The 72,089-nt window shown below is 43.4% G+C and overlaps 2 protein-coding genes across 2 annotated transcripts; one reads left to right on the top strand and one right to left on the bottom strand.

Moving 5' to 3' along the window:
- Window positions 1-4,496: 4,496 nt before the first annotated feature.
- On the bottom strand, window positions 4,497-28,783 carry GPR19 (G protein-coupled receptor 19). Its single transcript, XM_032253674.1, has 2 exons — window positions 28,511-28,783; window positions 4,497-5,907 (listed from the first exon to the last, which is right to left on the bottom strand). The coding sequence occupies exon 2, from the start codon at window positions 5,883-5,885 to the stop codon at window positions 4,638-4,640; it is 1,248 nt and encodes a 415-aa protein (XP_032109565.1). The 5' UTR covers window positions 5,886-5,907; window positions 28,511-28,783; the 3' UTR covers window positions 4,497-4,637.
- A 33,544-nt stretch (window positions 28,784-62,327) lies between these two features.
- CDKN1B (cyclin dependent kinase inhibitor 1B) lies at window positions 62,328-67,618 on the top strand. The gene is made up of 3 exons (XM_032253676.1): window positions 62,328-63,529; window positions 64,044-64,173; window positions 66,290-67,618. The coding sequence occupies exons 1-2, from the start codon at window positions 63,055-63,057 to the stop codon at window positions 64,163-64,165; spliced, it is 597 nt and encodes a 198-aa protein (XP_032109567.1). The 5' UTR covers window positions 62,328-63,054; the 3' UTR covers window positions 64,166-64,173; window positions 66,290-67,618.
- Window positions 67,619-72,089: the final 4,471 nt, after the last annotated feature.

Consider the following 72,089-nt stretch of genomic DNA (forward strand, 5'->3'; position numbering starts at 1 on the left):
TGAATCTTGGAGGCAGAGGTTGCAGTGAGCCGAGGTGAGTGCGGGAGTGGATCTGAGCTGCAACCTCAGCTGGGACTACAGGCCCACGCACCACACCTGACTAATTGTAGAGATGAGGGGTCTCACTATGTTGCCCAGGCTGGTCCCAAATTCCTGGGCTCAAGTGATCTGCCTGCCTGGCCTCCCAAAGTGCTGAGTAATAAATAAAATTAATGTATTAAAAAAAATAAATGAATCATGCCACAGCAAGCGAAATGGCAAAACTGAAATAAAGTTGAACTGGTGGGTAGGAGACATTGTCGGTTAGCCCTAACTTCATGTCTCTTGGTCTTAACTCCACTTCTAACCAATGAAGGGGTTGGGCTAGGTCTCCTAACATCCCTTCTGCTCTAAAAGTGTCTAATTCTTTGCTTCTTTTACATATGGTTTTTAGAGGAGCATAACCTGGAGGCGGATCCTGGTCAGGTCTCCCCAGCTGAGCTTGGTTATGTGGTTTCAAAGTGAACTTGTGCAAATGGCAGCAAGGATGGAAGAGTGGAAGAGGGCTGTGCCCACAGGGAGAGGTGAAATTGCCAGCAGTCTCTGGCAAACGACTCTACTCCTCACATGCTTGGTGGAGATGGGCCTCCACCACGGATAAAATTGTCCTTCCTGAGGGAGAAGTCTGGCCCAGGGTATCAGCTCTGGCCATGGGGGCTAAGCTTGTGATGAAAGGCTCACAGGCAAACGCATCTGAGCTGGATGTAGTTTTTGACTTAGGAGCAGGCTGGGCATTAATGCATTCAATGAAGCTGAGAAGGGAGAATTCAAATTCCACTCAAAGGATGCATCCCTGTCCCTTCCCTCCCCACTGATGGTTTATGAGAACCTGGCACCAGGTGGAAGAACTGCCTCCTCTGTGGAGGCTGCTTCCCCCTGTTGCCTTTCTTGGACTCCTGTTTGGAGGCCACATGAATCCGGATTTGTGGTGCACCTCATTGTGCACCTGGTAGTCATTTGCTTATTCTCTCCAATAGCCTGTCTCCCTGTGGCTTAATTCTGGTTCTTGTGGAGTAAATGTGAGGTGTGCTGAATGCTGTTCTTATGTTGCGGGACTTAAGCAAATTTTCATCAGTCTGTGCCTTATGTGAAGCCTCCTCCAAATTCAGGATCAAGAGAGACGCCAGGAATGCTGAATATCAAGCTAAACAGAAAAGCCGTGGATTACCAACGTGCTGAGAGAACATAGCTGAATACAGGTAATACAGGTCATGCGACTCTGGAGCTCTCTTAATTGTGACTTAATACTCTTAACTTGTCATTATTTGGGAGATTAAAAATACTTTCTGGCCTGCATGGTGGCTCACACTTGTAATCCCAGCACTTTGGGAGGCCAAGGTGGATGGATCACTTGAGGCCAGGAGTTCAAGACCAGCTTGACCAACAAGGCCAAACCCTGTCTCTACTAAAAATACAAAAAATTAGCCAGGTGTGGACCTGTAGTCCCAGCTACTTAGGAGGCTATGGCACGAGAATCACTTGAACCTGGGAGATGGAGGTTGCACTGAGCTGAGATTGTGCCACTGCACCCCAGCTTGGGTGATGGAGAGAAATTGTCTCAAAAAGAAAAACAAACAAAAAAAAAACAAATTCTCTACACAAGAGCTTACATGAGGTTGTCTCACCGAATATCCACCTAATATGGTAAAAGACAGCATGGAACTTAGAAATCACCTAGTGAGATCTAGAAATATATAAAAAACAAATTGGAAACAAATTAAACTTTTCACACTCTAATTCTAAAAAGTCATATTTCATTGAAAAAGACAATAAAACTATGGCAGGGTCTCTTCAAGTCTGAACCATAAAATTCAAGGGCTAAGTGTGGTAAACATCTGGCACATTTTGTTGTTTTAGAGCCATTTACTGATGAGATAAGAATGTGAGGAGGAGGGGAAAGGGAGAAAGAAAAATAGATTATTTCTGTCTTTGGAATTTGTGATTGAAGAAAGCATCTCAATTTAAAAACATCAGCTCTGTAAATGTTTTGTAGATTAAATGTTTTGTTATTCTTTGCCCCAAATATCAAATGTAATTTTGTCTCATTCCCCCGTGTCTGAGACGTAGGAGGGTACAGGTTTCCCTCCTTATCTCAGGCATTCTGCAGCGCTAGCCCAAGAACCTGTCTATAGCCAAGGAACAGGTGAGGGCCAGCTCATTACATTTCACCTAGACTCTTTTTTTTTTTTTTAACCACCACTTGTCAGCAGGAATCACATAGACTCTTTTTAAGAATCACCAGTGAATCTTAAATTCAGCTGATTTTTTAAAATTGAAAATAAAAAAGTCTCACCCCTGTAATCCCAGCACTTTGGATTAGCTTGGCGTGGTGGCAGGTGCCTATAATTTCAGCTACTCAGGAGGCTGAGGCAGGAGAAGCAATTGAACTCAGGAGGCAGAGGAGGTTGCAGTGAGCCAAGATCACACTGTTGCACTCTAGCCTGGGAAATAGAGTGAGACTCCATCTCGGAAAATAAAAAAGGAAAAAGAATGGCCAAATTCTCTTAGAACTTTGACTTCCACCAAGGCTGTGGTCAGGAGGCCCTTCAAGGCCTGGATGGGCTTGGCCCCTCATGTTCTCTAGGGAGACATTGAAATGTCAAGGAAAGAGCGACAGACAGACATGCGGTTAGAGGCCCCGAGTTTGAATACCAGCTCTGTCACATTCCAACTTGGGCAGGTCACATAACTTTTGAGTTCCAGTTTGCTCATCTATAAAAGGGATGATAATAAATACGTCACAGAATTGTTGAGAGGATAAAGGAGATAATGCGTGTAAAATTGCTGAACAACTGGAGTTATTATTTGTAGCTCTTGTTAACTAGGGCATGAAAATGCATACCAGTCTTGTCTGTAAACCCTTTGTTTAAATAAAAACATTTTTTAAATGTGCTGTCTGGTCATCGATTTGAAATAATGGAGATCTGGGAACCAGAGGAAAAAAAAATCCCTAGTTATCACAGAAGAGTTTCAGCTTGGCCAGGGTATGTGCCCTGGAGAGGAGAGATGAGGGAGAACAGGCTGTGGCCAGGGAAATGGCCTCATGAGTTTCTAGGAGAAAGAGGAAGGCAGTCCCTGCCCTTGCTGTCCTGCTGTATAGGGGTAGGGCTGGGCAGCTGAAAGTCTCTGCTTGAATTGCAGAGTACAGAAAATGCCATCTGTCATTTCTGTCTTTGGCATTTTTTAGACATGCTAGCAACAGTACCTGCTCATTTACTTGTATATAACTCAAAAATGGGAGGTCAATGTTCTAGACACAGCCTAGATGGGACACAAATGTGAGGAAAACATTGCATTGACTTTGCATTTTTCAGGGCTTCATCAGCCGCTCAGATGAAGGAAGGATAAAAACAAGAGAAAGAGCAAGAGAAATTAGGCAGCGCTGTATGCTTTTTCCCCCTAAAAATTCTTATTAAAATCCAACCACAGAAGACGTCCCAGCAAGTTCCAGTATATGGCATGCTTTCCACAGCAGATCTGGCTAGTGGTTACTTGGAGGAAGGTAATGTGACAAACTATACAATATTAAACTCATACTAAATGTTGCTTAGTGAAGGAAACAGACATCTCTGAGATAGGTGACATGGGATTTCATTTGTAACTGAAGCCCTAGTTACAAAAATTCAATAAGGAGAAAAAGAAAACAAAATAGGCTGGGCACGGTGGCTCGCACCTGTAATCTCAGTACTTCGAGAGGCTGAGGCAGGCAGATCATGAGGTCAGGAGTTCGAGACCAGTCTGACCAACATGGTGAAACCCCATCTCTACTAAAAATACAAAAATTAGCTGTGTGGTGGCGCGTGCCTATAATCCCAGCTACTCAGGAGGCTGAGGCAGGAGAAACGCTTGAACCCGGGAGGTGGAGGTTGCAGTGAGCCAAGAATATGCCACTGCACTCTAGCCTGAGTGACAAAGCGAGACTCTGTCTCAAAAAGAACAAAGCCAAACCAAAAACCAAAAGACTAGATTGAATTAATCAAAGACTGTGTGTATGGCTTAGGTTTATGTTTTTGAACCTAACAGTAAATAAGTGGTAAGAAAGCATTTTCTTTTTTTTTTTTGAGACAGAGTTTCTCTCTTGTTACCCAGGCTGGAGTGCAATGGCGCGATCTCGGCTCACTGCAACCTCCGCCTCCCGGGTTCAAGCAATTCTCCTGCCTCAGCCTCCTGAGTAGCTGGGATTACAGGCATGCGCCACCATGCCCAGCTAATTTTTGTATTTTTAGTAGAGACGGGGTTTCACCTTGTTGACCAGGATGATCTCGATCAATTGACCTCGTGATCCACCCGCCTCGGCCTCCCAAAGTGCTGGGATTACAGGCGTGAGCCACCGCGCCCGTCCCATTTTCTTTTTTATGTGTGTAACTAATATATTAATAGTAAAATAACTTGGCTATAGTTCAAAGCAAACGCTTTTCCTAAAACATGAAGCAAGTAAAATAAAACCCACAAAAACGATAATAAACAAGTGAATGCATTTTGCAAAATAAAACATTTCCCTTGGAAAGTTGAGGAAAACAAATATGTAAATAGCTTCTGTTTTTATAGTGAAAGCTTTTTAATCTCTGGTGCATAACAACTGAAAGAATTCTGAGAAATTAGACAAAAGTGTTTGGTGGATTTGAGTTAATGGGCCAAGCAAGCTTTTTTTCCTTGGCTTCTCTGTCAAATGAATCATAGATTGAGTCTTTGGTAATAGTTTTGGCCATGGAAGGGATTTCTGAAATGCCAACGTAGTTTTTTTTGGCCATCCTTGAACTGGTTGTGATGGTATAGGCATTGCTTCGGTAACATTTCATAGAGGACATGCAAAAAGTCTCTTTCATCCCTCTCCTAAAATTGGCATTATAAATGGAATACAGAGTAGGTTTAGAGGCTGAAGAACTAAAGGATATCCATGTGATCGCTGTGAAGACAAGGGAACTTTTCTTATGGTCTTGTTCATGGGGATGCCAGAGCTGAGCCACATGAAAAGGCAGCCAGGAGAGCAAAAACAACAGATTTAAAATGAGGAACATCTTGATGGTTTTCACTTTTGTCCGTGGGACAATGTTCATTGTCCTCCTCACTGTTCGGCCATCTGTGCCTATTCTCCAAATATATTTTATGACCTTTTGATAAAATAAAATTATGAGGGCAGATGGAATCACAAAGGCCACCAAGAAGTGGATGACAGTATAGGCAGTGCCTTCCCAAGAGGAAGGGAGGAAGTAGTTACAATGGCTGTCCCAGCTGGAGCCATAGAAAAAGAGCACAGGGGTCACAAAGGCTGCATCAAAGATCCACGATGCTGCGATCATTTTCTTGGCTTTTTCTCTGGACACCTTGAAGCTCAGAGGATAGACGATGGTGTAGAACCGGTCTATGCAGATGGAGAGGAGAACATAGATCTGGACACCTGGAGTGAGATACTGAAAATATCGCACAACCTTGCACATGGCACTACCAAGCGTCCACCTTCCAGTGGTGAACTGGAGCAGGACGAAAGGCATGCTGGCAACGCTGATGAGAAGGTCAGCACATGCCATGGAGACCACAAAGTAGTTGGTGGTAGACTGAGTCCTCCTACTCCTATGGATGACCAAACAAACCAGGGAATTGCCGAAGATAGAAAACAACCACAGAGTCCCAAAGAAGATGCTGGCTGTGGTCACTTCTCCGGGTTTCAGTCCATAGTGAAGGTCTGTTCGGTTGCTCATCCAGCTGTGCTCCTCACTTAATCCCATCAGGTATTGGCTTGGCAGAGGTGTGGCTGTTCCAGTGCAGCTGCGGTTTTGGAGGGGCACCAGAAGTGTAGAAATAACCAAAGGTGGCTTGCTGTTATCCATTCTGTGAGCAAAAACCATATTCACTTTTTTTCTCTTAATTCTGGATGGGGAAAAGAAGAATGAGGCCACCTGTTAAAATGGTGTCATACAGATTGGTTGTGTTGACTAAGGCTAACGATCTTATTTAACATGTAGATTGGTTGTCATTTGTCTATGAGGAGGACTTGTGCCTTGGCAGGAAAACATAACTACTATCCAGAAAAAGTTCTGGCCCCCATTTTGTTTTCATTTTAGGAGCTGTTTCAGTAGATCCCAGCCCAGGCTCCCTCTGGTCTCACCTTCTCTTGACCCTTAGCCATACCAAGCCCCACTCCTACACATATCCTTGTTCCCTTCACTCATCAGGGATCACAGAGTGTTAGGGAGCTCATATCTGGCTCATGGTAAGGGTGTTACCACCAACTGAAGATCTGCTGGAATTCTGGGCAAGTATGTGAGAAGTTCCTAAATGTCAGGAGGCTTCCAGAGAGGAAAGTGTGGGCAGATGGAAACACACAGATTTTGACTATGGACGTAGCTAACAGCAGTGTGTGACTGTAGACTGGCTAGCTATTGGGAAGGGTGCTGTCCTTACTTAGTGTAGATTTTCCATTACAGAAGAATATGGTAACACATGGCGCAAGCAACACTGATACATGAGTCAGAAACAGCTCCTAATTTAATGACATCTGAAAATAGCTTGCTTTATCCACAAGATGATACAGTTCATCACTAATAGCTTGCCACCTACCAGTGACATATAGTTTGATGCTATTCTGTTGTTATTGTTTCATAAATAATATACTGACTGAAGAACATACAAGGTGTCCTCTAAGAAATATAACTAGGTTATAAGAGACCTTATGGCAGTGAAGTGATTTAAAAAAAAAAAAAAAAGTAACTGTTAGCTAAGCACAGTGGTACACACCTGTAAGTCCCAGCTACTCAGAAGGCTGAGGCAGGAGGATCACTTGGTTTGAGAAGTTTGAATCCAGCCTGGGCAACATAGCAAGACCCAATCTCTAAAAATAAGTAAATAAATAAATAAATAACAGTTAAAATTACTAAGCACTTTTTAAAAAGCTTATCATTCTTAGATATAAAAGAATATTTTAAAGTTTAGCCTTTATTTTATTCTTTTTGTATTATTCAGTGAGGAAAAAATGTTACACTTTTTAAATAGGCAAAAAGATTAAATAGTTGTGGGTCATTCAATTAAAACTGAGGTGATTTTGCTCACAGATTATGAAGGTTTAATTTGGTTGGAATCCAGGAAACAAAAAGAGAAACAATAGCAATTTAATCCATAATAACTATAACAATTATGGTTATTAAGGTAAGAGATAAGGATAAACATTAATATTTACGAAAATTTGCCCACTAAAAGTAAAAGCCCTTTGGGGTTACAGCTGCCATTTTGCTAAGCTTCCATCTGGCCTGTGGCACAAGGGGGTGTGGCTCCAGCAACAGGCTTTTCTAGTAGTTACTATTTCTCTCTTGGTGGGCTCCTGTGTTTGCACCTCACAAAGGAACATTTCTCAAGTGACAGTCAGGATTAAAGAATAGTTCATGGCCGGGCGCGGTGGCTAACACTTGTAATCCCAGCACTTTGGGAGGCTGAGGCGGGTGGATCACGAGGTCAGTAGTTTGAGACCAGCCTGACCAACACAGTGAAAGCCCGTCTCTACTAAAAATACAAAAATTAGCTGGGCGTGGTGGCGGGCGCCTGTCCCAGCTACCGGGGAGGCTGAGGCAGGAGAATCACTTGAACCTGGGAGGTGGAGGTTGCAGTGAGCTGAGATCGCACCACTGCACTCCAGCCTGGGCTACAGAGCTAGACTCCGTTTCAAAAAAAAAAAAAAAAAGAATAGTTCATAATGAAAGAACAGTTCTTAATGACTAATTTTTTCTTTTTCTTTTCTTTTTTTTTTTTTTTTTTTCTTGAGACACAATCTCGCTCTGTCGCCCAGGCTACAGTGCAGTGGCATGATCTCGGCTCAGTGCAACTTCCACCTCCCAGGTTCAAGAGATTCTTGTGTCTCAGCCTCCTGAGTAGCTAGGATTATAAGTGTGCGCCACCATGCCTGGTTAATTTTTGTATTTTTAGTAGAGGTAGGGTTTCACCATTTTGCCCAGGCTGGTCTCAAACTCCTGACCTCAAGTGATTTGCCCACCTTGGCCTCCCAAAGTGCTGGGATTACAGGCGTGAGCAACCACGCTGGGCCCTCATTTTTTCTTTGAAGGATTTTTGTACTAATTTGTGGTAGAGAAAGAAATGTTAATATATATCATCTTCACCAAAAAGCTACATTCAATACAAGTCTGGTGCTCAAGGCAATATCAATGCCCATTCTGTATTATCTTTAGGCTTTTTTGTCCATGGGGCAACCTTACTTAAGGGAGCTTAAGTAAGATAATTCAAGTTAAAAAAAATTAAAAAAAATTTTTTTTTTGCTACCACACAGAAACCTGAAATAATTAAACTTTTTGACTACTAAAATATCTTTAAGCATGCTGGAAAAATGATAGCCAATGGTAAGAATAGCAACCATACTTTCTGTATAAGAAATCAGGATATAAGATCTAAAATTAGCACTGTTCTAAAAACTCTGGACTGCATGACCCTCATACATACAAGATTGAAGTCATCTTTTCACCTTCATATGTGTAAAAACTATGAAAAATTTTAAAAACCTTTTGTTTTTAAGACTTAAAGTTTAAAAATAAACTAAAACAGACAATTTCCCCAGACAATAAACTGTTCTACCTTTTCTGGGATGCCTGTGGCCTGAATAAAACAGGAGTCGCACAGGCACTTTTCATTAGTTAATGGACATACTTGAAAACCTGTGAACTTCTTGTGTTTCTTCCTTCCTCTAACGACAAAACTCTGCAAATGAAGCTCAGGCTCACTGCTTTAACTGAAGCCCGGGGAAGCCCCCTTCCATCATTTCCTCCAGTTGCTTTACACCCATGAGTCTGTCTGCCCATTGCCCCAGCCCGACCACTTGGAAACAGAGGACCCCAATGCTCCGAAACAGGATGAGGGAGCCCGAGGCGTTCCTGAGTCTAGGTTTCCTCTGCTGATGGCATGACTTCTCACTCCACCTAAAACTGCTACAGTTCTGTTTATTCATTCCGTAAATCAAGAAACCAGGAGCTAAGTAAGAGAAAAATAGGGACCCAGTTTGGCCTGGGTAAGGGGAAGAAAAGGAAAGGTTTCACAAGAGAGGTAAAGTTTGAGCTGGGATCCTAGAGAATGAATAGGACTTCTTCAGGAAGACAAGTGAATAAAACATTCCAGGGGAGATAGCATGTAGATTGAATTTTGGGGTCATTTTTCAGGTTGATCTTTTTTGGGGCCCTTTTCCCCTCAGAAACATAGTTTCCTTCAGACCATACCTCCCAGAGTACATAGTTTCTAAATGCCCTACAATCAAACTGACCTCAATGTTTCCCATGGTTACAATGAGAGGTTATATTTTCTGCATTCATGGGCAGAAATGCGGTCAGACAGTGGATAAGAACATTCGCATATCCAGAATGGTTGCAGTACCCTTGTTCATACAGCATTTTCCAAGTTTATTTTGCTCTAGGTTAGCAATACAGTACATTTGAGTCTCCCAGGGAGCTTTAAAAAATATTGATGCCTGGGTTCCGGCTTCAGGGATTTTAATTTAATTGCCCTGGAGTGCAGCCTGGGTATCAGATGTTTCAAAGTTCCCCAGGTGATCCTGATGTGTAGTCAAGATTAATAATCTCTGCTTTAGAAATACTTCCATCTGGCCAGGTGTGGTGGCTTGTGCCTGTAATCCCAGCACTTTGGGAGGCTGAGGCGGGCAGATCAGGAGGTCAAGAGATCAAGACCATCCTGGCTAACATGGTGAAACCCCATCTCTACTAAAAATACAAAAATTAGCTGGGTGTGGTGGTGCATGCCTGTAGTCCCAGCTACCGGGGAGGCTGAGGCAGGAGAATCACTTGAACCCAGGAGGTGGTGGTTTCGGTGAGCCAAGATTGCACCATTGCACTCCAGCCTGGCAACAGAGTGAGCCCTAGTCTCAATAAATAAATAAATAAATACTTCCATGTTTCTGTCTTCTCCACTGAACTATGGACTCCAGCAGGGAAAGGTGATGTTGCTCTTTTTCTCCATGCTCTACAGCTTCCACTGGAGTTCTTTACATTAATCATTGCTTATTAGATGTTTACTAAATTGGATCTATAAGGACAGAGAACTGAAATAAATGGCTCTTACTCTATGCGCCTCTGCTAGGAGAATTAAATGCAGTTAGAAAACTACTGTATAAGGCTGGGCACGGTGGCTCAAGCCTGTAATCCCAGCACTTTGGGAGGCCGAGGCGGGTGGATCACGAGAGGTCAAGAGATCGAGACCATCCTGGTCAACACGGTGAAACCCCGTCTCTACTAAAAATACAAAACATTAGCTGGGCATGGTGGCGCGTGCCTGTAATCCCAGCTACTCAGGAGGCTGAGGCAGGAGAATTGCCTGAACCCGGGAGGCGGAGGTTGCGGTGAGCTGAGATCACGCCATTGCACTCCAGCCTGGGTAACGAGAGCGAAACTCCGTCTCAAAAAAAAAAAAAAAAAAAAAAAAAAAAGAAAACTACTGTATATTCTCAGAGAGCTGAAACACTGGGGACCACGGTGTTAGGGAAAACATGACTCCTGATAAAAGCAGGGCAGGTGAAACTGCAGCTACCCAGGTCGACTGCTATATGAAACAGACATCTCATCTAAGGGAAAGCGAAGGTAATTTAGGTTTCTTCAGGCAGGTTCTTGCACTTTCCTCCCAGAAAAAAGGTCTACCATATTATAACTAAATTCTAGGGTCCCAAAGTAAAGTTTTAGAAAGGCCTCCCCTGCTTATCTTCAAGGGGGTGTTTCTGAAATATAAGATCTGGTTAATTAGTAATTCTGTTCAGAGCCATCCATATGCTGTAATTTTAGGAGTGACAAGAAAGGCTTCTTCACCGCTTTTCTGTTCAATCTATTTCTTCCCAGCCAGTTCTGAGACTACCATTTAACATACTCCTTTGGTTGAGGTATTGAAGGCCCTTATTTACCTCTGTCTATATATGATCTAAAAGAGGAATCATTCATTTATCCCATTATCTATTTCTCATCCATCCAGGCTTTAAGATTGATACACGAATGGGGAAAATGGTAGATGGGTTGTCATAGTGCAGAACTGGGGGCTAGGCATAGTGGCTCACGCCTGTAACCCTAGCACTTTGGAAGGCCCAGGTGGGTGGATCACCTGAGGTCAGGAGTTCAAGACCAGCCTGGCCAACATGGCAAAACCTCATCTCTACTAAAAATACAAAAATTAGCCGGGTGTGGTGGTACACACCTGTAGTCCCAGCTACTCAGGAGGCTGAAGCAGGAGAATCACTTGAACCTCAGAGTCGGAGGTTGCAGTGAGCCGAGATCATGCCACTGCACTCCAGCCTGGGCGAGAGTGAGACTCTGCATCTTGGGGAAAAAAAAAGAACTGGGGACTGGTTGGGCAGACCATGTAATGATAGGATCCTGGGGCATTTGGGAGGAGATGTGCCCTATCACTTTGCTTTGTAATTTTTATTTTGCATGTTTGTCTCCCTCATTAGGTTATGAGTTCCTTGAGGATAGGGACTATATCTTTACCTCTATATCCCTGGGGCACATAGCTGTTGAAAAAGGTTTAATGAGGCCGGGTGCGGTGATCCCAGCACTATGGGAAGCCAAGGCAGGTGGATCACGAGGTCAGGAGTTCAAGACCAGCCTGGCCAAGATGGTGAAACCCCGTCTCTACTAAAAATACAAAAATTAGCCAGGCACAGTGGTGGGTGCCTGTAATCCCAGCTACTTGGGAGGCTGAGGCAGGTGGATCACGAGGTCAAGAGATGGAGACCATCCTGGCCAACATGGTGAAACCCCGTCTCTAAGAAAAATACAAAAATCAGCTGGGCATGGTGATGCATGCCTGTAGTCCCAGCTACTCAGGAGGCTGAGGCAGGAGAATCTCTTGAACCTGGGAGGCGGAGGTTGCAGTGAGCTGAGATCACGCCACTGCACACCAGTATGGCAACAGAGTGAGACTCTGTCTCAAAGAAAAAAAAAAAGTCATCCAATATTTGTATAAGTCATGATTCTAACTTTTTGAAAATCATACTTTGTTGGATGGAATGGATAGATGAATGAATTTTTAAGTCTTCTAGATTTAAAAATACCCTAACAACTAATGTTTTCTCCTCTTGAGATTATAAAGATTCGCAAACATTCTCACAAGGTAGCAAGACCATTTTTATTTCTTGAGATTTGTTTAAAAATTTAATGTCAAACAAGAATTTTTATCATGTTGATTTTTTACATGATTTGGTTGAGAAAAAAACACAATGGAAACATTTTCTGTAGAAGGGAAAGTATCTGCTGGACCCACATGGATACATATGACTATTTACTAATGAGCAGTAAGATTACAATCATGACAGTAGTTACAGCATTAATACTACCAAGAGTTAGTACTTATTTTTGTGCTTAATATGTACCATGTACTTTATATGTGTAACCCTTCAAAGTAGGTAAAATTACTGACCCTGTTTTACAAATGAAAAAAAGCTGAAGTTCTCCCTCAAAGTCATAGAGTTGGAAAGTGGTCACTCCAAAGCCCTTGCTCCTAACTACCATCAGGGCTTCCTGACCAGTGAGAGACCACAAAGGGTTGGATCTGGATTTAAAGAGTCAAATTGGCTGGACATGGGTAAGTCCTTCTTGGCTCTTCATTCAAACAGAGGAATGCAAAGTTATTCCCCATAGCCTCTTGCCTACCCACAGATACATCTGTTCAATATGCTAGCTCAGAAATATGTGACATAGTGAAAGTTTAAAAAAATGATCACTCCTACAATGTACTGCATGGAAGTTTAGCATCAGAAGTGAAGCAGACATGCTGGCCTGGAGAAATAGCCTTTCTTCCGAACAAAGAATGTGAGAGTATTGGAATATCAACCTAACAACGTAATTAACTGTTGTCCTTTAAACAGAATGAAAGCAGAATTCTAGACTTCAGTTTGAATTGAAGTGAGGAAAAAGTCTGATCAATTGTATTATCCCAGAGGGAGGGAGGGTGGGGTGGGATAACGTGGGGAGAAATGTCAGGTATAGGTGATGTGGGGATGGAGGCAGCAAATCACCTTGCCATGAATGCACCTATGCAACAATCTTGCATGATCTGCACATGTAGCCCAGAATCTAAAGTACAATAAAAATGTTTAATTGTTTAAATTCAGAAAATACCATGGTATAGAGATTTTATCTTAAACCTGTCGTTGTGTGGGCTTGATTTGCCTACATGTGAAAATGAAAAATGCCTGTAACAGTAGTGGGCTGAGACTGACTTGTGGAGGGACCCCTGAGCCAATTGTATATACATTTCTTCCCAACTCCAGGCTCAAAGCCATCATGTTGGTATCATGAATCAGTCACAGTAGGAGTATTTATACCAGAGAAACTGACAAACACCAAAAATTGAAGTTTGTTTTGTTTTGTTTTGTTTTTTCCTCTGCAAAGCCAGTTTTTAAACATTTATTTGCACACCACTTCTAGTAGGGCAGGGCTTACGGGGCAGCCTATCCCAAGTCCTGAACTTACATTGCTGAACTTACAAATGGCTCAGGAGGCCACACAAGCTCTTCTGAAGCTTCCTAAGTGGCTATCTTGATGTGTGGCCCTGACTCTGGGTGTGTGTGTGTGTGTGTGTGTGTGTGTGTGTTATAGAGGTAAGGTTTTGCTATGTTGCCCTGGTGTGTGTATATTTGTGTGTGTGTATATTTGTGTGCATGTGTGTGTGTGTGTGTATGTGTTTTATAGAGATGAGGTATTGCTATGTTGCCCAGGCTGGTCTTGAACTCCTGGGCTCAAGCAATCCTCCTGCCTTGGCCTCACAAAGTGCTGGGATTATAGGCATGAACCACCATGCCCAGCTAAGATAAGACTCTGGTATGAACAAAGTGCTTTATAAAACTATATAAGGCAGCTGGGCGTGGTGGCTCATGCCTGTAATCCCAGTACTTTGAGAGGCCGAGGCAGGTGGATCACAAGGTCAGGAGATCGAGACCAGCCTGGCCAACATGGTGAAACCCTGTCTGTACTAAAAAAAATACAAACATTAGCTAAGTATAGTGGCACGTGCCTGTAGTCCCAGCTACTCAGGAGGCTGAGGCAGGAGAATCACTTGAACCTAGGAGGTGGAGGCTGCAGTGAGCCGAGATTGCACCAATGCACTCCAGCCTGGCGACAGAATGAGATCCCGGCTCAAAATAAATAAATAAATAAATAAATAAGTACATAAGGCTAGGTAGCCACCAGCATGACTGTGGTGGGGTAACAGGAAAACCAGAGAAGGTGAGACACGTTCTTACAATGTCAACTCGGATGAGGTTGCTAGATAAAATACAGGATGCCCAGCTAAATGCGAATTTCAGGTAAATAACAATTTTTTAGTAAAAATATGTCCCATGCAATATTTTACTGGTGTCCTGTATTTTTATTTGTTAAATCTGGCAAACCTACACCAAGAATGTAATCTTCTGCTAAAAAAAACTATGTTTTAAATCTCACAGTGTAGGCATACTGCAAAGTAGATATGTAGGTAGGCTTTGAAGTCAGTTGCATCCTATTCCTGTCACTCACTCGCTAGCTAGGTGACCTTGGGCAAGTTACCTAACCCTCTTGATCTCCAGTTTTCTTATCTGTAAAACGAGGATAATCAGTTCCTATCTCATTTGATTATTATAATTAGATGATATACACAGGACTTAGATGAGTTAATACATGTGCATCTGCCTGGTATGAGGAAAACAACAGGTGTTATTTTTAGATATAGTTCTATAAAACACCTATTTCTGTGTCTGGCACATACAAACTGCTTCAAAAATTAATTAGTCTTTTAAGTCATAGGACAAAGAAATTTTAGTAACCATATCACACATCACATACTACAGTGATAATACTAACATTGGTCACATAATTTAGCTTTGTCAAGTATAAATGGCTTTTGTGAAGGGGGCTAGGTACCTAATCATCATTTACAACAATGTTTTTAAGGAGAAAATCATTGAGGCCCAAATAAATAAACACATTTTCTCCAAACTGGGGATGATTTTATGTGACATCTTGGCCAGATCAAACTTTTTAAGAAATCCTACATCAAAATACATGATACAACTGGATTGAATATGCCTTTTTCAAAAGCCCATAGAATCCATTCTGCTTAAATGATTTCCATTAGAGGCTGAGTATGGTGGCTCATGCCTGTAATCCCAGCACTTTGGGAGGCAGGCAGATCACCTGAGGTCAGGTGTTCAAGACCAGACTGGCCAACATGGTGAAACCCCATCTCTACTAAAAATGCAAAACAAACAAAAAAAATTAGCTGGGCGTGGAGGCTGGCGCCTGTAATCCCAGCTACTAGGGAGGCTGAGGCAGGAGAATCACTTGAACCTGGGAGGTGGAGGTTGCAGTGAGCTGAGATTGCACCACTGCACTCCAACCCAGATGACAGAACAAGACTCCGTCTCAAAAAATAAAAATAAAAAAGCCGGGCGCAGTGGCTCACACCTGTAATCCCAGCACTTTGGGAGGCCGAGGCGGGCAGGTTACGAGGTCAGGAGTTTGAGACCAGCCTGACCAACATAGTGAAACCCCGTCTCTACTAAAAATATAAAAAATTAGCTGGGCATGGTGGCGTGGGCCTGTAATCCCAGCTACTCAGGAGGCTGAGGCAGGAGGATAGATTGAACCCAGTAGGCAGAGGTTGCAGTGAACCGAGATCACTCCACTGCACTCTAGCCCGGGCGACAGAGTGAGACTCCATCTCAAAAACAAACAAACAAAAAAACACAATTTTCATTAGATATTTTGACTACTTGCAAAAGAACCTCAGAACCTCATGCTGCCAGTGAAAACAGAGCTTCTGTCCTCCACCTGAGACTCCTGGTGCCACAAGCTTACAGGCCTGGAATTTTCTCTACTAGTCTTTTTTCCTTTCCTCATATATATATGTATGTGTGTATATATATATATATTCCTCCATAATAATTCAACCCTTCAAACTGTTTCCTAACTGGGATCCAGCAGTTTCTCAAGATCAGACTGGGAATATTTTCTTTTTCTTTGGAAACTGGATATGCTTTCAAGGGAACATGATTTTTTTAAAACAGAACTGTTTTCAAAACAGCTTCTTCTAACTTCACAAAACAGCTTAAAACAATCATGAACATTTCTGGCTCAGCAATCCTGGCTATCTAGATTTAAGGGACTATGACTCTCCTATCACACTGGTCTCTTTCTTTATCCTTCACAGGAATTAGGAAATATTAACCTCTCTCACAATTACAGCATCATTGGTTTAAAGTCAAGATCCCTATTAGAATATAAATGTGTCTTAAAGAACAACTGTACATTTTTTTCAGTTTCATATTTTATCAGTAGAGTAGTGCTCTCTGAGACCCATTCATTCTATCTCTGAAATTTATGATTAGTGAAAATGAAAACAGAAGAGATGCCAAAAGCGAAAGTCATGAGGACCATTAGAAACTGAGAGCTGAGCTTTACCCCACATGAAGGTTTATGTCATCCACAGGCTGCAGTCCACCCCTAGTTCTTTGTAAACAAGATTGCATGAAAAAAATGTTAGGTCATGTTGGCATCTCTTTAGGGGTGACCACCCCCACGGATGTATAAAGAATACTATCTAATATTTCTCATTCCAACAGCTGCGTAGTAGCTTAGCAGAGTTTCGTGTATACAGGACCCAGCTGCAGGTTTGATCCTGAACTTCCCTACCTCCCCACATTCACACAAAATCTGTAAAGTAAGATAAATTGTAAAAGAAACAAGTGCAAAAAAAATTTCACCCTGGCCATGTGTGATGACTCACGCTTATAATTCCAGCACATTGGGAGGCTGAGGTGGGTGGATCACTTGAGGTTAGGAGGTTGAGACCAGCCTGGCCAACATGGTGAAACTCATCTCTACTAAAAATACAAAAAATTAGCTGGGCGTAGTGGCAGGTGCCTGTAATCCCAGCTATTTGGGAGGCTGAGGCAGGAGAATCTCTTGAATCTGGCAGGTGGAGGTTGCAGTGAGTGGAGATCGTGCCGCTGCACTCCAGCCCAGGTGACAGAGTGAGACTCTCTCTCTGCCTCAAAAAAACCCCCAAAACAAAAACAAAAAACCAGACCCTGTTTCAGTCAGGATACTTTCAGAGGCAAGTAACAAACCTCAAAGTGGCTTAAGCCATGAAGATACTGATGCTTATTTAGTAAGTCTGGAGGTGAGTGTTCTAGTAGCAAACCACCATGGCATGTGTATATCTACGTAACAATCCTGCAAGACCTGCACATGTACCCTAGAACTTAAAGTACAATTTTAAAAAAAGAGAGAGTCTATTATAGCCTGGGCAACATAGTCAGACCCTATCTCTACCAAATAAATAAATAAAAATTACTTGGGTATGGCGGGAAGCTGAGGCAGAACTGCTTGAACCCAGGAGGTTGAGGCTGTAGTAAGCTGTGATCACACCACTGTGCTCCAGCTTGGATGACAGAGTGAGACCCTATCTCTAAATAAATAAATAAGACACTTTTACAATAATCTAAGTAAGTGATGATGGTGGCTTAGACCAGGGTGGTAGCAGTATAGGTGGAGAAAAGTAGATAAATATTGAAAATATTGGCCGGGCGCTGTGGCTCACGCCTATAATCCCAGCACTTTGGGAGGCCGAAGCGGGCGAATCACTTGAGGCCAGGAGTTTGAGACCAGCCTGGCCAACATGGTGAAACCCTGTCTCTACTAAAAATACAAAAATTAGCCAGGTGTGGTGCTGCATGCCTGTAATTCCAGCTACTCAAGAGGCTGAGACAGGAGAATTGCTTGAACCTGGGAGGCGGAGGTTGCAGTGACCTGACATCGTGCCTCTGCACTCCAGCCTGGGTGACAGAGTGAGACTCTGTCTCAAAAAAAAAAAAAAAAAAAAAAAAAATATGGGCTGGGGGTGGTGACTCACACCTGTAATCCCAGCACTTTGGAAGTCCAAGGCGGGTGGATCACAAGGTTAGGAGTTCAAGACATGGCCTGGTCTATATGGTGAAACCCCGTCTCTACTAAAAATACAAAAATTAGCTGGGTGTGGTGGCACGTGCCTATAGTCCCAGCTGCTCAGGAGGCTGAAGCAGGAGAATTGCTTTAACCTGGGAGGCAGAGGTTGCAATCAGCCAAGATCGCACTACTGCACTCCAGCCTGGGCAACAGAGTATGACTCCATCTCAAAAAAAAAAAAAAAAAAAAAGAAAAGAGAAGAAAAAAGGAAATATTGGAAATATTATGGAGACAGACCCAACAAGATTAGTTGATGTGTGATTGGGTTAGGGGATGGGCATGACTCCTAGTTTCGAGAGCCTGAGAGCAAGAGAAAAAAATTTTAGGGAGCTTGAAATCAATAATACTATTTTAGACAAGTTAAATTCCCACTAGATATCCATGTAGAGATACCAGTTGGCTATTAAATATGTAAGTTTGGAAAAATGCCTTTTGAAAACCTTTGCCCATTTTAATCAATTCATTCATCACTCCATAAAGATACACTAAGATCGTACTATGCTCCAAAATGCACTATGCTAATAATTAGATACACAATGGTAAACAAAACTGTATCCCTACCCTCATGAAGATCATAGTCTAATTAGTTGTAGAGGGGTGGAGAGTAATAAACAGATAAGAAGAAATGAATGTAGTAAGTTGTAGCAAGTCCAATGAAAGAAGAGTAGGCTGCTATAAGAGAGCATGGTGAGGACCCTCCCCTGGGCTGGGGTTGGGGAGGCAATGGAAGCAGCAGCAGATGATGAAGAATGGCTCATCTAAGGTAGGCTCAGCAGGACCCCTGCTGTTTGAACCCAGGAGGTGGAGGTTGCAGTGAGCTGAGATGGAGCCGCTGCACTCCAGCCTTGGCAATGGGGCCAGACTCCATCTCAAAAAGAAAAAAAAAAAAAAAAAGAGGCTATTACAGCCTGGGCAACATAGTCAGACCCTATCGCTACCAAATAAATATTTGACAAGAGAGTGTAGCCAACATGCTGCTTAGGTCCCAGCCATGTTCCAGGTCCTTAACAATGTTTTAGGCTCCATGAGGGCTGGACTTAGGACTGTTGTGACAGTCTGTTGTCCTGGAGGCAATTCAGTCTTTTGTAGACAAAAGAACATAAATTATCATGTGGGGAGCAGGTTAGGGTGAAAGAGTGATAAGAGGAGCTGAAAGGAACAAAGTATACCCATAGATTTTGTTCTGTGTAAGAATCCCAGACCTAGGAAGAGGAAGGGAGTCTCCATAATGTTTGCCACTGATGTTCCAATCATCCCGGTAGGACAGAGCCTTGTCATTAGTTAAAGGAAATAACGTGAGTAGTAGGCAGAATGGTCCCCCAAAGATATCCATGCCCTAATCCCTGGAACCTGTGCATTCATTATGTTATATAGCAAAACGGATTCTGCATAATAATGAAGATTATGAACTTTAAAGTAGGGAGCTTATCCTGGATTATCCAGGTAGCCCCAGTCTAATCACAGGAGCCCTTAAAGGCAGAGAACTTTCTCTGGCAGTAGCAGGAGAAGTCAAAAAGAGCCTCCAAGCATAAGAAAGAATCGACATGCTATTGCAGGCTCTGAGATGCAGGGGCCCACAAAGATGGACCAGGAGGAGGCCTCTAGGAGGTATGGTGGCTCCCACCTGATAGCCATCAAGGAAATAGGATCTTAGTCTTGCAATCACAAGGCACTGGATTCTGCCAACAATCTGAATGAACCTGGAAGGGCAGTCAACCTCAGGGCCTCTAAAAAGGATCACGGTCCTGCTAAGATCTTGATTTTCACTCTGGGAAACTCTAAGCAGAGAACCCAGCCAAACCTACCCAGACTTCTGACCTGCAGAACTGTGAGATAATAAACAGTGTTATCTTAAGCCACTAAATTTGTGTTAACTTGTTACAGCAGCAATAGAAACTAGTATAGCATTTCTTATATAATTGAGTGTGAGTACTAAAATTCTTTCCAGCCATTGTATCATCTTCTACTACCCCACTAGCATCTGAAATATTAGAAAATGAAAAATCTTAAAAAGTATAGTGCTTTCTACTTCACCTTACACATTGAGCTGGGGGCTAAGAAACCTGAGTTCTAATTCTGATTATAAGCACTGAAAAAGTCAAAAGACCCCAGTCTTATTATTATTTCAGCATAAGGACCTTAAGTAAATCAATCTTCCCGAATCTGTTTCCATGTCTACAATATGCATAAGTTTGCCTAGATGATTTCTAAGGTCATTTCAGCTCTATGAGCAAAAAGTGACAGGTGGACATTGTTATCTGAGATGAACTCATTTAATTTATAACCCACCACTTTCATCTGTCAGGGAGCTTGTCCTGAGAGTGCATTTTGATGGGAGGAGTGGGAAGTTGTTCAGGGCTGCTGGGGACCCAGCACTGGTAGTTTTTTATACCAAAGATCAGTAGCATGGATCTCCAAAGGAAAGATGAATTTTACCTAGGGTCCAGCCCAGTCTTCCACAGTAATTATCCTCGAAATGTCAACAACTTCTTACTGAAGATTCCTTGCAAGCAGTGGTCTGGTCAAAGAGAACCTGCCGCCTGTGTTTGCTTTCCATTCTATCTAATACCAAACCTCTCAGAGAAGAGAAAGATTTCTAGAACCGAGTGTCCTCTGTCAGTTTTCTACACCTTTCTTCCCAGTACGAGGTCCTTCAACTTCTGAAGAAAACAATTTGGCCAAGGAATTTGCACCTCACTAAATTCAATTCATTACAGCAAACAATTTTTGAACACCTGCTGTGTGCTCATTGAGTTAGAGGAAGCCAGTTGTTTTGGAGGTAAATGTTTGGTTTCATTTCTAAGTTCTGACTTCAGTATCAAGAGGCAAAGACTAGACTTAATAAAAGTCAAAGCAAAGAGCAATGAAGTAGTTGGGATTTACAGCTATTTAAAAAGAAAGTGAAGGACTTGTTAAGAAATGAGTATAGGCTGGGCATGATGGCTCATGCCCGTCTGTAATCCCAGCACTTTGGGAGGCCGAGGCGGCTGGATCACGAGGTCAAGAGGTCAAGACTATCCTGGCTAACCTGGTGAAATCCCGCCTCTACTAAAAATACAAAAATTAGCTGGGCGTGGTGGCATGCGCCTGTACTCCCAGCTACTTGGAGGCCGAGGCAGGAGAATTGCTTGAACCCAGGAGGTGGAGGTTGCAGTGAGCCAAGACGGTGCCACTGCACTCCAGTCTGGGCAACAGAGTGAGACTCTGTCTCAAAAAATAAATAAAAAATAAAATAAAATAATTAGGCAGATGTGGCAGCACTCGCTTTAAAAACAAAAACAAAACAAAACAAAACAAAACAATACGAGATAGGCACTGAGCAGGAAGTTACTAAGCACGTTTCTCAGGAGCATTCACCTTCCGTCTCACATCTCACATCAACATTCCGGGTAAACTTTCATCTGTACCACTTCCCTCAGTCAGGGTTTTCTAGAAAGCAACCTTCAAGTTTATGAAACAAATGTTAATTTTATTTATTAATTTATTTATTTATTTTGAGACAGAGTCTCGTTCTGTCGCCCAGGCTGGAATGCAGTAGTGCATTCTTGGCTCACCACAACCTTTGCCTCCTGGGTTGAAGCGATTTTTGTGCCTCAGCCTCCCAAGTAGTTGGGATTACAGGCATGTGCACCACATGCAGTTAATTTTTGTATTTTTAGTAGACATGGAGTTTCACCATGCTGGTCAGGTCTTGAACTCCTGGCCTCAAGTAATCCACCCATCTCAGCCTCCCAAAGTTCTGGGATTACAGGCATGTGCCATTGCGCCTGGCCACAGATGTTAACTTTAATATTGCATTAACGTGTATTTTTTCATGGACAAATTATGCCACTATATGAAAACATGGATGAACATGTATTTAAGTATATTTCACCTGGATAATATATATATTCAGTGCCATCTGTTTTTAGACAGTTTATAAATGATCACTTCTCAGTGCTTCTTAATTCAATGCTCTCTGCATATCAGTAATGGCTGACTCAAATCACCTATGACAGCAATTTTCAATCTTTCTTTTTCAGAGACACGTGACAAATGTGTTCATATGTATGATATATCCTCATGGATATATCCAGAATTATGGGCAATTCTAGGAGCTTGATCTGTAATTCCAACCCTTTAATCTCCACCTAAGAATCATACTGAAAAGAAACTGTTATATTTATGTATCCTTAAATTTATTCCAATTAATTAAAAAAAAACCCACTGATTATTTATTAGTAAGCAGTTATTTGCAGCATGCTGTTTGGATCACAGCAATATATTTTGACACCTTTGTTGATATATATGGTCCTGATATGCTGTGAATGTACATAAGAAATCTAAATTGTTAAAGGCTAAGGTGCTTGGCCCAGAGAACCAGGGAAAAGGTAATAAGAGAGAAAAGTGCAGTTATCCTCTCTATGGGGCAACTGTGAGCACATAACCAGTTCTCTGAGTCTACTAATAAGCATTTTATAAGAATCTACCAATGAGCACTTTTCTTGATCCATAAAGCCACTGACATTCCAACAAAGTTTCATGGCCTGCACCCAAATTTGAAGATTTATTTCCCTCTTTGGATATAGAATAAAATATCTTTATGGGCATTTTATTTGATTTTTTTTTTTACTTTATTGGGTTGGTGCAAAAGTAGCTGCAGTTTTTCCCACGAAAAGTAATGGCAAAAACTGCAATTACTTTTGCACTGACCTAATATTTTATTTTGAGATAGAGTCTCACTCGGTTACCCAGGCTGGAGTGCAGTGGTGCCATCTCGACTCACTACAACCTCCGCCTCCTCGGTTGGAGAGATTCTTGTGCCTCAGCCTCCTGAGTAGCTGGAATTACAGGCACATGCCATCATGCCCAGCTAATTTTTGTATTTTTTTTTTGTAGAGACGGGGTTTTGCCATGTTGCTCAGGCTGGTCTCAAACTCCTGACCTTGAGTGATATGCCCACCTCGGCCTCCAAAAGTACTGGGATTATAGGCATGAGCCACCACGTCTGGCTCTTCATGTGCATTTTACATGAGAAGAGACTATATAATATAGTGGATGAGAGCACAGGTTCTAGACTAGTGGTTCTCAATCAGAGATAATTCTGCCTCACAGTGAACATTCGGCAATGTCTGGAGACATTTTTAGGTGTCACATCTGGGAGAGGGAAGTGTTACTGACATCTGGTAGGCAGAAACCAGGGATGCTGCTCAACATTCTACAATGGGTTAGGCACAGTGGCTCATGCTTATAATCGCAGCACGTTGGAAGGTTGGGGTGGGAGGATCACTTGACGCCAGAAGTTTAAGATAAGCCTGGGCAACATAGTATGACCATGTCTCTATTTAAAAAAAATAAAAACTAAAAAAATATTAGCCTGGCATGGTGGTGCATGCTTACAGTCCCAGCTCCTTGGGAGGTTGAGGTGGGGGGATAACTTAAGCCTAGCAGTTTGAGGCTGCAGTGAGCCATGATTGTACCACTGCACTCGAGACTGGGTGACAGAGTAAGACCTTGTCTCTGTGAAAAAAAAACCCAAAAAACCAAAACTACAATGACAAGGACAGTCCTCCCCACTGCCACCATGACAAAGAATTATCTGGCCCCAAATGCCAATAGTGTTAAGGTTGAGAAAGCCTGCCCTAGGGTCAGCCTGCCTGGGGTTCAAATTACTTATAATCTGTGTAGCCATTGGTAAATTATTTTACAAGTTTGTGTTTACTGAGTGTCTTCAACAATTAAATTAGAATAAATAATAACAACAATACTCACTTTATTGATTTTTTAATGATAATTAAATTACACAAGGTGCTAAGGACAATGTCTGGAACAAAGCAAGTGCTCAACAAACATTTGCTTTTGCTATCATTATATGCACTGAAAAAAACTGAGAAGAAATACACCAAAATTTTAACAGTGATTGTTTCCAGGGGCAAGATCACACTGATTTTTATTTTCATTATTCTTTTATACCACTTAATACTTTCCAAATTTTCTAGAATGATATTTGTATTGATCTGATATCCTAAAATGTTTTAAAAGAATGCAGAGAAAAGAAATTTACTTGTGATATAGTAAAAAGAGCACAGAATGGAAAGACTTAGATTCAGATCCTGACTCTACTTGCTGTCTGTGGACATTGAGCAGGTAAGTTAACCTCTTTGAGCTTCAGCCAAAACTCGGGCTAATAACGCATATCATAGAGAGTTGCTATGAGAATTAAACATGACAGACTTGCAGTGTCTGGGAGAGTATACTGAATAAAAGGCCGCAGGAGATAACTGCTTTAAAGGTTTGGCCAAGGGAAAATGACTCTACAAACAGGGAAATATATTCATGATGGTAACTCCCCTTTTGCCTTTTATTTTTTGTTTTTTGAGATACGGTCTCACTTTGTCACCCAGGCTGGAGTGCAGTGGAGTGATCACAGCTCACTATACCCTAAACCTTCCAGGCCCATGCGATCTTCCCTCCTCCACCTCCTGAGTAGCTGTGACCACAGGTGCGTGCCACCATATCCAGCTGTTTTTGTAGATCTCTCTATTTTGTTTTTTGTTTTTTTTTTTTTTTTTTTTGAGACAGAGTTTTGCTCTGCCATCCAGGCTGGAGTGCAGTGGCGCAATCTCAGCTCACTGCAAGGTCCGCCTCCCAGGTTCAAGTGATTCTCCTGCCTCAGCCTCCTGAGTAGCTGAGATTATAGACACCTGCCACCATGCCTGGCTAATTTTTGTATTTTTAGTAGAGATGGGGTCTCACCATTTTGGCCAGGCTGGCCTAGAACTCCTGACCTCAATTTATCCGCCCACCTCGGCCTCCCAAAGTGCTGGGATTACAGGTATGAGGCACTGTGCCTGGCCTAAGGTCTCCCTCTGTTTAGGCTGGTCTCAAACTCCTAGGCTCAAGCAATCCTCCCGTCTTAGTCTCCCAAAGTGCTGGGATTACAGGCGTGAGTCATGGCACTCAGCCTCCCTTTTTTCTTTCTAAACCATCCTCTTAGAGAGCACAACTCCCATGTCATCCCATTTTTTATCTTGGCTGATACAGAAGAAACTGCATCCACACTTAGGTCCTTCTCTCTCTCCTCTCCCCTACTTACAAACACCCTAGGAAGGGATTTGATCATCCCCCTGGCAGGCCCTGACTCATTTGGCAGGGTTTACTTGCAGGCAAGCCGTTGTTTCTGAAAGGCAGGACCCAGGTATCACTTTTTCATATTCTTCACCCTAGCTCATTCTCCCTCTTCTTATTTCTGCTTTCACTCATCACCTCTAGGTTGAAATCATACTTGGCAAGGCCTCTCCTTAAGGGGAAGCCTCTCCACTTTCTCTCCCTCTGTTCTATCCTCCCATTTAGCTGGTTGAGTAGGTTGCCCCCTTTTAGATTCCAGAGGGCTGCGTAGGAAGCCCATCTAGGCTTCCAGATCCATGGCTCATGTGTGTGCTAGCCCTGCCTATCTGAGAAGCCCTGCATGTGTGGGGGGCATGGAGCACTTGCCAGCTGGTTAGTGCTTCCATCAGGGCTGTTGTTTCTTTTGTGCAGCTCGCTCAGCAGGTAATGCTTGAGGTGAGCAGCATATGCTGGTAGAATTCAAGGATCGGCACCTTATCCACAACCCCTTAATGATTCAATTAGATGGAAAAATCATAGGTTATGTTTGTGTATATTATCAGGAGGGTGACTATTTTAAGCCTCACTATCTTGAGAACTTGAATTTAAATCCTGACCAAGCTTTCAAAATGCCTCAGGACAAGCTTCTTCATTTGGTCCTAACTGCCATGGTTTGGGAAAGGCAGTCTGACCCTAACCCACACTGACACTCAAGATCCCAGAGTTCCCTGGGAAAGAGTCCTGCAGTCCTGTGAGCTTTCTATACAGAGTTCTAAGGACTGGCAGCCAGATTGAATTAGGAGAGAATTGCCTGGGGCAGGAGTTGACTTCTCAAGACATTCACTTTCAAACTGAGTTGAACTGTTTCAACACTGGGAGATGGGACCATGCAAAACATCAGAGGAAAATAAGACTGTTAGGGGTGCTCCCATCTAGATATGAATAAAAATATCAGAAGAACTCCATTCTAAATGCTAATAAAAATGTCAGGGGGATTGGTGATCTCCAGGAAATAATTTATGTGTACTTTCTAAACTCTAATTTGCTGCTGTTCTAGGGCCAGCCTAACTATATAAACTTCAGGCATAATTTTGACTGTTGCCAAATTCTTACTACACATGTGTCTCCTGTCATCCCTAAAAACACACGCAAAATAAAACAGGCATGGACTCCCAAATTAGCACCAGCAGAATACTGTCATTGTTTTGACTCTTACCAGTCTTCATTCACCATATATTGAGAGCTCGACCATAAACAAGGCCTGGTGATGAAGGCTAGAAATCCAAAGAGGAAAGAATACTGTCCCACAAGAAGCTCACTTCCTGTGACTATAATAGCATAAAAGTGTTACTTGTCCCAGGGAAATGTCGATTTCAGCAGGGATCAAAGGCTTAAGCTTAAAGACTAAAGTTAAATATTGTAGGGGACACAATTACTTTTTAAAGTACTGTGCAATAAAACCCTGAAGGGAACTAGTAACTTCTCTCAGTTTTTCCATAGCTTATAGGAGTCAGATCAGTCATCCTTTATTATCAAAGACCAGAAGGAAATCTACACAGATCAAAAAAGGAAATCTGTATCTCAGAGATTTCTAGTAGTTAACATTATTAGCAAAGCTCCTCTTTTATCCTTAAAAACCTAAAATAATTTGCAAAAGAAATCTGTTCCCTTATTTTAAGGTATGATAACATCATTTTAAAACAATAAATCCAGTCAGTTTGATATTATAGTTTATATACATAATTTTAGAAGTTTTTAATCTATTTATTTTATTTTGAGAACTAGGGGCCGGGCGCGGTGGCTCAAGCCTGTAATCCCAGCACTGTGGGAGGCCGAGGCGGGTGGATCACGAGGTCGAGAGATCGAGACCATCCTGGTCAACACGGTGAAACCCCGTCTCTACTAAAAATACAAAAAATTAGCTGGGCATGGTGGCACGTGCCTGTAATCCCAGCTACTCAGGAGGCTGAGGCAGGAGAATTGCCTGAACCCAGGAGGCGGAGGTTGCGGTGAGCCGAGATCGCGCCATTGCACTCCAGCCTGGGTAACAAGAGCGAAACCCCGTCTCAAAAAAAAAAAAAAAAAAAGAGAACTAGGTAGGTGCTTTTAAAGACAATATGCTTAGGCTGGTCTTACTAGGTTCTGAGGATGGAAGAGTGTTTCTAGGTTTGATTTTTTAAAACCCATGATATAATTCTAGATTTCTTTTTTCTTTAGACATCAGTTGGTCACCATAGTAACATAGTGTTTTACTATAGAGATCTATACAGCACAAGAGAAATAGAACAGCAATTACTTACTAAGTTACTTGGGGGTACAGAATGTGACTATAGGGATAATTTAAGATTAAATATAGATTTCTCTGGGGATCTCTTTTAGCAAAGCAAGCCAATTCAATCTTCTAGTAGCATCAGCTGAACAAAATTTGAAGCCAAACTGACATTGACATCATTTGAAATAATATGAGCAGGCAAGCAGCATAGCTCAGTGGTTAAGAGCATGGGCTTTGGGGTCAAGCTTCATAGGTCCAAGTTCTGCTTCTACTATTTGCTAGCTGTGTGACCTTTGGAAAGTTCCCTAACTTCTCTGTGCCACTGTTTCTTCATCTTTTAAATGTGGGTAATAAAATCTTCCTCAAAGTGTTGTTATAAGGGCTCAATAACTGTTTGTGTTTAGAACAGTGCCTTGCACATAGCAAGAACTTTCTAAGTATCTGTTAAATAAATACAAAATAAAATTTAAATTTGCTAGCTCCTCTCTTTGTTCTGGAAATAGTCAAAGATGAAAATTTGAGTTCATGGCTGATGATTTTAGCCTGTAACTTTGGTAGATTCCTTTGAGAACTTCCCCAGGGCCTTGTTGCTAGCAATTCTACAAGATGTGAAATTCTGTGGCAGTCTACTGTCCTAAATCAGGGCTGGGAACAATCACGAGACTCCTGGTACCAGGAACATCAGAAGGAAGATGATCGCACAGCACAAAGGAACAGCACACCTGCCCACTTCGGCTCCCCAAGCCACTGCCAACAACCTCTAGGAACATGGGCATAGAATAAGCAGCTGAAAAGGGATGAAACAGGCTTTTATTGCAGTGATGATGAAACCTAGTTGGTTTCAGTAATTTTTTCCCCTCTTTCCAGGATTCAAGGGGGAAAAATCCTTTTCATCAATGAATGCTTTGTTTCATTAATTATCACTATACACAATTTCCATCCAATTTTTCAACAGGCACATACTCTGATGAATTATCATTTTACAGAACTCCCTAGGCATCTTTTCTGGACTGGTAACAAATCTAAAGCCTCTAACCAACATCTAAGGCAGGACAAAAATCTCCAAATTGCCTGGAAAAAAAGAAGGTATTATGTCCTCTGAGCCAAATTTCAGTCGCAATACCAAGGGATCCCTATCACATACCTTCATCCGGACTTGATTTCAGAGACGTTCTCCTTAGATCTTCTTGGTCAGGAATAGTCCTTGCATAGGAGTTTGGAGAATGCCATAAACCACCAGGAAAGCCTGGAAACACATTCATTTCTGTCCTCTGCCTTCCCCTTGGCTCACAGCCTGCTTCCTGTTAGGGAGACAAGATGACGCTGTGCAGGGTAGACTGTTAAACCATCTTCCCGCCCCCAGCCCCACTCTCTTGATGCCCCTCCCTTCTCCTTTCTAAGGCTCTGGAATGTGTCACATGGGAAATGGATCATGTGGCTGAAGGAGAGAATGTAGCCATCTTCTCTCTCCCTTCCCCCACTTTTCCTTTCGGAAGCAAAGCGGCAGAAATCTCTGCCCTGATTGGCTCCGGCCAAAAATCTCCATATGAAAAGGGGAAGATTCAATCACCCAAAGCCCCTGCCTTCTCCACTTTCTCTTTTTTCCAGCTGAAGATTTTTATCCTGAGCATTCAGAGTTGCTCCGTATGGGAGATAAATGATGCTTTCTCCTCAACCCCTCTCTTTCTTTCAGTCAGTACCCTGACCTGGCAAGGTGTTCCTTAATCTCCCTCTGGATCCCCCTTAGCACACATCTGGGACAACAGAGTGTTCAGCACCACGGACAGCATTACAACCCCTTCAGTGCTTGTTAAAGCTATTGTCTAATTCACTCTCAAGTAAATACAAATATTTTTAAAAATTTCCCTGAGGTCCTGTGCCTAAATATAAACCACACCATATGTTTAGGGCTCTGACTTCCCCTACTATCAGCTTACTGTTACCTTATAAACTCAAACATAATTTTTATATTTCCTTAAACCCAAAAGACCATCTCATACCTACCTCCCTGTCCCCATCCCATCACACGTCCTCACCCATTAAATATGATCTATGCTTTTTTTGTGCAGGGGAAGGGAGATTTCTATAATATAGTTTACAGTATGCCCAAATATCTATGCTTATGGGAAAAACCACAGAAACACATAGGAATTATTGGATGTACAAATATAGATGTCATTAGCTCCATCCCTAGGCCTCAGGCAGGACTGAAGTGGAGAGGGAGGGAGGGAGCCTGGTTGGAGCTGTTCTGTGCAGGGTCTATCCTGCTTTGCTGACGTCCTGGTTGCCATGGTGCTAGGTAACTGCTGAAGAGGATAATTTCTTTTAAAACCGGTCACCATGGGACCCTGCTGACTAAAGAAAGGCAGAGGGAAAAGGACTGAATTGCTGAGGAGGGATTTCAGCTAGTATTCTCAGAGCCAAATTAGATTGTTGCTGATCCTAAATCTTGAAAGGATTCTAGGAATTAGTGTGGACACTGCAACAGTTATTCTCTCCATCCTCCTCTGCTTTTTTTCCTTAAAAATCTAGTTAGGGGGCCAGGTATGGTGGCTCATGCCTGTAATCCCAGCACTTTGGGGGGCCGGGGTGGGTGGATCACAAGGTCAGGAGTTCAATACCAGCCTGGCCAAGATGGTGAAACCCCATCTCTACTAAAAATACAAAAATTAGCTGGGCATAATCCTGAGTGCCTATAATCCCAGCTACTAGGGAGGCCGAGGCAGAGAACTGCTTGAACCCAGGAGGTGGAGGTTGCAGTGAGCTCAGATCGCACCACTGCACTCCACCCTGGGCGACAGAGTGAGACTCTATCTCAAAAAAAAATAATAATAATCTAGTTAGGGCCAGGCACATTGGCTCACACCTGTAATCCCAGCACTTTGGGAGGCCAAAGCAGGTGGATCATAAGGTTAGGAGTTCGAGACCAGCCTGGCCAACATGGTGAAACCCCATCTCTACTAAAAATACAAAAATTATCTGGGCATGGTGTCGCACACCTGTAATCCCAGCTACTCAGGAGGCTGAGGCAGGAGAATTGCTTGAACCTGGGAGGCAGAGTTTGCAGTGAGCTGAGATCGTGCCACTGCACTCCAGTCTGGTGACAGAGTGAGACTCTGTCTCAGAAAAAAAAAAAAATCTAGTTAGATGCAACTGAATGAAAATTCCAGCTTCACAGAATGACCATAAAGTGCCATCACAGGATGGTGGAAAGAACTCAAGAAATCTGTTTCTCCTCAGTTTAGAAGATCTGACTTTTGGGAAGCCATTAGCTAAGTCCTAACAGCCTTAACTGGGAGATACTTTGGAGTCACACCTGATTGTTGATACAAGGAACAATGTGAGGATTCTTTATAATACTATGGGAGAAAAGACAAATTTTCTTTTAATGTGAGTTGCCAAATTATTTTAAATAAATATACATTTTATTAATGCTTGGGTAGCATTTGGATTACTCCAAGTCAGAAATATAAACTGACTATACATTTACCTTATAACACTGGCCTACAACGCATTGTTTCTAACTCAGAATCCTAACCAGGCAATTCAGAATATTTATTTTTTTGAAGTGGAATGCTGACTCGCACGTGTGGAAATGAAAACTTTGTAAGGAAAGAGGTGGCACAGGGAAGCTGGAGTATAATTTCAAGAAACCGAAAGTCCTTCCTGGATCAATATCCTCATCGTATTTTCTACTTTTATTTTAGGAGGAGTGAGGTTAATTCTAGTTTTCTATGTAAGACTCAGAGAAATTCAACTGTTAATTATAACACGACATTTTAAGAAATTTCATTTATCAAGAAAGTTAGATAAGTGTTTGAAGAAATTCTTTGAGTCAGCAGGCTGGTGACTTGGATGTCATTTCCTCTCTTAGTCAAGAATAAATACGACGACAATAAGAACAACTAATATTTAACATGTGCCCAGATATTTATATACGTTACATCATTTAATCCTGTTAACCCAACGAGACGAATATTATTGCTGGCATTTCTATTTCACAGACGAAGAAATGGAGGCTTAGGGAGGATAAGTAATGTGCCCAAAGCTGCATAGTGTGGGAGCCAGGATTTGGAACCACTGACTCAGCCTCCAGAGCAGGCATAGTGTACTATGCTATTCTGCATCATGAATAATGGATTAGACTAAAATAACTGGTCAATTTAATGTGTTGTGACTTGCTACTATGGCCCCTTGACATGAGAAATCACAAAGATTGCTTTAAATTATTTGAAACCAAAAAAATGAGCAAAGCATTTATTCCTTCCAGGATGACTGTATGTATATATTATGGCTTAACGATATTTAAAAATCATTTTATAAGGAATCATAACCCAAAATTTTATTAAGGATGGTCATAAAACATGTTATATATTACACTAATTCTGCTTAAAATATATTGTACTTATAATCACCAAACTTACTCCTGACATTGGAAAAAGATAAGAAACAGTTGTCTTCTATTCGAATGCACAAAATTCCACAATGCTTGTGTAACTGAGGTAATATTTTGAACATGAGTAATGTGATCTTTTTCTCATCTGCCTGGGAAGTCCATTTGCCCTGGAGATAGGGTTTTGGCATTGTTTAGATGTTACAAAAGGAATGGAAAAAAAGAAATTAATATTTGTCCTCTGAATTCAAAATAGGAACAAGACAATAGGCTTGAAATCCAGGCTAATGTTTTGAAAGCCAGTCTCTAAATTCCTTTAGCTCTGCTCTTAGCTTGTCATCAACCAAACCTGAAAGACTTTGCTCAGTGTTCTGTCCTGTAGAGCTCTGGCTTCATGCAAAAACTTTTCAAAGGGTCCCAAAGCATGCAGAGTTTTATGGGAACTAATTTCCAGATCCTCAACTTCTACAAGTATGCATTTTAAAACTGCTTTTCTGAGAACTAGTGCAGTCGAGATGTCATGCTGGTTCTTGGTTTCTACCTAGCTTTTCTTTCATCTTACCATAGACTGCTGGCCCTCTTTTTCACCTTTACCTCAAATCCTGCATTGCCTGAATTTAAAAACCTCCTGGGGACCAAACATAGAAATAACTGAAAATACTGGGGATAGTATTGAGAAAGTGAATAGCTCCAATACTTGGGTAACAAATCCTTTTAAAAATCAGGAGCTTTCCAAGTGCTTTCAACGAAATTGAAAACAAACCACTACCCAAATAGTCCACTGAGAAATTCATTAAAATAGTTTTCTTAAAAGAAAGCTCTTAGTGAGGATAGTGGCATGTGCCTGTAGTCCCAGCAACACAGAAGGCTGAGGTGGGAGGATCGCTTGCACCCAGAAGGGTGAGGCTTCAGTGAGCTCTGATGGTGCCACTGCACTCCAGCCTGGGAGACAGAGCTAGACCCCATCTCTTAAAAGAAAGAAAGCTCGGCTGGATGCGGTGGCTCACGCCTCTAATCCTAGCACTTTGGGAGGCTGAGGCCCGTGGGATCACCTGAGGTCAGAGTTCAAGACCAGCCTGGCCAACATGGCAAAACCCCGTCTCTACTAAAAATACAAAAATTAGCAGGGTGTGTTGGCATATGCCTCCAATCCCAGCTACTTGGGAGGCCAGGGCAGGAGAATCGCTTGAACCCAGAGGTGGAGGTTGTGGTGAGCTGAGATCGTGCCATTGCACTCCAGCCTGGGCAACAAGAGTGAAAACTCCATCTTAAAAAAAAAAAAAAGAAAAAAAAAAAGAGCTCTTCTTTACATAAAATGCTAGTTAATAAATACAGACTACTATAGTTAGAACACTATTTTTGCAACCCCCAGTGAAATAACCGACTCAGGAGAAGATCACAAATGGTGTTCACACTGTAAGATGAAAAGTTGTTGAACAGGTTATTTGTAGATTAACTTATAAAGTGCAAAGGATGTGTGTCCATTTTCAGTGGAGACAGTGGGAAGGAGGTCATCAACTTAACCAAGTGACCAAATTTAGCATTACTAATAGTGAGACAAGCTGAAATTACGTGCCTAACCTGAAATGATGTAACCTATCAATGTTACTGAAGTATTCTTTCTAGAAATTTTAAATATAATCAAATCTGTACATACAATGTCTACTTTTTTTTCCCTTTATTTTGAGATGGAGTCTAGCTCTGTTGCCCAGGCTGGAGTGCAATGGTGTGATCTCCACTCACTGCATCCTCTACTCCTGGGTTCAAGTGATTTTCCTGCCTCATCCCCCTGAATAACTGGGATTACAGGTGTGTGCCACCACGCCCAGCTAATTTTTTGTATTTTTAGTAGATAAGAGGTTTTACTATGTTGGTCAGGCTGGTCTCGAACTCCTGACCTTGTGATCCTCCTGCCTCAGCCTCCCAATGTGCTGGGATTACAGGCATGAGCCAACGCGCCGGCCTACTTTTTTTTTTTTTTTTTTTTTTAAATAAAAAGGCAAGAGTTGGAGAAACAAGTAATAAGATATTATGAGGAAATAATCAGCCAAATCAAGAATGCAGAATGTTCTACAGAGAACTAGCTTGGACTCATCAAAAAGTCAAATCATGAAATAAAAAGCTGCCTATCACAGGGAGTTGCCTCCATGTTGAGAGGAGTGTTCAGGGTAAGGGATTTCTGACGCCCTTTTTGAGATAACTGCCCAAGTCTCTCATGCCAAATTCCTTGCATTTCTATGACTGTTTGGGCCAAGTCCACAATAGCATGGTCAGACAGAGATAGGGCAATCAATTATTCCAAGCCTTTCTGTTCTCTTGAAGGATGCTGAACTAACAGCCAGTAGGCCTGCCACAGCCAAGTCAAGGTAACCCCGCAGCAGCGGACAGGGGTACTGAGTCTGCCAGGGGAGGTGGCCAACACTCCCTGGGAGATTTGTCTGAATCCAAAGATGGGCCATGAGTTCATCAGCTGCAGGCTTCAGCATCCCAGGACAGCATGTTCCCCAGGGATCAGACGGACAAGGAGTATGTATTAGGTTGTTCTTGCATTGCTATGAAGAAATACCTGAGATTGAGTAATTTATAAAGAAAAGAGGTTTAATAGTACACTTCTGCAGGCGGTACAGGCGGTGTGGTGCCCACGTCTGCTCAGCTTCTGGGGAGGCCTCACGGAGTTTTTACTTATGGTGAAAGGTGAAGCAGAAGCTTATATGTCACATGGTGAAAGAAGGACCAAGAGAGAGAGTTGGGGGTGGTGCCACACACTTATACAAGCAGATCTTAAGAGAATTTATTCACTATAGTGAGAACAGCCCCAAGGCATGAAGAATCTGCTCCGTGACCCAAACACCTCCCACTAGGCCCCACTTCCAACACCAGAGATTACAATTCGACATGATATTTATTAGAGACAAATATTCAAACTATATCAGGGTGTCGTGCTGGAAACCTGAAGGTACCACTCAGTGCATACTCCAGGTCTTGAATGAAGCCAGGAGGCACCCTCCCTCTCATCAGTGCCACAAGGATGTGTAATTATACCCCTGCTTCCCTCCATACAAATATCATCAGAAAAGATAACAGGACCTCTTTGGGATGTATTATAGGAGACTTATGCTATCGAAAGGAACTGAATGAAATTGAACTATATTTGGAACAGGACTGGACACTTTGGGTTTTTTTTTCCTCTAACCTAACACGTTGTGGTGGTTTTAAAATATATCCACAAATTCTTTGAAATGCCTTCAAAGAATGCATCTAAGTAAGCTCTGGCTGCCACATTACGTTTCAGATGTGAAACCTAATCCACCTTTCCTTGAATGTGGGATAGACTTAGTTACTTCTTTCTAATAAACAGAATGTGACAGAAGTGATTCTCTGACAGCTTCTACCTAGCTCTTACCTTCTTGGATTACTTATTCTGGACAAGCCAGTTACCACGTCCTGAGGAAGCTCAAGCAGCCTTGTGAAGAGACCCACACATAGAAAACTGAGGCTTCTCATCGACCAGCACTAACTGGCCAACCTTGTGAGTGAGCGGCCTTGGAAGCAGATTTTCCAGCCTAGTCAAGTGGCTGTACCCCTAGCCAACATCTCAACTACAGCTTTGTGAGAGATCCGAAGCCAGATGGCCTAGTTAAGCTGCTCCCAAATTCCTGATCCACAGAAACTATGACATAATATTTTTGTTTGCTTGTTTTCTTTTTTAAGCTCTGTTGAACTTGATACTATTCTTTCAAGATACTAAACTGTGGGGAATACTGGTATGCAGTAATAGATGACTAATGGGTGAAAACTCTAGACAAAAGAAAGGACCTACATCTTCATGAGATATCGGAACTGTAGTGAGTTAAATAAGTGTCTTTGCTATATACGTGTATCCCTAATATGGAAGATACATGGTTTTATTAGGACAAAGAACATTAAGAAGGGGAGAACATGGTTGAGCACATAACACTGTTGTCTAAGGAGAAAAAGAAAGCCCCTTAGGCCGAGATGGATTTATTATGACTCAGGGGGAAGTACAGGGAACTCAAGGACAAAAAGTGGCAGCCAGACCTTAGATAGGACTGAAACAAGGGTCCTGAAAGTGGTCAGAGTCAAGGTAGCTACTGACTCCTTTTTTCTCTCTAGGCTACATGGCCTACTGCCTCCAATTCTGTCTCTTCATTAGCTGCATTCGCTGACTTCTCTTGAGAGATCAACTAGTTCTGTTTGTCCCTTATTGTATTACTGGCCCCAGAATGGCTGCCCCTTGGAGGCAGCCATTTTGGTGGCATTGGAGCTGAAATTCACATGTCCTTATAAATTCAATGCTTCTGTCAGAGTGACCCAGTCTCTCAATGTTCTGGCTCTAAATTCTTAGGAGGCAGTCTGTTTAACTCAGCCTATGTCAGATACAGAGCCAGATCCAACCAGATGGGAGAACAGGATGGAGAAGAGTTCCCATACTACCTTTTCAGCACTCTCTAGAAAGGGCTGTTGGCCACTTTTACAAAAGGCAAGGGCAAACAGAAGAAAAATGACTGATAGATGAAATGAATGGTATCATGGTGTATGTTTCTAAAATTCCATTAACCCTCCAGAATGGGCCTGCCAATAGCTCTGGTCTAAACTCCTCAGCCCCTAAGAATTCCATTTCACCTCCATTTGAGTCACCTTCTGAACAACCATGCCCTTCACACTGCTTGCTCTGCTTCCCTATGTCCACCATGTTGTTTCATGCCTCCATGGCTTAGACTTGACACAGTTTCTCTGCCTTGTCCTCCTTTTGAACATCTATTCTTTCAAGCTCTGATGGGTTTTATCTTATCTACAGTTCTATTTCTCTCCCACTCTGTACCCTTCCAAAATAAATTACTCACATCTTCCTTTTTGCTATAGTACTTTAATTTTCATACACAGTACTTAAATGATTGCATAGAGCTCATAGATTCTTGTAGGGCAGATGTTATCCAATTCATCTTTATACCTCTAGTATCTAAAACAGTAAAGTAGGTGCTCAACAATAGTGTAACAGCACACTGAATCAGCATGACTTTTGAGATTAACCTAAAACCACTTCATTTTATTTTCCGTTGTCCCTTTGAAAACTCCCTTCAAGGGTGTTTGGTTGCAAGGTTGGCTCTTCCCCTATTCCTGAATTAAAACTTGGGTGGTCCTGTTACTTTTTCTGGTCACCTTTAGTTAAGAGATGGTAATAACTAAAATATCCTGTCCTGTATAACAGTCAAAAGTTGGTACCTGACTTAGTTTAGGCATTTCTCCCGCCTCCCAGTTTGTGCCTCCTGTAGATAGGGAAGCCTAGATTCATGAAAATAGTGTGACCACTTCTCTCTTTTCCTGACTTGTTTCCTTACATCTTGCCGCTCCTATTTGCTGATCCCTCCAGGGTTTGAGAGGAGGATGAGCAATACATCTTACTTTGTTGGTACTATCATTAGCTGCCATCACTTTCCCTGTACCTCACAGCTATTAAAAATGGATTCCTTATCTCATGGGCATTTATGTGGGTTTGTGGGGACAAACCTCTACTTCTACGAACTTTTCAACTACAATTCCTTTGACCAGCAGGCCACTTACCCTAACTCCAGAAAGACCTTTGGCTTTTCCCTGCTGAAGTCTGTTCCTGTCTTTGAGTGGTCATCTTGGTCAGGTCCAGTGATGACTCCCTGCTGGCGTCTCTCTCTCTCTTTTTTTTTGTAACACACATCTAGTTTGCAGGAAACACATATGCCTTCTTTGTCCTGACAAATTCTGGGAATGTAAGTCCATCCCAACAAAGTAGCAACCTCTCTATCTTTATTTCTTTTTTTTTTTTTTTTTTTTTGGGACGGAGTTTCGCTCTTGTTACCCAGGCTGGAGTGCAATGGCACGATCTCGGCTCACCGCAACCTCCGCCTCCTGGGTTCAGGCAATTCTCCTGCCTCAGCCTCCTGAGTAGCTGGGATTACAGGCACGCGCCACCATGCCCAGCTAATTTTTTTGTAGTTTTAGTAGAGACGGGGTTTCACCATGTTGACCAGGATGGTCTCGATCTCTTGACCTCGTGATCCACCTGCCTCGGCCTCCCAAAGTGCTGGGATTACAGGCTTGAGCCACCGCGCCCGGCCTCTATCTTTCTTTCTTTCCTGTTTTTGAAGACAGAGTTTCACTCTTGTCGTACAGGCTGGAGTACAATGGCGCAATCTCAGCTCACCATAACCTCTACCTCCCGGATTCAAGCAGTCTCCTGCCTCAGCCTCCCAAGTAGCTGGGATTACAAGCATGTGCCACCACGCCCAGCTAATTTTGTATTTTTGTAGTAGAGATGGGGTTTCTCCATGTTGGTCAGGCTGGTCTCGAACTCCCAGCCTCAAATGATCCGCCTGCTGCGGCCTCCCAAAGTGCTGGGATTATAGGCGTTAGCCACTGCGCCCAGCCTCTCTTTAAACCTGTAAGAGTGCTCAGGTGGAAGACAGTCATTAGTCCATTGTGTTCACCTAAAGTTTGGGAAGCTTTCCAAGTAGTCTCATTGAAGGCCCCTTTCCCTAGTCTCTGGGAGGAGAGCTAAATCTACTTCTCTTCGTTCTTAGTGATGAACTCCTCACAGCACTCCAATAACTCCATTTAAATATCCTTCTCAAAACCCCTTTCCACTGGACATGATGGCTCATGCCTGTAATCCCAGCACTTTGGGAGGCCGAGGCAGGTGGATTGATTGAGCTCAGGAGTTTGAGAGCACCCTAGACAACATAACGAGACCCTGTCTCTTTTAAAAATAAATATGTAAAAAAATTTTTAAAACACCTCAAAACCAAAAAATTATTTCTCAGCATTCACTCTTGACTCTTTTAGGCCCTTGATATGGGTGAGAGTTAGAGTAATCTAATCAGTTCTCACCCTCGTACATTCTGGGCAAGTCCCACAGAGTGGCCTCCCTCTGGTATCTCCTATCTTAGGATGTAAGGCAGCACTACTATTTTGAGGTACTTTTATAAAAGCTGTTAAACTGTTACCCACTTGAAGTTTTTCTATTTCTAACTTTCAACCTGCTTCTCTCCTCACCCAGTGTCTCCTACCCTTCTACCACATTCTGTTCCTCACTTCTGCATAATCTGCTCTTCACCCAGTTCATAACCTCCAGCACAGTCTCTGAATTTTGTGTCTCCTTATCTGGCCAACAGTGTTTAGCCATTTCACCAATGCTCTTGATAGAGACTTGACAAACTAATGTCTTTGTCTCTGTACCCACTTTAGCAATCTCTGATCCTGGTAACCCACAATAGCCTCTTTCTCTGTTTCTGTTCCTGACCTTGTGACTATTGATTGAAAAGTTCACAGAGCTATACTGATTGGATCCAGCACAAACTGATATTTTCTAATCGTAACTGGGCCACCTGTGGCTTGGGCAAATCTTTTGTTCAGTTCTTGTGATTATTTACCATATCCAAGGATAACACTTCATTCAGGATCCCAGGCTGCAACTGTAATAATGGGAGATAAATTTTTAGAAGATATATCATATCATCAAGCTTCCTAGCACCTGACCCAAAATACTTTTCTTAGAGTAAAAAATACATTGCAGGTCGGGAGTGGTGGCGCATACCTGTAATCTCAGCACTTTGGGAGGCCAAGATGGGAGGATCGCTTGAGCCCAGGAATTCAAGATCAACCTGGGCAACACAGTGAGACCTCACTGCTATAAAAAAAAATAACAGAATGAGCCAAGTGTGGTGATGCATACCTGTGGTCCCAACTACATGGCAGGCTGAGGTGGAAGGGTCGCTTGAACCCATGAGGTCAAGGCTGCAGTTAGCTGTGATCACACCACTACACTCCAGCCTGGGTAACAGAGTGAGAACCTGTTTAAAAAAAAATGCATACAAAAGAAAAGTCCACTTATATTCAAGGAAGTTAGTCCCCTTACTGAACTATATCAATTATATTAAAATTATTTATTTATTTATTTATTTATAGAGGAGTTCTCACTCTGTCGCCCAGGCTGGAGTGCAATGGAACAATCACAGCTCACTGCAGCCTTGACTTCCCAGGCTCAAGTGATTCTCCCACCTCAGCCTCCTAAGTAACTGGGACCATCGGCATACACTACCACACCTAGCTAATTTTTTGTAGAGATGGGATTTTGCCATGTTGCCCAGGCTGGTCTTGAACTTCTGGGCTCAAGAAATCCTCCTGCTTTGGTCTCCCAAAGTGCTGGGAATAACAGGCATGAGCCACTGTGCCCGGCCCAAATTTAATTCCTTACATCCCAAAAAGAGGCAGAAAGAAAGATGGACTGGATAGCCTCATTTATAGGAGAATCCCATACTGGTACAATATGAAAGTTTCTGAACAAGGTCCAACAGGTATTTGAGATCCACAAAGCAGAAAAGACCTAACTATAGTTTCTTTGTTTTCTCCCCAACTGGGTTTAAGCCCCTTTCTTTTTTGCTTTCTCAGCAAGAGTACTAGTGGCCTCCAGCAGCTGAAAAAGCCCTTATGAAACTGACTCATTACTTGTCTTTGGCTCTAGTTCTGGCTCACTGTAACTCATAAAAACCTTTAAAGACAGAGACCAATGTGTCCAGCATTCCTATCTGCCCCAGGAAGACTCTCTCACTCATGTGTACCTGCTTTTCAAGAAAAGGAACCCAATTAAAGACAGGTAACTTCATGTAGCAAAAGATATTCTTGGCCATTCTCACTATGCATTTGTCTTATATTGAATAACTAAAGTAATATAGTGACTTCAACTTCTGAATTATTTATAAACCTAGAAACCAGAATTGTCCTACTAGTAAGTAACTTGTCTCTTAGAAGCAGAAATTCCTGACCATGCCACTTCTGCTATTCCAAGTGATTCTCTGTTCCCTGAAAGGCTACAAAGACAGGCTTGAACCTCACCTTTCTCGTCTGTTAATAACAAAACCACTTGTGTGGTCAGAGCAGTCCCATCAACCCTGATAGGCTATGGGAAAAAGCTTCATTATCAATGCCCTGCTGCACATGCATTCCCATGTATAGCAGCCTCTCATTGGAAAATAACATTTCAATCATGCGTTGATACCCTCCCCAACCAATGAGGCAATGCAGGTTGTAAAGGTCCGTCCCAACCCACTACTGCCATCAGCCCTGCTGATGGCCCAAGATTCATCATGTGTAATGCAATCAAGACATCATCATCTGTGTTGCCTGTGCTAGATCAGAAGACCAGCTTGGAAGGCTGAAACTCTTCTATCTCTATAGCTAATCCTGTGTGTATCTGGCAATTATCCTGATGGCTTTATCAGTGACCTTTCCCAAATTAGTATGTTAACCCCATTCTTATCACAGTGTCCTCCTTCTCAAATAGAGCTCATGATGCCCTACTTATCTGCCTGTCTCAAGCTCTCAACTTTATTCCTCCAGAAATTTTTCAAATATATAACCATCCAGATCATGAGGTCTTAAACCACAGGTTTCTTTTCTCCTTCTACAGGGAACTGTTAACGCAGTGATTCTCAACCTTAGTTGCAAAATAGAGAGCTTTAAGAAAATACTGATGTCTGGCTCCACTCCCAGAGCTTCTGATTTAATTGGTCTAGGGTAAAGCCAGGGCATTAGAATTTTTTTAAGCTCCCAAGGTGATTCTAATGTGTGGGCATGGTAGAGTACCTGTCTTAAGGCTCCCTAAATACAGACAGACCTATGATGCACAGAGCATCCACAATTCAATGGGTAGGTGGCATGTACTATATACTAAATTCTATGCTACCTCATTTCGTCATTACAATAATCCTGTGACATAGGCACTATTATCCTTATTTTACAAATAAAGAAACTGAGACTCAGACAGGTCACATAGAGTGATTGGCAGACCCTAAAGTCAAAGCCCAGGTCTGATTCCCAATTCTACACACTTTATATGACATCATATTGAGATGTCATGCCTAAAACAAGACACCCAGGCTTTACCCCTGAAATCCCATTCCATTGCCTCCATGGATTTTTCCTGCAGCATTTGCCTATTCACTTCACACATACAGCCCAGCTGCCAGGATATACTTTAGGCGGCCAAAATGAAATGAAGTCACCTTCTTGGTAAGTGGCTACCATGCCTGGCTCTTTACTGAAGTACTTCCATTCTATATATTCACACCAGGATCCTTTTCTATCACTGCTAGCTTCAATCCTGTGGCTTTCCATATTTAGTTTTTCTTACAGATGAAGTGATATTGTTTACCTGCCAGCCATGCCTTCGTTGGAGTAAAATTATGTATTCTGTAAGCATTCTTCTGCCTTGTACTCCAGAGAGTTCACAAAGAATCAAAATACACTAGCTAAGTGCCAATATCAAGATGGACTCTAATATCTAGTGAACTGGGAGGCTAGAGGCTAGAAGTATGTACTTTTGTAAGGTGTCGGTGACACATCTGAGTAATGTAGTAGCTGAATGCCACCATTTTATTCCATGAAATCCACATTTCATTGCAGCTAAAGGGTAAAGCTGGTGAGAGGTGGGAGGGGCCAGGAGGCTCCATCCGAAGGAGGCAGACACTTCAGGTGTTGGGTGGCCCCGTCGGTGGCTCAAGCCTGTAATCCCAGTACTTAGGGAGGCCGAGGCGGGTGGATCACGAGGTCAAGAGATCGAAACCATCCTGGTCAACATGGTGAAACCCCGTCTCTACTAAAAATACAAAAAATTAGCTGGGCATGGTGGCGCGTGCCTGTAATCCCAGCTACTCAGGAGGCTGAGGCAGGAGAATTGCCTGAACCCAGGAGGCGGAGGTTGCGGTGAGCCGAGATCGCGCCATTGCACTCCAGCCTGGGTAACAAGAGTGAAACTCCGTCTCAAAAAAAAAAAAAAAAAAAGATATTGCGGGGCCAAATCCAATGCCTGTGCAGGTGTCCCATATATCCTGAGAGACATAAAGAGTTCAGATCATTCCAGACAGTTCCCAAATTCCTGACTTCTGTTATCATGACTGTTCTCAATTCCACCTCAGCCTGTGTTCAGGACTATGGCTTCTAGAAACTTCCTCGTTCCACTCCATTAGGGGCGTCCCAATTTCCACTTTATATACACCATGTACTAAATGTATGCCATTTCTGTTTACCAACATGCATATAAGTTCACACTCCTTTAAGAAAAATGTCCTTTACTGTCAACTTCTTTCTAGTCTGGCCTCTCAGGTAGACTATCTAGCTACTACCTTCATTTACCTCTCAGATCTTCCCATCTTCTCCTTCCTGCTGTTATTACCTTAGCTCACACTCACATCCTCTTGGTCACCAGCCGAAACGTAAATAAATCCTTCGGCCCCTCAGATTTCGCTCTTATTCTACAACCTCACTGATTGGCTCTCCTGCTCCCACTCCTTTACTACTCGATTAGCTCAAACCTCCCTCACAGAGTTCACGGCCAATATAAAAACGGAAAGAAGGGACGACCATACAGTCCTGTGGACTTTTGGCCTGCAAAATCTCGAAGAATGTGGTGTTGTGTACTCGAATCCATCATATCAACGCGACGGACACTTTCTGAGGGCCAAATCTGGCCGCCTCTCACTAGGTGGAAAGTTTGGAAACTTTCAGACGCATGCGCAAACGTGCACGCGCGAGGTCGCCCTTCTCCTCAGGCAGATCTCGCGTGGTTTGGGGATGGCCAGCTAGTAGAAAGGTTTTCTGCTTCTCCTCAGGCAGATCTCGCGTGGTTTGGGGATGGTCAGCTAGTAGAAAGGTTTTTTGTGGCGTTAGGATTCCCGCTGCCTCCCGCCCCCTTTTTTTTGTCGCCTCGGTGGATTAGGATTAGTGCTGCAGTCAAATGAAAAAAGGTCAAGACAAAAAATTAGGCCAATATAACTAGCCGACAGGCTAGCGGCACTTCTCTGGGGTCTAGGAATTCCACGAAGGAGATCTCTGCAAGGCCCAGAGGCCGCACAACTAGTTCTTAAGAAACAATTTTTTTTTCAAGTAAAAATAAAGAAAGCCAGTTTACCACCTTGGACCCAGCGTTTTGTTTGGCTTTTCCGCTTTTCACTCTACGAAAAAGTCCACTGGCGGCTACCCGGGTTACCGTCCTGCCGCCCTTGCGCCTGCTCGGTGGTTTGTGGACCAGCGCTGAGTCCCACTTCACCGCGAGCGCCTTGGTTTGCTCCCTTCACGTGTAACTCATAATGGAAGTCACGTTTTCATTTGGGAACACGGATCGGAGGTTTAAAACTGGACAGTGTAAGTCTCAACTTGAAACCAAGGAAAATAATGATAGTGAAAACACTGGACACTCAGAAATCGGTGCCGCGTCAGAGCTGTCATGGAAGATGTTGATAATGAACCTGAGGAAAAACGATAGCACCCCCCTAACCAGAACTCAAAGTGGCAAGCAGCCATAGTTAGTCAAAGGCATGGGTGGCATTTGGGTACCTATTTAGAATGTAGGCCCGGTTGTGGTAAAAATGCAAGTAAGACCAAACCTAAGGTCTTCTTGCTCGAGCAAACCTCGAGCATTACCTGCATGATTGAAGACTGACTGTTGAAGCAAAGTGAAAAAGCAGGCAGCTATGCAAAATTTGAAACTTAGAGATGACTCTAGAAGCACTAACCCGAGAAAGGACAAGCCGACAAACAGATTTTTGAAATGGTTTGAAGATCTCTTCAAAGTCAGTTTCAGGCGGCTTAGAAGAGGATGTTGCTTATGAAATGAGATCTGATGGAAACTTGTTTTACAGATATGACTGGATTCGTTTGAAAACAAAAGGCAGGCAAACTGACATTTTAAAAAGTATTTTTATGGAAGTATTTCTAAAGATACACTTTAATGTGCTCAAAAAACAACCTTAAATGACTGGTAAATACAGCTAAACTGGATCATTATTATCTTAGAGTTGGATAAAAGCATAAATGTTAAAAATTTGGCAATTTTATTGGACTCTGTTATGTTTTGAATGTCACCATTTGAAGACTTCAACTTGCAACAAGAAATTTTCTACAAGGAAAATGGGATTTTCAAGAGCTATGAAATTAAGCAGAGAATATATATGGACATGTGAGCAGATGGAGCCCAATTTTGAAAACTTTGCATGCGTCCAGCATCGATCACAGAAAATCCTTTTATGTCAAAAAGCTAGCCTCTGGATTTTCTTATGTTCAATATGTTGGTAAAAGTCAGTAAAAACAGCAGCTTGAATACTTACCTTTTAACACAAATTTGTAACAAAGTGGGAAGTAACTTTAAAATTCTGCTTCATTATCTAGAGGTACTCTGACTTGGTTAAGGTAAGGTGAAAAATCAATTTTCCTAGCCAGTATTGAACTGGCATTTTCATCATGAAGAAAAAGAAATGCAGATAAAGTGAATGGGTGTCTTGTTCACTTTAATAATTAAGACTAACTCAGAAAGCTGGCTTACTTTGTCAAGGCAAACAACCAGTATTAAACAAACTGAATACTTTCATTGCACGTGATGAGAAGGCTTGAATGAAAATTAAGTCTGGGAGTGGAAGAGCTGATAAAGAACAGTGACTTCTTTGAGACTCTTAGTTCATTTAGATGTGATGAAAATTATAGTGTAAGAATAGTAAGTTGTCAAAATATTTTTCTTCACTCAAAGAAAAAAAATCTTTGGCGAGTAATAGAAACTGACTGATGGATTGGTAACTTAGTCTGCCCTATGACTCAGAAAATATGCTTACCAAAATTTCCACAATCAGTAGCTGAAAAAGTTAATCATGCCATTTCTTTAGCCAGTACTCTGGGATGTTACCCTGTGATTACCCTGTTGTAAAGTAGTGAAAAATTGCTGCTATTTGTATCCACATATTTATGTGAATCTGAGTTCTTGAATTATTGTGACCCTCGGACAAACGAAAGAAATTGCCAAATAATGACTCTGATATGCATTCCCAATTACTCAAACTTGGTTGAAACAACACAGTTTAACCTTACTTATTAACTGAATGAAAGGACATTTTTTTTTTCTTTTTTTTTTTTTTTCTTTTTCGAGATAGAGTTTCACTCTTGTTGCCCAGGCTGGGGTGCAATGGTGTGATCTCGGCTCACCACAACCTCCGCCTCCCGGGTTCAAGCGATTCTCCTGCTTCAGCCTCCCCAAGTAGCTGGGATTATAGGCATGTGCCACCACGCCCAGCTAATTTTGTATTTTTAGGAGAGACGAAGTTTCTCCATGTTGGTCAGGCTGGCCTCGAACTCCCTACTTTAGGTGATCTGCCCACCTTGGCCTCCCACGATGGCTCATGCTGGGATTACAGGCATGAGCCACTGTGCCTGGCCAAGGACATTTTATTCATGATAGATAACTTAAAAGCATTTTTTTTTTTTTGAGACAGAGTCTTGCTGTGTCGCCCAGGCTGGAGCGCACTGGTGCAATCTCAGCTCACTGCCACCTCTGCCTCCCAGGTTCAAGCGATTCTTCTGCCTCAGCCTCTTGAGTAGCTGGGATTACAGGTGTGCACCACCACTCCTGGCTAATTTTTTGTATTTTTTAGTAGAGACGGGGTTTCACCATATTGGCCAGGGTGGTCTAGAACTACTGGCCTCAAGTGATCCACCAAAGCATTATTTCAAAATTGAAAACATGGCTGGGTGCGATGGCTCACACCTGTATTCCCAGCGCTTTGGATGGCCAAGGCGGGCGGATCGCCTGAGGTCAAGAGTTCAAGACCAGCCTGATCAACATGGAGAAACCCCATCTCTACTAAAAGTACAAAATTAGCCAGGCTTGGTGGCACATGCCTGTAATCCCAGAAACTCAGGAGGCTGAGGCAGGAGAATTGCTTGAACCCGGGAGGTGGAGGTGGCAGTGAGCTGAGATTGTGCCATTGTACTTCAGCCTGAGCAACAAGAGCAAAACTACATCTCAAAAAAATTAAAATATACATTTAAGATTTTAAGAATTTAGTATAAAAATGTAAAAATCTCAATACATTTTATATTGATTACACGTTGAAGTGTCACTTCAACATTTCTTTTTATTTTTACCTTTTAAAAATGTGGCTACTAGAAAACCTAAATTGGCTCAAGTTTCTGTTGGACAGTGCTGCTTTAGTTTCTTGAATCCTGGGGCACATGATTCTTACTTGGATGTATATGCCCTTGAGGGTATTAGTTCCGATTAAGAGCAGTTTCATTAAAATTAAAAATCTGATTGAGGATTTTGCCTTTTTTATCAATCAGCTTTCCCCCAATGGGGGAAAATGGTTTTTTACCTTCATTTACACTTTGCAGTTTTACCACAGAACTTAATGTTGTAAACAGCTCTTGAAGCCACCAAACAAGCCTCTATTTGCACCAAAGGAAGGCATTCTTGCAGAATTTTTAGCTTTTTTTCTTAACATCTTTATATGTTGCTAAGGGTTTCTATTTAACTGTGAGAAGCTTGTCCCTGCTTGCCACAAAATGTTAGTATGCTGGGAAAAATAATGAATGAAGCAATGTAATTTCTGAATTATATTGACATTATCTCCCCATTTGCTGGTTGCCCATTAGCTAATAATGACTATATCTGGCATGTAAAGCTTTTATTGTAGGAGATAGAACTGCCAGTAGACAAAAGGGAGAGAAAATCCTGATCCTGTAGTTTGAAAGAGTAGGTACACAATTATGGGATATTTTGGACGGTGTCCTTTCTATTCACCAAGTTAACATTTAGTTAATCGCCCCATTTGATTTACTCAATTACCCCTTTCTCCCAGCTAAAATCCATTGAGTTCTAAAGACCCATTTCAAAGACCAGGCCAGGTGGCTCATGCCTATAATTCTAGCACTGTGGGAGGCCAAGGTAGGAGGACTGCTTGACTCCAGGGGTTCGAGACCAGCCTGAGCAACATGGCGGAAACTTGTCTCTACAAAATACAAAAAATTTAGCTGGCGTGTGCCTGTAGTTCTAGCCACTTAGGAGCTTGGATAGCAGGATTGCTTGAGCCTGGAGAGATTGTGGCATAATCGTGCCACTGCACTCTAGCCTGGTGACAGAGTGAAACCCTGTCTCAAAAAAAATAAAAATAAATAAATAAATAAATAAAGGCTACCTCTTCTGTAAATCTTTTCCTGATCTCCTCTATAGAAACTTCATAGCATTTTGCTTGTATCGTCTTTTTATAGAATACATATTTGGCCTTATGTTTATGCTATTGTCTGATTTTTATATGTAGAATAATATTTTTAATTTGCATATGTAGAATAAAGCTCCCCTGACTGAAGACAGTGATTGTATTTTATTCACTTTTCAAAATTCCTCTGATGACTAGCCTTATGGATTTTACAAATTAGGTACAGTTAAATATTTGTTGAATTTAATTGTGCTGTATCCTAAAATAATAGAATACTAATAGAATAATAGGATATTTCTTAAATATTAATAGAATAATAGAATCATTCTATTAGCAATAGAATAACAGACTAGATATAATAGAATATTTCTAAAATTTAAAATATAAGTTGGTATTTGACTCACATCTCTAGTGCTTAAAAAAAGTGCAACAGGGCCGGGTGTGGTGGCTCATGCCTGTAATCCTAGCACTTTGGGAGGCTGAGGCAGGTGGATCACAAGGTCAGGAGTTCAAGACCAGACTGGCCAACATGGTGAAACCCCATCTCTACTAAAAAAAAAAAAAAAAAAAAAAATTAGCTGGGTGTGATGGCTGGTGCCTGTAATCCCAGCTACTTGGGAGGCTGAGGTAGGAGAATAGCTTGAACCGGGACCTGGGAGGTGGAGGTGCAGTGAGCCGAGATCGCACCACTGCACTCCAGCCTGGGCTACAGAGCAAGACTCCATCTCAAAAAAAAAAAAAAAAAAAAAAAGGTGCTACAGAACACTCTATAAAATAATGTTATAAAGTCGGGCTAAACACGTTAGAGTACATACTGGTGGGTTTTAAAAATATACATCTTAAGTAATTATGATTAATCCATAGTAAATATAGACCTGTGGTAAATCTAGATCCATAGAGTGGTGACTCATTTTAAAAGACCCTGGTTTTCTGGATCTCCCTTCTCCCTTTACTTAGTGCCTTCTTTTCTTCCTCTATTTTAAACTATGTTTTCCTTATTTCTCTGCCTTGATAATCACTTAAAACAAGAAATCAGTAAGGGATATCTAACTTTTAAATCAAAAACATCATAGTCACATTTAAAATCCTGAGAACCCAGCATTCCTGTTAAATAATGGTCATAATGAACTTAGTAATTATTAACCCTGGCCCTCTAATTCTCTACACCCCAGTGATAAAGGCATTAAAAAATGACGATTTAATTTTGTTCTGGTCTTTTCACTTGGATGTACAGTATACTGACATGAATCTCATCAGGACTGATAAACTGAACTTGGATAGAAGAGCTGTTAGGATGATTTAGGTGCAAAAGAGAATCTACCATTTAGGCAATCAGTATACAGTTTCCTTACATTTTCTATAATTTATTTCCTTTTTTTGTATGATGTTCCTATGCTTTTCCCACAGAGCTAGGAGCCCCACAAAAATAGAGACCATCTTATTTGCTTGTTTGTCTCTATAACTCCAGCACTCAGCACAATGCCTGACACATTGTAGGTAATAAAGGATACATATTGAGTAAATGAAGTACACCTGGAATCAAGTAGCACATGTTCCAAATGAGCTTGGTTGGGGTCAGATTGCACTTATATTGGACATGGAAAGGATCTATTACCTAATTTGAGCTTGCCTCTATGTCTGTGGCAGTGGTGGCTGGATAAGGTCTACTGGTTGTGAGACACAGCCTCACTTGTTACCACAAGTAATGTATGGTGTATGCGTAAGTGCGTGTTCATGTGTGTGACAGGAATCTTAGCCATAATGCCAAATCCTAAGCACATGAAAAGCCAAACTATGGGACCTTGAAAGGTTTGCGTGTAAATGATAATCAAAGATTACCAAGGTATGGGAATTCGAGACATCTTTGCCATAGAAGCCTATGGCCCCTTGCTTCAGCACATAGTGATTCTGCTGGCCCCTTATGCCTTCTCAATGCCTCTGTCTATTTTCTTCTTCCAGTACCTCCTAGTTCTTACTGTACTTCCTAGTTCTAATTCTTGGCTTAGCTTATAACCATTTTCTTTCTTTTGGGTAGAGCAGTCTATACCAGGCCCCATCATAAACCATAGTGCTGAGTCAGGAGCCCAAGCCAGTGCCTGGAGGTGGGGTAGTTTCTCTTGGAAGGAGCTATAGGATTTATAAGTTCCATGACTGCCATGTCTAAGGTTCCTAATACGGCTCACTGGGCACTATCTCTGAGATCTTCACTGGAACCAGGTGTACTTGCCAATCATATCCACTGGGTGCTAATTACCTACTTTGCATTTATTTTGTTGAGAGCATTAGAATTAGCCTCATTGGAGCACACAAAAAAGATTAAAGACTATATAGATTCATGTCTGAATTCAAGGTGATTAAGTCATAGAGACAGTGTATGTGTTGGTGTGTATGTGGCAAGGGAAGCACTTTCTGCAAGAGCTATGTTTAGTGGGAAAGGATCAAATTTAGGTTGTTATCTTGACTTTGCAACCAATCGTGTGTGTGACTATAGAGAAGTCACCTTTTATCTTTTGTTCTACTTCACTTGTTAAGGGTTGTAATACTTCTCTTGACTGTATAGGAAACTGTTAAAATACTATCATAAGGCTGGGTGTGGTGGCTCATACCTGTAATCCCAACACTTTGGGAGGCTGAGGCAGGCGGATCACTTGTGGTCAGGAGTTTGGGGCCAGTCTGGCCAACACTGTGAAACCCTGTCTCTACTAAAAATACAAAACTAGCCAGGCGTGGTAGTGCAGGCCTGTAATCCCTGCTACTGGGGAGGCTGAGGCAGGAGAATCACTTGAACCCAAGAGAAGGAGGTTACAGTGGGCCGAGATTGTGCCATTGCACTCTAGCCTGGGCAACACTGAGACTCTGTCTCAGAAAACAAAAACAAAAACAGAAAAAATACTATCATAAAATAATTGTTAAATTCAGATTATTGTATGGGTAATGTAGGAACATGATAAAATATGTTTAATAGGTAGAATCTATGCAAATTTAGAATTCAATTAAATTTGATGGGGATTAAAACTCTTGTGTATGCATTTAGAAAAGTAGATTATAAATACTGTTGTGGTTCGGAATATTTGCAGGATTAGGGCTGACAGTTCTGGCCTTGTGCTGCCCTCCTGTGCTGTTTAAACAAAACAGCAGGTCAATTACATTCCTGCTTCATGAATGTTCCGAGATGTGGGAGGGCAGTCTGTCTCATTACTAACCCTCTTCTGTCCTCCTGTGGCCACAGGGCGCCTAACTATTCTGGATGTTTCTGCTTCTTTAGTAAAGGAAGGGAAGGAAACTACTTGACAATGGAGATATAATTGATTATATCAATTATATATTATGGAGACTAATTGCCTATTCTTGTCAAGCTTATTATTGACAAAAAGGCTTTTTGTCAAGAATAAATAGAAATGCATCTTATTGCCCTTTAAAAACGCTGGGAATTTATAATAAAGCCTTACACAGTTTATTTGGAAAATAAGATAGTGTATTATGGTGGGAACAGAAGTTGCTGTTCTACAGTGATTTTCTTTTTTTTTTTTTTTTTTTTTAGACAGAGTCTCGCTCTGTTGCCAGGGGCCAGGCTGGAGTGCAGTGGCACGATCTCAGCTCACTGCAACCTCCGCCTCCTGGGTTCAGGCAATTCTCCTGCCTCAGCCTCCTGAGTAGCTGGGACTACAGGCACGTGCCACCATGCCCAGCTAATTTTTTGTATTTTTAGTAAAGACGGGGTTTCACCATGTTGACCAGGTTGGTCTCGATCTCTTGACCTCGTGATCCACCCGCCTCGGCCTCCCAAAGTGCTGGGATTACAGGCTTGAGCCACCGCGCCCGGCCCTACAGTGATTTTCTAGGCAGAACATTAGCCAGTTGAAACATGGGACTCACAAGAAAAGCTAATTCTTTGCTAAGTGTTTTAGCATACCCTGCAAAACTGGTTACTTTCACGATAAGGTCATTTGTCAGCATGGCAAATATTTTTTTTTTTTGAGACAGGATCTCATTCTGTTGCCCACACTGGAGAGCAGTGGCATGTTTATGGCTCACTGCAGCCTTCAACTCGGGTTCAAGAGATCCTCCCAATTCAGCCTCCCCAGTAGCTGGGACTACAGGCACACACCACCACACACCCAGCTAATTTTTGTGTTTTTTGTAGACATGGGGTTTAACCATGTTGCCCACGCTGGTCTTGAACTCCTGGCTTCAAGTGATTCTTTCACCTCCACCTCCCAAAGTGCTAGAATTAGAAACATGAGCCACCAAGCCTGACCAGTATGACAATTTTTTGATGACAGTTAAGAAAAGATATTGAAGGAAACAGTGTAAAACCACGCAATAAAAGAGCGGAGGAAGGCCGTCAATATGTGGTACCTTTTTAATATGCTTGCTTCCCCAACAGCCAGCCCTCACCCTTGGCCCCAACCTGACCTGTTGCCAGACTGGTTTCCTGATCAGAACCCGTCTACCCTTTGCTTAGAGTAGGAGTGTGTGTGCATATTTTATTCATGTGGGTATAAGCATACATACACATGACTTTCTCTTTTTAAACCACCCCAGTCAGGCTTTCACATCTTTACCAAAACTCCTCTTACAAGTCACAGCTCACTGCAGCCTCGACCTTCCTGGCCTCGGTAACCAAATGCAATGGTCAGTTTTCAGTGCTCATCTTACTTGACCTATCAGCAGCATTTGGATCATTTGACCATGCTCTCCTCCTTGGAACACTCTCTTTACTTGATCCCTGGGTCACCTGTCTTGGCTCTCCTCCACTCTACTAGGGGCTCCTTCCCTATCTCCTTTATTTAGATATTTCTCGTTGTGATTTCAAAAAGCTGTAGTACCCTAAGGCTTACTGCGTAAGTCTTTTCTATGTCTAAACCCGCTCCCTTGGTGATCTTATCTAGTCTCATGGCTTTAATATCATCTAAATGCCATGCATTTCAAAATGTGTGTCTCTGGCATAGGCCCTTCTGCCCTACCCTCATATATCCATCTTCTTACTCGACATCTCCATTTGGATGTCTGTGGACATCTCAAACTTAAGATGACCAAAGCAAAATTTGTTTATCTCTCAATCAACCCCATCTCAGCAACTGGTCACACCTTTCTTCAGTTGCTTGGAGTCATCATGAACTCTTTCTCACATACACAGACCATTCCCAAATCTTCAGCAAATCTTATTGGCTGTATCTTCAAAAGATACATCTATCAACTCTCTACTTTTCTTTTCATGTACACTGCTACCACCCTGGTCTAAGGTCCATGACCTCTTATCTGGATTACTGCATAGTCTGCTGTGATAAATGGTGTCCCTACTTCTCTCTTGCCTCTTTAAAATACTTCTTACTCAGCAGTCAATGTGATAAAAGTTACCGAAAGTCAGATCAAAAAACTGTCTGCTCAAGGATGATGTACCTCAATTGGCATAAAATCCAGTCTTTACCATGGCTTAGAGTTTACATGATTGGGGTCTCTACTTCCTTCCTTTCTGACTTCATCTCCTACTCCCCAGCCCCCATTCACCATATTTCCAGCTTAGTAGTTCCCTTACTGTCCTTCAACTACCCAGGCACATTCCTACCTCAGAGCCTCTGGATTTGCTATTTCCTGTGCCTGCAACACAAAATTACATGGTCCCATCCCTCATTCCATTCAGGATTCTACTCAAATATCTCTTTATTGAAAGTCCTTCCCTATTCATATAGCATGTGCCTTCATTACCCTCTGTACTCTTAACCAGTTGATTTGTCATGTTGGCACTTGCAGCAACATGATCTATTGTGCTTATTTATTTGTGCATTGTCTGTCTTCCACACTTGAGTGTAAGCTCTGTTTCATGACAGCAGGGACTTTGGCTATCTTTGTTCTCTGCTGTGTCCTCAGAGAGTCTGGCATCTGGTGAGGGCTCATTAAAAATTTAATGAATGAAGAAATGAGCAAATATTAATGCGGATAATTATTTAGAGAGTTGGTCAAGAACAGCAAGTGGGTAGTTTCCTGTTTTGTTTTACATGGAAAGTTTGTATAAACTGAAGACTAAGATCAGAATCAGGGGAAATGTTCTCCTTTATGTCTTCTCAATGTAAAACATAGAATGTACTTGAATATGGTGGCTTGGTAGTAAATATGTTTATTGTTCCAAATTCCATATTTATGTATTTATTTTTTAGACACAGGGTCTCGCTCTCTCACCTAGGCTGGAGTGCAGTGGCACCATCATAGCTTACTGCAGGGTCAAACTCCCAGCCGCAAGTGATCCTCCCACCTTGGGCTCTCAAAGTGCTGGCATTATAGGCATGAGTCACTGTGCCCAGCCCAAATTCCATATTTTAGTCATGGAAGTTGTCCACTTATGTTTCATCCATAGAAATTAAATTATGTGTGTGATCATGAAGCTAAGTTTTGCTATTTATTCTCTATTCTTTTTTTTGAGATGTGGCCTTGCTCTGTCACCCCGGCTGGAGTGCAGTACCGTGGTCGCAGATCACTGCAGCCTTGATCTCCCTGGCTCAAGCGATCCTCCCACCTCAGCCTCCTGAGTAGCTGAGGCTCCAAGCACGTGCCACCGTGCCCAGCTAATTTTTAAATTTTTTGTAGAGATGGGGTCTTGCTATTTGCCCAGGCTGGTCTCAAATTTCTGGGCTCAAGCAATCCTCCCACCGCGGCCTATTTCCTGTTCTTATGATGCTGGCAATGCTGGTAAACTTGCATTTGTTCATTACATTTTACGTGGAAATGAAAATTTTCATCTAAGTAAAATGCCTGATGCATTTTTTTCCTTTAAATTCTGACCCCACTAGATTAGTTTTAAACCCTTCTCGAATCTAATTTTTTCAAAGATGCCATTTTTCCAGGCATTCGAGTCCCATTTTCCCCAGAGCCTGTGTTTTATGAATAGTGCATTCTAAGTAAATTAAACCAGTGAAGGCTTAGTGATAGAATTGCAAACTCATCAAGTCGCTGCATCTTCTACAATGGATTCTGTAGTCCTAGTGCCTCCTCTGCTCTCTTTCGTGGCTTTGGAACACTCAATTCTCTATTTCAGGGCTTCATCTGCAAGAGAGGATAATAGCATTTGCCTCACAGACCAGTCCCAAACCACTCGGAAGGCTGAGGCAGGAGAATCACTTGAACCCGGGAGGCAGAGGTTGCAGTGAGCCGAGATCATGCCACTGCACTCCAGCCTGGGCGACAGACCAAGACTCCGTCTCAAAAAAAAGGCACTTTCAATCTCCAGTCTACATTACCTCATTAGTCTCTGCCTTACACCTCTTACACTTTACTTATTGAAGTTTCTCAAACTTGATTCCAAATTTTCAGGAGAAAAAATTTGGCTAGCCAAGTTTAGGTCAAATAACCACCTCCTCTCCCCTTGACTGGTCAACTTTGGTAAGGGAATGGGAATATGGTTTCATAATCTGCTGTCTTCCAGCAGAGGTTATTGGAACAGAGTCTGAGAAGGGAGTACAGGACAGTAGAGAAACAATTAGTGGTGCATACCTCAAGTGTGATGTATAAGAATTAAGAATAACACATGTGGCTGGGTGGGGTGGCTCATGCCTGTAATCCCAGCACTTTGGGAGGTCAAGGCAGGTGGATCACCTGAAGTCAGGAGTTCGAGACCAGCCTGGCTGCTATGGTAAAACCCTTTTTCTACTAAAAATACAAAAAATTAGCTGGGCATGGTGATGTGCGTCTGTAATCCCAGCTACCTGGGAGGCTGAGGCAGGAGAATCACTTGAACCCATTCCAGTACCCGAGTAATTGCTAATTTACTTAGGATCGGACCTGGCCATATGATTAATGGCACATTTATAAATATGGATAGGTCTCAGAGACCCCCACCAATCATAACATCCCTTCACATTTTGTGTCAGATGCATGTCTCCAGTATTGTCTCTTTTGCCCTCTTTTTATTTTCTTTAAAACAGAGTCTCCCTCTGTTGCCCAGGCTAGAGTGCAGTGGTGCAATCATAGCTCACTATAAAGTTGAACTCCTGGGCTGCCTCAGCCTCCCAAGTAGCTGTGACTACAAGTGTACAACACTGTGCCCAGCTATTTTTTTTTTTTTAATTTTTTTGTAGAAACAGGGTTTTGCTATGTGGCACCAGCCTGGTCTTGAATTCCTGGCCTCAACCAAATCATCTGCCTCAACCTCTCAAAGTACTGGGACTGCAGACATGAGCCACTGTGCCTGGCCTTCTGTTGCCCTCTTAAGGGACATACCTTTTCATTCTTTCTTTTCCCTGGGGATTAAGTTAATTTCAATGCTCATACTGACTGTAATAAACCAAATTCTTCACCTTCCCTATTCCCTATGTATCTCCCAAACTGTTCCCTGTGCATTAGTTAGGAGTGATTTGAATGCTATAAAAAATGGGCTGGGAGTGGTGGCTTATGCCTGTAATCCCAGCACTTTGGGAGGTCGAGGTGGGTGGATCACAAGGTCAGGAGATTGAGACCATCCTGGTCAACACGGTGAAACCCCATCTCTACTAAAAATACAAAAATTAGCTGGGTGTGGTGGTGCACATCTGTAATCCCAGCTACTCAGGAGGCTGAGGCAGGAGAATCAATTGAACCTGGGAGGTGGAGGTTGCAGTGAGCCGAGATCCTGCCAATGCCAGCCTGGCAAGAGAGCAAGACTTCATCTCAAAAAAAAAAAAAGGACCCAAAATGTAGTGGTTCAACAAAATAAAAATTTGTTTTTTCTCTCAAATCAGGTCAGGGACCCAAGTTGAGGGTGGCTCTGTCATCTTCAACATGTGGCTTCCAAGGCTGCTCTAGTACTCTAGTATTCACCTTCCAGCCCATGAGAACGGGGAATAAGAGTGGCAGATTCTGAGGCGGTCACACGGCAGGTTTTATGCACTAGGCCTGGAATACACATATCACTTTTGCTTACACTTTATTGGCAAACACTTCATCATAAGGACACACCTAATTGCAAAGGAGACTGGGGAATTTCATGTTGATGGGTAGTTGTATGCTCAGTTATAATTCTGACACTGGGAAAAAAGGCAACAACTGATTTTGATGGACTGGATCCATCAGTCAATTGAGAGGCTGAGGCAGGAGGATAAACTTGAGCCCAGGAGCTCAAGGTTATAGTCTCTCCTATATGCTCCTTCTCTGTTACCTCTCTTAGTTAATGGCATTATTCTCTCAAATACCCAAGCTTGAGTCCTTAAATTCGTCCTCCCTTTCTCCATCTCTCCCAATCCTCTTATCTGTTCCAACTACCTAAGTAACCCTGAATTTGTTCCTTGCTTTCCATTTCCTCTACAGGACGACTTAAATCCATTGTATCTGTTGCTTGAATAACTCATTAGCCTCCAAAATTAGCCCCCTGTGTCAGTCTCTCCAGGCTCATCACACCCATCCTTTACTCTGTCGTCAGACACTACTTCTGAACACAAAGATCTGGTTGTCCAAGACAGATTGGGCCCCTTAACATGCACCTCCCTCCTCACAGTCAAGGCTGGAAGCACCGTATAGAAAGCATCTGCCTCCTGCTTTCTGTGCAAAGCCCTGTCCTCCTGGGCTCAGGGTTCTCTGCCTCACACTTGAACACCACAGTGGGACTGTCTGCCCAGCTTTTCATTTAGCCCTGTCCCTAGAAACTGCCTCTCATATCACCCTAAGCCCCGTCTTCAGCAGGTCACTCCATCTCTCAAATTCAAACTCCATAGCTCCAACCTAGGCCCAGGGCTCAGGCTTGCTTTTGTTCAGGAGGACACTTTACCATAAGCTCCATCAGTTTGCTGCACTTACTGAGCAAAAGATTTTTTAGCATGCCATCCATGGCCAACCACTGTCTGATCCCATCCCCCCTTACCACCCCTACCAATACAGCCTTATCATCATCATCTTGACATTTTCTTATTCTTCATGATCTGACTCATATATCACCTCTTCCATGAGACCTTTCTCTTTCTCCTTGCTTTGTACTTCATAGCATCATGTTTTGCTATGTATTGCTTTCTACCTCTAGTTTATTTGAGACGATGTCTTGCACTGTCATCCAGGCTGGACTTTGATGGCATGATCATAGCTCACTGCAGCCTCGACCTCCTGGGCTCCAGCGATCTTCCCACCTCAGCTTTCTGAGTTGCTAGGGCTACAGGCACAGGCCACCAGGCCTGGTTCCTACCTCTAGTTTTTGTGCACATGGTATATACTCCCCATAGGCAAGGACTGTGACTTAAACATTTCTTTACTTCCCACGTTGTTGAGAATAATGCCTTGGACAATACCTTACATATGGTATTGATCACTGCTTAAAAGCTCCTAATGCCCCAGTGCCTTACCATATCACCAGGTCAATGATAAAAGCCCTATCTACACCTCCCTGGTCCTATCTGATCCGATGCTCTCTCTCTTTTTTTTTTTTTTTTTTTTTTTTTTTGAGACAGAGTCTCATTCTGTCTCGTCCAAATCAGGTCAGGGACCCAGAGTCTCGCTCTGTCTTGCCCAGGCTGGAGTGCAGTGGCACCATCTGGGCTCACTGCAATCTCTATCTCCCAGGTTCAAGCAACTCTCCTGCCTCAGCTTCCCGAGTAGCTGGGATTACAGGCATCCACCACCATGTCCAGCTAATTTTTTTATTTTTAGTAGAGACATGGTTTCACCATGTTGCCCAGGCTGGTCTTGAACTCCTGACCTCAAGTGATCCACCTTCCTTGGCCTTACAAAGTGCTGGGATTACGGGCATGAGCAGGCATGAGCAACAGCGCCTGGCCCTGAAGTTCCTATTACCACTCTCCGCTTGCTCGCCTTGTCCACACCATGGGCCCCTTTGCTGTTTTGAACACATTAGGCAAGATCCCACTTCAGAGACACTTGATTTGCTCTTCCCTTTACTGGGATGCTCTTTCCCCAGAGAGCTGTATGGCTGCTCTCTTATGTCCTCAGGGCTTCTCTCAAAGGCCACTTTTTAATTTAAAAAAATTAAAAAAATTTTTTTAGACCAAGTCTCCCTCTGTCACCCAGGCTGGAGTGCAGTGGCAAGATCTTGGCTTACTGCAACCTCCACCTCCCAGGTTCAAGTGATTCTCCTGCCTCAGCCTCCTGAGTAGCTGGGATTACAGGCCTGAATTACCATGCCTGGGTAATTTTTGTATTTTTAGTAGAGATGAGGTTTCACCATGTCGGCCAGGCTGGTCTTGAACTCCTAACATTAAGTGATCCACCCTCCTTTGCTTCCCAAAGTGCTGGGATTACAGGTGTGAGCCACTGTGCCTGGCCTCAAAGGCCACTTTCTCCGTAAGGCCTTCCCTGACCACTTATTCACGTTGTGATCCTTGAAACATTCCCTTTCCCTCTCCCCAGTTTATTCTTTCTTTGTAGCATGTTTCACCTCCTTACACAGTATATACTTCTTTCATGGGCTGTGTTCATTTTCTGTCCCCCCTCCCCCTTTTGGAATGTCAGCATCATTCTAGTTTAAATCTGTTTGTTTACTTCTGTATTCCCAGAACCTAGGATATTGTCTGGCATAGAGCAGGCACTCAAATATTTTTTGAAAGAAAGAAGGAATAAGCAAATTAATAGAAGGTGCTCCGTAAATATTTGTGAAATTGAATTAAAAGTGTCAGAGACGACTGTGAAATTCCTAAACTCTAAAAATATGTGAGCTTAGAAGAATGGTGGAGTTGAGTGCTGCCTCATTATAAACATCCTCGAGGAAGGATTGAAACTGTGTGCTTGCAGTGGGAGGGGCCGCTGCGCAAGGAACCGTGAACCTTCGCAGAAACTTTCGGGGCTGCACAACTCCCTGGTGAGAGCACTGCATTTGGGAGCTGGCGATGCCGGCGGCTTGCCTATCCACCCCCTGTTAACACTTGTCTGTGACACAGGTGTTTTTTCTTAAGTTGTTTTGGTCTTTGCCTCTCTCCTCAGATTGTGAAGCATACAGAAATCTGGGATGGCTTGTGGGACACTTCTCAGCTCTAAGTAGAAAAACAGCAGTGAAAATGGCAACCAAAACATCACGCAGGACTTGGGGGTCTTGGGGAAACAGAGCTCACTTCAGAGCAGTGCAGCGTACAGCTTTCTGTCTGCTACCAGGCTCCGCCTTTAACACTGTTTATCTGAAAATTTTCTCCCTGGCTTACTCGCTTGCAGCTGCCCACTCTGCAGGAGGATGGCGCTCTGATCTCCCCACTCCCTCTTCCTTCGGGGACTCCATAGTATATTTTTTCACGCTTCGTGGCTACTACGGCAGACGCTTGCGTTCTCATTATTTGCTGCACAGATCTCCGGTGCCTTGACTGTAAACAAAACACTTTAGATCATTGCGAGGTCGTTGTAAGCAAAGCCTTTCTGCTGGCAGCCAGACCTCTTAAGGTGGCGTGACTGTGGCTTGCTTACTTGTCGAGATTAACAACAAAAAAAGTGACAAAACGGTGCTCCTACGTATTAGTTGAAAGATTCAGCATGTGAAGGGGATCGAAGTGTTAATTTTCCACTTTCATATACGACATGAATTCCACGAGTAAAATCAAACTGCTGTGGCAAGGTGAAATACTCTAGAATGTGTCCATTTACATATATGTGGTAGTTTGGGTGTTTATGCATACGGATAGATACACATATATAATATAGAGTTCCTGTATTGTCTAGCAATTGTTTTAAAATTTGGACAACTATCTAATTTCGGGAGTAAGGTATAAATTATGGTAGTGAGGCCTACCCTAATCTTCCTGTCCTTTCTCTCCCAGTCTTCAGTCCAATAAATTGAGAGCATTGAAAGTAGAAAAAATAAAGAGGATGAGACCTCCTGCTTGATCCTAGGTGAATTCTTTTCTGTCAGTTAGGTAGAAGTCCTGACTTTAAAACTAGTTCTGGGCACAGCCTCCTTTACTGCTCTCTGGGTATCACCCCTGTTTTTCTAGAGTCTGTATTTTAGTTGAACTAGTGGATGGTGATACCAAAGGCCTGTGACAGCTGCATTTAAATATCAGCGACCACAGGCCGCATCAAGGAAACATCTGCAGGCAACCCAGGGCCTGGGAAGGAGCCATTTTGAGTCACTTGTAAGACAGCAGGACCTGCAGACTACAGCACAATCAAACCCAGACAAAACCCTGAACCAGTGAGGACCATCAGGAAGGAAAAGAACAGAAAATGAACCAACCGGAGTGGCAGGAGACCTGCAGCTAGTCCTGTATCCGTTACCAACCGAATGCATGTCCCTGGACAGGAAATCTCTCTGAGTCTCAATTTCCTCCGTGGTAAAAACGAGAGGGTTAAACCACAGGGTCCCGAAGGTCCCTTCCAGCTGTCACATTCTGGAGTGTAGGAGGTGAGGTAGACACACAAAGTGGACAAACAAGATGTGGCTAAGAAAACAAGCTACACATGAAGTTCATCTGTAGCATAGGTGCATGAGAAAATTATGCCGCTGTGTAATATTAGACCGGAAGGTTGGTTTCCAGTAAAATGCATTTACTTTGGCCCAAACCAAGATGATGGGTACTGGGCATGGGGGTGGGGAGAGCAGCTGAAGATCCACTGATCTTGGTCTCAGGCCAGCCCTGCTCATCGTCCTATTTTACCTCCCACCACCGTGCTCAAGCCCACAATGAGAGAAATTTCCAGTTGCAAAAGGGAGCAGAGAAACGCTGGAATACCAGTATCAGACATTAGGACATGGTTTGGTGGTTTTAAAAATCATTTCATCATCTGGAGTTTGACCCCGAGGGGAGTATTTTCATCCTTCAGCCCTTGAAAGCATTCACTAGCATCTGAATATTGTTCTGAGTTTGTTGGAGCAGTGAAATCTGGTGAGAGAGAAGGGTGGAGGAAGGAAGGAGCTGTTGTATTTGGCGGCTGGACTCAGGTAGGGGAAACTGCTACAATCCCGGGAAAGAAGTGAAAAGTAGAAAGAGACGAGTTCCCACACGCAGCCAACGTCCACGGCTTTAACTGTGCTTGGGAAGCAAGACCCTGGGCCAGGGGTGTAACCTCGTTTTTGAAAACTAAATGTGTCTGAGACAGCTACAGAGTTTATTAATGGACTTGAGAGACTGCTCGAGTTTTTTTGAAATCTTGAGTTCCTTTCTTATTTTCATTGAGGGAGAGCTTGAGTTCGTAAGTGCCGCGTCTACTCCTGGCTAATTTCTAAAAGAAAGACCTTCGCTTTGGCTTCTTCCCTAGGCCTCCTAGCTCCCCAGGGATAGCAGAAACTTCTGGGTTAAGGCTGAGCGAACCACTGCCCACCGCCTCCACCCACCCCCAGCTAAGGCAAACCGGCAGGGGCGGTGCCCAGCCTCCCCCCCAACCCCCAGCAAACGCTCCACGGCCTCCCCCACAGGCCGCGAGGTGGGGGCCACTGGGGAAGGCTGAGCTGGGGGCAGCTCGCCACTCCGGCTCTAAGCGAGCTGCTGGTGACCTTCGAGGTCCTCTGGTCTAGGCCCCCGGCTTCCCGGGCGAGGAGCGGGAGGTCGGGACTTAGGCGCAGCGGCGTGCCCACCAGCGCAGCGCGGGGCCCCGAACCCCAGGCCCCGCCCCAGGTTCCCGGCCGTTTGGCTAGTTTGTCTTAATTTTAATTTCTCCGAGGCCAGCCAGAGCAGGTTTGTTGGCAGCAGTACACCTCTAGCAGTCACGCGACCAGCCAATCTCCCGGCGGCGCTTGGGGAGGCGGCGCGCTCGGGAACGCGGGGAGGAGGCGGAACCGCGCCGGGGCCACCTTAAGGCTGCGCTAGCCAGCCTCGGCGGGGCGGCTCCCGGCGCCGCAACCAATGGATCTCCTCCTCTGTTTAAATAGACTAGCCGTGTCAATCATTTTCTTCTTCGTCAGCCTCCCTTCCACCGCCATATTGGGCCACTAAAAAAGGGGGCTCGTCTTTTCGGGGTGTTTTTCGCCCCCTCCCCTGTCCCCGCTTGCTCACGGCTCCGCGACTCCGACGCCAACAAGGTTTGGAGAGCGTCTGGGTTCGCGGGACTCGCGGGCTTGCACCGCCCGGACTCGGACGGGCTTTGCCACCCCCTCCGCTTGCCTGGTCCCCTCCCCTCCCCTCCCCGCCCTCCCACTCGCCAGTCCACTTGATCAGCGGAGACTCTCGGCGGCTGGGCAGGGGCTTCCTCGCAGCACCTTCCCGCAGACCCTGCGCGCTCCTGTATCTCGGGCCGTGGCTCGTCCGGGTCTGTGTCTTTTGGCTCCGAGGGCAGTCGCTGGGCTCCCGAGTGGGGTTCGGGCTGCGTAGGGGCGTTTTGTTTTGTTTTGTTTTGTTTTTGAGAGTACTAGAGAGGCGGCCTTACAGACCCGGGGGGAAGATGTCAAACGTGCGAATGTCTAACGGGAGCCCCAGCCTGGAGCGGATGGACTCCAGGCAGGCGGAGCACCCCAAGCCCTCGGCTTGCAGAAACCTCTTCGGCCCGGTGGACCACGAAGAGTTAACCCGGGACTTGGAGAAGCACTGCAGAGACATGGAAGAGGCGAGCCAGCTCAAGTGGAATTTCGATTTTCAGAATCACAAGCCCCTGGAGGGCAAGTACGAGTGGCAGGAGGTGGAGAAGGGCAGCTTGCCCGAGTTCTACTACAGACCCCCGCGGCCCCCCAAAGGCGCCTGCAAGGTGCCGGCTCAGGAGAGCCAGGATGTCAGCGGGAGCCGCCCGGCGGCGCCTTTTACTGGGGCCCCGGCTAACTCTGAGGACACGCACTTGGTAGACCCAAAGACTGATCCGTCCGACAGCCAGACGGGGTTAGCGGAGCAGTGCGCAGGAATAAGGAAGCGACCTGCAGCTGACGGTAATGGCCCCTTCCCAACCGTAGATTGTCTGTGTCTGGGGCCCCGCTTTGCCTGCTGGAGGGTGTTAACCTCAGCTTGCTTTCCGGCGTATTCTGATTTAGCTTTGGAAGAGCGAACTTTATTGGTCTTAGGTTTCCAGTGCTACCTGACCTTCTGCTTGTCTATTTGTAACTTTTAAGTCAGAAACTGGAGATGGTAAGATCCGATAATTTCCCTAATTTAAGACATCGCGGTCCCTCCCACTAGCCAGCCTTAGGTCTGTGACAAAGTTGGGATGTTTATCAATGGTCCGCCTCCTGGCTAGCGAGAGCGCTCTGGGGCGGAGAATGCACTTTCTGTTTTTTGAAAACAACCTCATTTTGTGCCCTTAAAGGCCATTTGGGATGACGGATCCAGGATTGTGGGTGGAAGTAGTGGGTTTTTTATCCCCTAAATATCGGGCCAACTTCTGCCATCCATTGTTTTTTCTAATAAAGATTGTGTGTTCTTTTTAAAAATTTCCCCCACTCTTAGATTCCTCTACTCAAAACAAAAGAGCCAACAGAACAGAAGAAAATGTTTCAGACGGTTCCCCGAATGCCGGTTCTGTGGAGCAGACGCCCAAGAAACCTGGCCTCAGAAGACGTCAGACGTAAACAGCTCGGTGGGTTTGATCAGTAAAGGAACACGCACTGGAACCCAGGGCCTTCAGAACTCACGATACTTGATCTTACTGTTTGCTGGCAGATTAAAAGCCTGGGGGTTTTGTTTTGTTTATACTTCGTGAGGTCAAAAAAGTAGCGATTGGGAAGGCTCGGAATCACTGGGGATACTGTAATTCTTCAAAGTTTCTTTGCCCGAAGATACTTTCTCTTGAAATAGTAGACCAGAGCAGCTACTGTAACCCATGCCCCATCGGGTAGGAAAGTCATTTTTCTGTGAGTCCCACTGAAACATATAACAATAGGTTCTCTCCTCATCTGAACAAGAATTGGGGTACTCCCTCAGTCCCACTTCATGAGAATTAATTTCCCAGAGGTTCAGCTTGAGTCAGTAACATTTTTGAGCCATACATGGAAAAATGGCAAATACATAATTAAGTTTAAATTTTGAGGGGAATATTTGGTAGAAATTGCTCACCTTTGGTGATGCAAGGGATTAGAGATGTGAATAGGGTGCTATGTTGTGTTCTATCTTTGACATTTTCATAAACGGTCACTTTCCCTGTTCTAGAGAGTTTGTAGAGAGAAGGAATCAGTATTTACAAAAAGCAAAATGGAAAGATAAAAAAATTACTAAAGTTTCTCAATTTCTGGGAACACTGAAGTTGCAAAGCAGAAGTTAAATTAACTCTGTCAGTAAGCAATCCATGAACACGTCAGCCAGTGTATGCTAATTGTGCTGTAATAGGGTGATTTCGATATTTGTAGGGGAAATGGGTAGTAAATATCAAGACTGGTGACTGTGGGTCAACCCAGCACAAAGGAAGTGGAGATTTTTCTGTACTCAAGAATCTGATCACCGTTAATAGCTAATTTGAATAATTCAGCCCCCAAATGTACATGGATTAGCTAGTCATAATTATCGAATTAACATACATATTAACAGTTTGTTAGCGTCTCATAGACCAAGACTGTGACCTCTTTCTTTTTTAAAGCACATACATACCTTAGCATGTGAGGTGATTTTAATAAATATTGATGTTAACTTATTAAGTCCTCATTTATAAAAATTTTAACAGGGATTAAGGTGGGATTCAGGTTTGTTGTGTCTTTAAATTGTGTATTCGATTTCACTATATCTTGTATTTTTCAGAGCTTATCCAAAACGGTACTATAGAACCTCTGTTTCATAGCACCATATGAAGTGAGAAAATTAGGTGAAAATTTTCCCGAAGCAACCTTAACACTCGCAGCTCCTGTTGGTTTGTGACTTGTAACCTAGCTCATCAGATGAGCCACGAGAATCAGACCTGGATTTTGATCTGGCCTCATTCTGACATGCAGAGAGGCATTTGTTAGTAATATTGCCAGTTCAAAGAATACTAGAAATATTAGCAAGAACTTACTCAAAAGAATTCATGAGTAAATTCTGCGTATGAATAAAAAAATATTTTGAAAATGATGTTAATAAAATTTTTTTCTGGAAGGCCTTTGTAATTTTTATTCCCAATCATTTTTCAAATTTAGAAAATTTACTGTCACAGGAGAGAAATAATTTTTTAAATTTTAAAAAAATTTAATTTTTTAAATAAAAAATTTGTAAATTTTTACCCTTAATTATTACAGTTTCCTAATTTTCCTGTTTCTTTCCCACTTGTCTGTGACCTAGATTCTTTAGACTAGGGTTTCTCAACCTCTACACTACTGACATTTTGGGCGGAGTAATTCTTTGTTGTAGGAAACGGCTCTGTGCGTTTTAGATTGTTTGGCAGTATCCCTGGCCTTTCCCACTAGATGCCAGCAGCATCTTCACCCCCAGTGTGACAACCTAAAATGTCTCCAGACATTGCCAAATGTTCCCTGGAGGGCAAGGGCAACACTGCCCACTGTTAAGAACCACTGCTCTAGACAAAAGTACACACATCGGAGAGGGAAAAAAATCCAGTTAGGAGAATATTAGGTGGAGATGAGTGTAGTCATCAAACTTAAGAGTACATACGTTTTTTCCCATCAAGTTTATTTCCACACTGACGGAGTGATAAAATAATTCCTGTAGTCTATTGGTAACGTTACTCTAGTGGTTTTCCTCTAATTCTTCTGTCTTGTTTTCTTTTGCAGGATTAAGAATGTTTCCTTGTTTATCAGATACATCACTGCTTGATGAAGCAAGGAAGATAGACATGACAATTTTTAAAATACATATCGCTGACTTCATGGAATGGACGTCCTGTATAAGCACTGAGAAGCAACAACACAATAACACTAAAATTTTAGGCACTCTTAAATGATCTGCCTCTAAAAGCATTGGATGTAGCATTATGCAATTAGGTTTTTCCTTATTTGCTTCATTGTACTACCTGTGTATATAGTTTTTACCTTTTATGTAGCACATAAACTTTGGGGAAGGGAGGGTGGGGTGGGGCTGAGGAACTCACATGGAGGGGGGGTATGAAGAGCTTGCTTTGATTTACAGCAAGTAGATAAATATTTGACTTGCATGAAGAGACGCAATTTTGGGGAAGGGTGTTTTCTTTAAAGATGTAATGTCCCTTTCAGAGATGGCTGATACTTCATTTAAAAAATTGCCAAAATTTGAACACTGGCTAAAGATAATTGCTCTTTATTTTTATAGGAAGTTTATTCTCACTTGGTGATCTGGTGATCTCCTAAGTTATCTAAATTGTTAGATAGCTGCATATGGCTTTTTTAAAAAAGCAACAAAAATCTACCCTGAGTGCCCTCCACAGCCTCTCTTAAAGTTGGAATTTCACAGTTAATTATTTAGCAGATTGGTAATCACCCCAGGTGGTTTGGGGCAAAAATCCGAGGTGCTTGGGGGGAGTTTTGAATGTTCAGAATTGACCATCTGCTTTTATTCAATTCGTTGACAAAATTTCTTCATTTTCTTTTCATTTTGAGCTGTGTAAGCACAATCAAAATAATTCTAAATTCCTCGATATTTTTAAAGATCTGTAATTTCACATTAAAAAATGAAATAATTTTTAATTTAAAGCTTCCTACTCTGTCCATTTATCCAAAGGAAAGTGGTATTTTTAAAGAAAGGTTCATGCAGAGAAAATCATACTTGTAGGATAAGTGAAAAGGATACTACATCTTTAAACAGTATTTCTTTGCCTGTGTATGAAAAAACCATTTGAAGTGTACCTGTGTACATAACTCTGTAAAAACACTGAAAAATTATACTAACTTATTTATGTTAAAAGATTTTTTTTTTTAATCTAGACAATATACAAGCCAAAGTGGCATGTTTTGTGCATTTGTAAATGCTGTACTGGGTAGAATAGGTTTTCTTCCTCTTTTGTTAAATAATATGGCTATGCTTAAAAGGTTGCATACTGAGCCAAGTATAATTTTTTGTAATGTGTGAAAAGAATGCCAATTATTGTTACACATTAAGCAATCAATAAAGAAAACTTCCATAGCTATTCATTGAGTCAAATTGTAATGTGCTTTACCAAACGAGGTGTTTGACCTGGCATTCTAGTCATATTTACACAAATGTAAATGTGAAGTGGTAAATTTCTAGGTAATTCAGGCCCACAACCCAGATGATGTTTTATGTAGTCCGTATGTAGTTAGCAGTTAGTGTTTTCCACTTAGCTCTGTGTGGGTGGACAAAACTTTAGAAGGTGAAAATGGAAAAGGTACATTTTCATATGAATACGATTGTCAAAGTCTGCATTAGTGAAAATGTCTTCTAGGACATGAACATGTCAGAACCAAAAAATCCTTACATAAGTGTAGACTGATACATATTTGGAGGATTGAAAATGAAAGTAACATGGTGACTTCTCTGCATTTACACATGAGAAGGGTTATGAGGAATTAAAGCAATTGTTTGGACCATCTAATATATAAATCTTGCTTAAAATATTCACACAGGGGCCCTTAAGAAATTGGTGTGCACTCTACACTAGGTAGTTATTTTTGAAATTTAACTGGTTGTCATATAAAAATTATTTCAATTTCTAAATGTCCTTGTTATAATCTACACAACCCAAAATTGGCTAATGTAAGTAACCAAATCTGAGGGTTTTGAGTCTCCATATCCATACAGCAGATATGTATTTTTTACCGAAGGAAAAAAGTATGAGAAAGCATTTTTAAAGTCAGATTACTAAAATGATTTCCTGTAGTTCCACATTTAAAAAAATGTGTTTAAGGTGTGATAGTAAATTATTTTAGCTGTAGGACTTATTTACTCTAGAAGTGGGTAAATCGTAAAAATCCGGATTTGGGTTAAATTGTTTTGCTCAAATATCTACATTTCCATTCATCGTACCCCAAAAGGAACTCTCAAATAATAGTTTCAACAGTTTTTGACCCTAAGATTTTTTTTTTTTTTTTTTGAGCAGGTTGGACTCCGGCCTCCTGGAAGGGAAATATAGGTCCTTTAGTGGCTGGTCCACATCTTTCAAGTAGGTATTATTTTAATGAAAGACTAAAGGTGTTTTGTGATTTTGTTTAAAACTCGCATCCAAGAGTGTTTTTCAGAAACAGACTGAGGAAGCAAGAAAAACAATTCGAAATGGGGAGGAAGGAGTGGAGGGTCAGAGAATAATGAAAGTTCCTCTGAGTAAAAAAAAAGATAATTCAGAAAGTATCTCTAACAGTGGAAAAAATATCACCTGAATCGCTGCAGGCACCCCAATCTCCTTTCGTAAAGAGGTCTCTTTAAGGAAAATTTTGAGAGATTGCATTTTAGGGAATGCGGGCCAGGGAGAAGTGGATGCTCGCCGCGCCAGGCACGTTCACAGGAACGCAGCCTCGAGTCACCGTATCCTTCGTCCTTTACCTGCCTGTGTCAAGCTTCCAAAAGTGACCCACAGTTCAGCGCGTCCTTCCCCGCGACCAGGTCTGCTGGGGCCGCCGCGAAAGTCCCTTTGCGGGGATGCGGCCGCCCGCGCCTGCCACCCCTGGCCCGGCTACCCAGGCCACTGCGCCGTCGTCTCCCCAAACGGCCCCGCAGTCCCGCGCCTGCCCGCCGCGGCAATTGCAAGGTCGGGCTGGCTGGTGCCTCGGGACGAAAAGGCCATCAAGTCTTGCTCCCCATCTGTAACGTGCAGACCCCGCACTGCCCCCGTCGTCGCGCAGAGTTCCCGCGCCCGGGCGCCCGCAGGCCGCGCAGGGCGGCCGCGCCTCCGCCACACAGCTGGGCTGGGCGGTTGCTCAGAAACTTTTCTCCCTCATCCTCTCCTCTGCGCTGAGATAGCAGCGAAAGCCCCCACTCCTCTCCGCAAACGGACGCTCCTCTTGAGTAACCGGCCGCCTCCCGGGCCGTGGGGATATCCGAGCTAAGAGGAGCGCCGTCCGGAGTTCGCGGACCCTCGGGCGCGGCAGCCCGCTCCCACCCCTACGCCGGGCTCCAATGATCCGCAGCCCCGCGCATTTCGAAAGCCCGCCCGGCTCGCCCGCGCCCGAGGAGGGCCACAACGGCGCGCAGCCCGGGCCCAGCGCCACTGCCGCCCGCGGGGGTCCCCTGCGCCCTCACCCCCGCTCGGCAACGTCCCCCCATCGCATCCCCGGCTGCCCGGCGCGAGGGCCTGGGACGGGGAAATGTGGACTTGGGGGCGTGCTTGGGGGACTTCGGGAACATGGGCTTCACAGGCGGGGAGCGGGGCGAGCGGCCTCTCAGGCTGGGGTGCGCCCACCAACCCCGGCCTCACGGAGCGACTTCGGCGGAGGCCGGGGGACGCTGCCTTCGCCATTTCATCTTCATTATCACAGCGCCCACACTTGCTCTTCTCAAGCTCTTTGCACTGAAAAAGGTGATTCTAAAGCTCGTCTAGGATCTCGGGTCTGGTGTTCAGGGTCTAAATTTCTTTTTAAAACTTGCCGTGTCTTTCACCTGGGACACACCCTACGCCCACCCACCCCCTCTCCGCCAAAAGAAAGGTTAAAAAAAAAATCCTACAGGCGCAGCTGAGGGTGGGGAAGGGGTCCACAATCCCGCTGGAAAACTTAAACGGCCACCTCCCGGATCGGGGCTGGCCTGGGGTGGGGTCCGCCGCAGGCAGACCCCGCGGAACCGAAAGTGCCGAGTAGACACGTAAGCCCCAGCCCCTCTGCCGCCGCCTGCGCGCCAGGCCTGTCACGCGTGGGGACACACGGCGGGCAGGCATCACAGAGAGCAGTACAAAAAGAAATCAAGACGTTGGGCGCGAAACCTCGACGCGCCTCCGAAGGAACGTTGAGAAAAGGCAGGGAGCAGGGCGCGCGGCCGGGACGCTGGGCCGGGGGATTGCATCATTGCGGCTCCCCCTCTAGAAAACGGGCTCCGAGCCGCGGCGACCATCATGGCGCTAGGGCCCGGCCGCGTTCCCCGCGCGCCTGCCCTGCGCTCCGGCCGCGGCCCTGGAGCCTAGGACTCGCATTTCGCAAACATTCTCGCCCTCTCCCGAGCGCCTGCCCCAGCCCCTCCTTTCCGTGTATGTGTGTGTGTGTGTGTGTGTGTGTGTGTGTGTGTGTGTGTGTGTGTGTGTGTGTGTGTGTGTGTGTGTGTGTGTGTGTGTTCGCGTGTGTGTGTTCGCACGCGCGTGCGTGTATGTGTGTGTGTGTGCGCGCGCGCGCGCGCGCGTACGTGTGTGTGTGTGTGCGCGCGTATTTTGTGTAGGGGGACTTGCAGATGATTTTTTTCCTCTTTTTTCCCTCCCGTGCTGCTGGTTGTAAACTTGATTGGCATTGGCTGCGCCCACTGACCCCGACGCCGAGTCTGCTGAAGATTTAAGGTGGATCCGAGGGGCTGCAGTTTCAGGCGGAGTCTCGCGCTCCAGCTGGTTTGGGAGGAGGAGGAAAAAAAACAAAAACAAAAAAAAAAAAGCCCCGAACCGGGCGCCCGCCGCGTTTTCCGAATCCCCCGCGGTCCCAGCCCCAGCGCCCGCCCGGCGCCCCCTCCTCGCCGCGCGCGCCGCGCGCCGCCTCCGCCCACCTCCTACTTCTTCCCCATTGGCCGGCGCGTGCAGTTTGAATTTTTTTTTTTTGGATGCTTGTTTTCTTGTAAAAAAATACAGTCCCCCGCAACGTGCGGCGAAACCTGCTTCGGCGGCCAGAGGTGGGGGTTTTGAGCCGGTTAGTGGAGGCAGAAGGGAGGAGAATGGGCGGAGCTTGTGTTCCAAAATTTTCTCCTAAGTGCGGTTGACAGTGTGCAGGCAGGCGGGGGTGCGCGGGGTGGTCAGCGATCTGCAGCCTTGCAGGGGCAGAGATGTAACCGAACCCGTTCAAGGATGTCCCGCGCGCCTTGTCACCGGGTGCGGGCCGGGGGTACTCGGAAGGCGTGCGGGCAGGAGCCTGGCGAGGATGCACCTTCCCCTGCCTTGGAAAGGTAGAATTGGGGAGTGCGGGAGGGTGAAGGTGGCCCGGAAAAGAACCAAAAAAAAAAAAAAGAGAGACAGAGAGAGAGAGAGAGAGGAAATAGAAATAGAGGAAAAATGTGTTATTTCAACCGCCACTTAGAACCCATCATAATTGAGCCAGTCGGTGTCATTTTTTTGAATTAAATTTTAAAAAAGTTTTCTGGTTTCCAGAGTGTTTTTGCGTCAGGAATATGTTAAAACAATCTCAAGATAGGAAATGAGGCTTTTGAAGTGCCTTTGATTTCTGGATCTGGAAATTCTTTTGATAAAATATGTGTAAGTTAAGATTTAGGATAACTTTTTTTGGTAACACACGTCTAATAGAAATGACATTCTTTATGAATTAGAACCCAATTATGTTTTACTTTGGGAACATTTTTAAAGTTTGTAATAAGTTGAATGATTCTCCCAATCACTATGTCCACATGAGTGAAATTCTTTCTCCATGTTAGCAAAATTTGCATGGATACATAACCTTTTTCTTTCTGTCTGTTAGTCTTGCTGCAGCCTATTGGACGATTTTAACCAGATATCCAGCTCTAGCC

This window comes from Sapajus apella, unplaced genomic scaffold, assembly GCF_009761245.1.
Source record: "Sapajus apella isolate SASKATOON/1434 unplaced genomic scaffold, GSC_monkey_1.0 scaffold84, whole genome shotgun sequence".
Lineage (NCBI taxonomy): Eukaryota > Metazoa > Chordata > Mammalia > Primates > Cebidae > Sapajus > Sapajus apella.

Bases quoted from the DNA above. Each gene is read 5' to 3' on its own strand.
- GPR19 (XM_032253674.1), bottom strand. From the start codon at position 5,885: ATGGTTTTTGCTCACAGAATGGATAACAGCAAGCCACCTTTGGTTATT.
- CDKN1B (XM_032253676.1), top strand. From the start codon at position 63,055: ATGTCAAACGTGCGAATGTCTAACGGGAGCCCCAGCCTGGAGCGGATG. The intron at 63,530-64,043 runs GTAATGGCCCCT...CCCCACTCTTAG, and splicing joins GAAGCGACCTGCAGCTGACG to ATTCCTCTACTCAAAACAAA.